A 72,089-nucleotide genomic window follows, 5' to 3' on the forward strand; every position below is an offset into this window, starting at 1 on the left:
TACTTGGCAACAAAAAATTACAAGATGTTAAAAGAAAGAGGAAAGTATGACTCATACAACAGAAAAAAAAAGCAGACAACAGAAACTGCCTATGAGAGCAATCAGATATTAGAATTAGAGTAGAAGACTTCAAAGTAGCCATTATAAAATGTTCAAAGAACTAAATAAAAGCAGGATTAGAGAAGTAAAGTATGATGACAATGTCATATCAAATAAAGAATATCAATAAAAACAAATTATAAAAACCCATTGAAATTCTAGAGTTTAAAAAGTACAATAGAACAATCCACCTCCTTCCCTCTATCCATGCTTTTGCTTTCTGTGGTTTCAGTTACCCATGGTCAACTGTGTCTGGCAGCAGATGATCCTCTTTCTGATACATCAAAAGAAGGTCAGTAGTAGCCTAGTGCTACATTGCAATGTCTATGTCATTCACCTTACTACATCTCATCACATTGGCATTTTATCATCTCACGTTATCACAAGAAGAAGGAGGTAAGTGCAGTATAATAAGATATTGAGAGAGAGACCACATTCACATAGCTTTTACTACAACATATTATAATTTTTCTATTTTATTATTAGTTATTATTGGTAATTTCTTACTGTGCCTAATTTATAAATTAAACTATCATGGGTGTGTATGTATCTGAGAAAACATAGTATATATAGAATTTGGACTATTTGTGGTGTCAGGCATCCACTGGAGGGCTTGGAATGTATCCCCTGTGGATAAGGTGGGGGACAAATATAGCTGAAATGAAAAATTCACTAGAGGAGCTCAACAGTAGATATGAACCAGCAGAAGAAAGAACTAGCAAACTTAAAGGTAGACTGATAGAGATTATGCAAGTATGTATAATCTGAGAACAGAGAATAAAAGAATGAAGAAATGTGAACTGAAACTCAGGAAAATGTGGGACACATTAAGCATGCCAACACATACATAATGTGCAAAAAAGTATTTGAAGAAGTATGGCTAAAAACTTTTCAAATTTATTTATAAATATTAATTTACATGTCCAAATGCTGAAAACTAAAAAGGAGGAGAAAATTTTGAAGGCAGCAAGAGGAAATGGATTTATCTTGTATAAGGGAACCCTGATAAGATTAATAGTCAACTTCTCACCAGAACCAGTGGAGGCCAGGAGGCAGTGGGATGGTATGTTCAAAGTGCTAGAAGAAAAAAAAAGGTATTTATCAAGAATCTTATTCCAGAAAAACTGCCTTTAAGTAAATGAAGGCAAACTACATTTCCAGGTAAACAAACGTGAGAGAATCTGTTGCTAGAAGACACATCTTAAAGAAATACTAAAGGAAGTTCTTTAGGTTGAAAGCAAAGAGCCTGAGAGAGTAATTTGAAATCACATGAAAAAACAAATCTGTTCAGTTTTTTTTGTTTTATTTATAATTTTGAGAGAGAGAGAGAGAGAGAGAGAGAGAGAGGGAGGCACTGAGAGAAGGAGAACAAGAATCCCACAGGCTCCACACTGTCAGTGCAGAGGCCGACGTGGGGCTCAAACTCACAAACCATAAAATCGTGACCTGAACCGAAATCAAGAGTCAGACGCTTAACTGATTGAGCCACCCAGGCACCCCAACTCTGTTCATTTTAAAACAGATTGATTCATTTATTTATCCATTCAGCAATATTTATTGTGTACCTTTATTGAACTAAGTATACATTGTGGTAGGTGCCAAGGGTGTCACAGTTAACAAAAGAGATCTCTTGCTCTTATGGACCTTATATTCTAGACAATAAAATGAAATAACAAATGAGTATATGATAGAGTCCAGAAGATGGTAAGTTTAAAAACAAAAAAGTCATACATAAGGACCTGGATGCCAGAGGTAAGGTAGGGGTGCAGACTGTTTTATTAATTAGGGGGTTCTAGGAAAGGTCTCATTCATAAGATGAAGTACGAGCAAAGACTTAGAAGTATTTGGGAGCATAAGGGAGTTTTCACATTGGATATCTGGGGGAAGAATATTCCTTCAGGTAGAGGTAAGACCTACAGCTAAGGTCCGAACAATGAATGTTTGAGGAATAGCAAGTAGTATGGTTGGAGTGAGTGACCAAAGAGGATAGGAGTAGGAGAGTAGATCAGAACAGTAACCAGGAGCCTTGATGACTCTTGTGACTTTGGCTTTCACACTGAATGAGAAATGGAGCTATTTCAGGGTTTTGAGCAAAAGATTGAAATGATCTAGCATAAATTCTTAAGAAAGCTTTCTGACTGCCTTCTGGAGAATAGGCTATAGATATGGCAATCTGTTAGCAGGCTGTTGAGCCTCAGTGCTTGCAGTGGAGTGGTGATAAATGGTTAGATCTTGATATATTTTGAAAGTAGATCCCACAGGATTTACCAATGAATGAGAGGGGTGAGATGAATTATGGATGAATCAGAGTATTTTTTGGCCTGGGGGATTGACACAATGAATTTCCCTTTAAATGAGATGAGGAAGGCTGTGGGTAGAGCAGGTTTCAGGTGAGGGGAGATTTAAAATCCAGTTTTGAGCGTGTTATACTTGAGATGTCTTTAAGACTTCCAAGTGCAGGTGTTGAATAGGCAAGTGTTTGACATTTGGAAAGAAGTATTGGTGAGACATATATATTAGGAGTCGTCAATGTATGGGTGCTCTTTAATGCCTTGGGGACAGGTGACACATTAAGAGGGAGAGAGAGTCTAGATATAGAAGGAAGACCAAAGATTGAGTCCTCAGAGTATGCTAGCATTGAGAGTTCTAATAGTAGAGGAAGAACCAGTAAAGCAGAGTGACTGGAGGAGGAAAACAAGGGTGCAGTATTCTCAAATCCTAGTGGAGAAAGTGTTTCAGGGAGGTGAGAGTGATAAAAGGATGTTGGTAGATCAAATAAGATTATTGAAAGTAAAAAAAAAAGTGGATTTAACAAAGCAGAGGCCATTGGTGACCTTTATTTAGTTAATTTAGCTGCATTATCACTGTGTGAAATATTAGAACCATCTTCAGTTTCTTTCTTTTCCTTCCACCTGTCATCACCTTCACCTCCAATATGTAGAAACCTTGTCCATTATATTTAAGAGTCATTATTTATCACCGACACTTGTGGTAAGTACCATTCAAGATACTGAGCATATGGAAATGAGCAAGACATGGACCCTCTTTTTTCAGAACTTAGAGTTCAGAACAAGTTACAGGCATAACTACATTTTAGTAGAATAGCAATGATAACAATAATGTTAATAATTACTGTAATTCTATTAATGTGACTTATGCTGCTGCTGTTGCTGCTGCTGCTGCTGCTAATGCTACTACTACTGCCACCGAATGTCATTAGAACGTGTACTGTGTGCCAGTCATGTACGTTGTCTCAAGTCATCCTCGCACCTCCGTGAGCTGGCAGCCTTTTATAGGTGAAGAAAATAAAGGAGAGACAGGTTGAGGAACTCATTCAAGATCACACAGCCAGGAAATTGTGGAGGCCCTATGTAAAAGCAATCTAACTTCTGATTTTGTGTTCTTAACTACAACTGCAAGCTACACTCCCTAACTCTTAAAACTTGACTTAAACCTACTTATTTATTTATTCCCTCACCTTAAATTACCTTTCCCTCATTGCTTCCCCTTATTCATTTTTACTGGGATAAGTTTTGTAATTAGTCACTTTTATGTCAGTCTATGCCTTAGGCCTGCTTCTGAGGAATTTAAGACATATTGTTTTCACATTGCTAAACAATTTTGGCAGTGACTCCTCTAAGTTTTTGATTGGTTGATTAGTATTTGAAATCATTGTAACTACTCATAAAGTATCAAAGGACATTGATATCTTGAGATGCATTTTGAGCTATAAGTGATAATCACATTTATTGAGAACTTACTATGTCCTAATTATGATTTCCCAAGGAGTCCTTGTTAAATATTCCTGCCAATGAACCTTAGTCACATGAGGCTATCTTAACCTATCAATGTGATTCTAATAAAATGTTACGCAAAAGCAAAGGAAGAAGGAACCTGAGAGAGGGAGTATAACATAATAATTACTTATAGGGTACTTACTATGTATATGCCATTGTCCTAAATGCTTTATATACAGCAATTCATTTATTTCTCTCAACAACTGCATGAGAAATGTACTATTTTACAGATAGGGCACTTGAGCACAGAGAAGTTAAATTACATGCCCAAGGCCTCACAGGTACCACTGCTACAAAGATAGCAGTATTAGTAATTATCATGATAATATCAATGGTGATACACACACTTTCCTTCCCTTCCTTGTTCACTCATGTACCACAACACTCCCAGACCTTACTAAAGGGTTAGAATGATTCAAGGGAATTACAATTTTGAGGCAAGGGGAAAAAAAATAAAAATTGTATGATTCATGTGTCTTTTCTTATAGTCCAAGGGAGGAGTCTGCCAGAACTTTAGGGGGTGAATTTTTAGGCACACACTGTCTTGGTTTGGGCTGCTGAAACAAAATAATCATAGACTGTGTATCTTAGAAAACAGAAATTTATTTCTCAGTTCTGGAGCATCTAAGATCAGCGTGCTACCTGGTTAGATTTGTGGTAAGCAATATTCCTGGCTTGCAGGTGGCTGCCTTCTCACTGTGGGCTTACATAGCCTTTCCTTGGTTCATGGCACGGGGAGAGAGAGGTCTCTCTGGTGTCTCTTCTTCTAAGGGCACTAATCCCATCATGAGGGCCTTGCTCTCAATAAGTTATTTTACTCTAGTAATCTCCCAAGGAAGAATCTCTCACTATAATCTCTTTAATCCTGACTACACCTTTATGGCAGCTTTACACTCTCCATTACTATCATAGAAACTCCATTCCTATACAGTCATCTTTTCTCTATCCCAATTTACTTCTTGCCAGTTTATCTGGGATTTCTTGAGCATAGTGTCTGAATCTCATTGAATAATCATACTGCTTAAATGCCTGAGGAATTTGTCAAAGATCTTCTTTATTTACACACAATTTTGGCTTGAAAATCAAAGTTAATACATGACATGTAATACTTCTTAAAGGTGATTTTGGATTCATTAAACAAATACAAAAAACATTCAGCAAATGTTAACTGAACATTGCAGTTTTTGAGGATGCAGTGATTTGCGAGACAGGAACCATGCAGGGATTCTGTTTCCATCACCATTTCAACTTAATCATATTGGTAGGTCCTTCCAACTCTTAAAGCGATTATTTTCCAGAGAACAAAAGGAAAATTGTGCTGTTCAAGAATACCTGTTTCCTTTATCCTTTATAATTTTTCTGTTCCAGGATTTCTTTTGGAGACATGGGTCATTTTACCTGAAACTGATAGTATTCTGGAAAAATTTTTGAGTAATAAAACAGCAGAGTCATTACTCCTATCTTCTAACTTTAAAGATTCCAGTCCTTTGACTATGGTTCCCTGTGCTGTTTGTTTTCACTGGCTATGGAGGGGTTGATAGTGTGTCTTAAATAGAAGCCAATGGATGCCCTTATGTCCGACATAAATTTTCTTCTTTGTATCAGGATTCCTTTAGATCATCAGCTTTGAGAACCTAGTGTAAGTCATTGTTTTAGAAGGTGTAGGTTTGTAGAATGGCTATTTCTTTCCCCTCTCACGTCCTTGATTAGCTTCAGAGTGATTGTCATTTTTATTCTGATCATGACCCTATGACTTAAACAGTATGAAAAGTTACTTATCACCTAATGTGGAGATGAGTATTTCCTTATACTTGAATGTATAAAAAGAATTACTTATTAAAATATTAGAACCAAAAAACTGTATAGTTTTTGGTATTTTATTCTTAAAGGAATAGTTGATATTTTATTCTTAAAGAAATAGTTTTTTTAAAAAAAATCATCAATGGCTTAATCAGATTTGACCCTATCCACAGCTTCAATTAAAATGGCCCTTTTTAGCTGGTCATAAATTATGTTACCTGGTCATAAATTATGTTCCAAAAGCCAGTTTATCTTAGACTTGTATATAGCACCAAGCTTTGAATACCTAAGGTCTTGTGACCCCCCCCCCCCTTTTTAACATATATAGGCAAGATGCCAGGGAAGAAGAGGGTGAGGATTAAATGAGAAGAACAGTTATTTGATTTCTGTTTTCTATATTTGCTTGATAACATTTCTTGAATTGATGCAGACTTTGTTCTGGTAAAGTCTCTGTTTTATTCCTCTCCAGAACAGTATTCTGTTCTGCCTAAATATTGCTATGCTTGGGGATCATGAATTTTCCATGAATGTTTTTCCATTTGAGGATTAGTAACTTTTTCTCACAGTTTCAGAGGATTAAAGAAAAAAAGGCTTTTGGTAGCTTCCAGTCAATATTGTATGAAATATCCATATATTTATTCTATAGAAATTTGTAAATTTGTAGTAGTCTGCAATGATTTTGTTTTCCTCCTATGAAAATGACTTTCTCTGCGACTTTATATAACATTATATATTTCAAAATAAAAACATTCTGAATAATAGTTTAAAATGTACAGTAGATATTTTAAATGGGTTTTATTTGATTTTATCATATGTTCATATATTTTAGAAATATGTTTTTGAGCCAGAAGGAATTGAGGCAATGAAAAATGAAGTCTTTTCACAAGACTTAAAGTTAATTGATTGATTTTTAGATTTTTCATTTGAAAAAATGTAATAATGAGGATTCTTACTGTGAGGAGGAGGTATTTTAGGATTGTCTGAGTATTGGGGTTCATTGAGTTTTACTGTTTTTTCAAGTCATCGAGCACATCCTGCTTTTTTATATTTTCCCATGCATCAGGGATTTTACCTTTATTTATAAATTTTTTCTGATATTTTTCTTCTAGCTTTAATCTGAAGTGAGAGACAAACCATTTCCAGTATGGCTGGGTAGATGAGTCTGGGGTGATGCTCCACATGGCATACTCCCCTCCTGCCTGTCGATAGTTCTTAAATGGGACTTTCCAGTCATCTCTCAAAACCAATAGAAGATTGCTTGCTACCAAATTAGTACAGCAATCAATGACAAAATTGTCTGTTTTGTAAAAATACCCTCCACGAACAGCGTGAGGACGGTGGAAGGGAACACTGTGGTCTCCTTCATGTTTAGGGATTGTGTTTGTACAAATTGCTCCACAGCAGGGACACTGTTTCCAGCAGCCAGAGAGATGTTCAGAGAGCATTTTCTGAACTGCCAGAACCATTTCTTGTTCAGACATATTCAAATAGTTCTCTTCTACTCTCTTCATTGTGGGATCCAAAGCTTCACTCATAGCTTCTTTGAGAAACTCAATATCTTTTATCTCTTGGTGTTCAATGCTTATCAAGTCTTTTCTTGGAAAGATCACATTACTCCCCAGGTGATCACAGAACAAATCCAACCACCCAGACACAGTGCTGCTTTTATCTTTGGCTATTACTGTGGATTTATGAATAGCTGAGAGGATGGCAGTCTTGATATCACCTAAAGTTGTTTTTAAAAAAGTCTTTATTTTTTCACTTCCTTTGTCTGAACAATATGTTTTAATATGGTTTTGAATGTAATTCCTAAAAAATGATTCTGAATTATGAAGGTAATCCCAGTAATTATCAAAATTTTCTTCTTCTGCCAGAGAGATGAGAATATGTTTCTCCAGGTTAGACTTGTTTCCGTTGAATGCTGGGCAGTTAGCTCGCATGTCCCCAGCAATTTTGAGGACCATTTGTTCCCATATGGTGGTAGAGACAGCAGGAGTGAGTTTGTGCCACAGAAAATCAACAAATGTTTTGACTGAAGTTGCTCCTTGACAAGATATCTTAAAACTCATGAAGAAATCCTCTTTCTTACTTTCCAGATAGTTTACAGGATCATTTGCTCTCTTGAATGCCCTGTGCATCTTCTTAAAAGTCTCTGATGCTTTTTGGAATAAACACAAAGATAAATCAATTTCATATTTACTTGTAAATGTGTATCTTCCATCAGTGTTTGCAGATTTCACTTCCTCATCTATTATTCTCAGGATTTCATGGAAATAATTTGGATTGTAATCACGCTGTTGTGTCCAAATATTCTTAATAGTTTCAGTATATCTTGAAATAATGTGGTCAGTAGTCTTATCTATGGACATTTTATCATAGCCCTCTAATGTCCTTGTAATTATGTAATATTTCATGTTCATTTTGACATGTTTGTCATATTTGATTTGAAACTTTTCTCCAGGATTTTCCTTCAGTGTGTCTACAATATTTCTCTCCTTTTTGAAATACTCCAAAAGGATGTTTTCAGAATCCACATCAATGTTAGGCTCTGTGACTGGAGGGAGAGTTGAGGACACAGCATAGACCCATTTTTGCCAAAGTTGATTGAACTTCTCATGTAGCTCTTCCTCACTCAATTCTGTGCCTTTGACAGTTAAAGCCAACCTTCGGCTTTTTTCTAATAATTCCTTTTCATAACCTGACTTTTTGCTGTCCAGTTTTTCTTGACTTTTCTTAAAACTAATAAGTTCATCAGCTTTTTTTTGGCTTTCTAAAATAAGTGCCTCTGTAAGGATCATTAGCTTATTTTCAAAATTTGCTTTCCACTGAACCAGTATTTCACTATCTGGATCTTCATTAAAATATTTTTCAAGTTCTTGCTTGATGGCTTCATATTTTTCTGTGACTGGCGCCTTAAATGTGCTTTTTCTGAATGTTTCAATTTTCCCATTCTGAATCTGGTTGATTAGCTGGTTCTGCAAGCCCAGCACATGACTCCTCAGCTCCCAGGTCCAGTAGTTATACATTGTTTCCAATTTGCTCATGGCCATGACTTCTCGTGTGTTCCTGAAACTGAAAATAAAGTTCTCATTGACCAGGGCTCTCCACAAATCTTGGACTCGGAATTTTACATCTGATATCTTCATGATGCCTCCCCTAGATTCCTGTTTGGCTGTCAGAAGAATTCTACTCTTCAGTTCCTGGACATTGTGGCTGTAGCGAGGATTGGGAGGGGCCATTGGAGGATTGCCATCCCAGAGGTGAGCAAAGTAGTAGACATGAGTATTGACATCAAACTTAATGACATCACTAAATCGGGTTACATCTGAATACTGTTCTTGTTCAGCTGCTTTTGCTGCCATTTCATCTAATCTCTGCTCTAGCCGCCTTCGTCCTTCCATAGTTTGGTCTTTAGCTGTAACTTCCCCCACATTCTGATGGACAAAAAGGCAGCTAGGAGAGATTTTTACTTGTTTCATCCTCAGAAAGGCTTGGACAACTATTTGTAGAATATCTTGCATTTCTGATGGATTTTCCCCAAAAATGTTAATCAGAGTCAAGTTTCCAAGTCCAATAACAAAGGTTGCCAGCTCATTGTCACGATTCTGGGATTTGCTGCTGAGTTCTGGGGCCCGAAGTCCTTCTGTGTCCACAACAAGCACAAAGTCAAAGCCCAGTTCCTCTGTGAATGTCTCCTCCACCTTCAGGAGCTGCATGTAGGCACCCCGGGTACACCTCCCAGCACTGACAGTGAACTGCAGCCCAAAAAGGGCATTCAGCAGGGTGGACTTCCCTGAGCTCTGCAGGCCAAGGATAGAGAGAACAAACAGTCGTTTGTCTCCAAGTTTCTCAGAGACCTTGTCAAAAATAGCTGCTACCCACTTTAGAGGCACATATGAAGCATCCCCATCCATCAGCTCAATGGGAAGACCAGATATCATTAGATCTGCAGCAATCTGGGGAAGGGAGAGAAAAAGGTTATCTTTTGTGGAGAAAGTTTCTTCCAGAACTTCATAGATCTGGCCTATTTCTCTGAGAAGTTGTTCAATTCCCAAGGTGCAGTCAGTAATCTCTGTAGAAATAGCTTCTATCTCATTTTGCCAGTGTTTCAGGGAGGTGTTCTTTGGTGCTTTTTTCTTTTCTGTTTGTACCAGTGACCACAAAGCCTTTTTTTTTTCATTCAGTTTTTCCAAGTGTCCTGCAGTCAGGTTGTCCAAAGACACACTCAGCCATTGTAAGAAGTAGAGTTTGGTATGAGTTTCTGAATGGTTTTGGATAATTTCAAGGACAGATTGCATTAACTCATTGAGAGGAAAGGCTCTGGTCAATTGTTGCTGCCGTATTATTTGTTTTTCTGCCTCAATCTCACTCTTGTGTTGTTCAATGCTCCGATTTCCCTTTTCTCTCAGATGATAGAGTTCTTTGTCCTTTTTACACCAAAGATGCCACAGGTGTCCCTGAAGGGGTAGTAAGTTTTCCTTCATCTGAGATATCTGCATTTCTCCTAATAGGGCCATGAGAACCTCTGCCTTTTCTTTGGCTTCCTTGCAGTCTCTCTGGTCTTCATCAATAAGGAATCCTTGCTTACGAGCAATCTGGGCACAGTCCTCTAAGCTAAAAGTAGTGTCAGAGAGCTCTAGCAAATGTCTGATTGTAGTTTTGAGCTCCTCTGTTAATTCTGCCTCATTTCTGTTCCTGATCCCAATTCTCACTTTTTGGCCAGAATTACTGGCTGTGGTTTTTTCTTTGTCATCAAGCAGACAGATCAAAGGTTTGGATAGCTCACACAGGCCACGGATAATTTTTCGGTTTTCTCGATTGCCATCAGAAGTTGCCATGAGGACTACAATGAGAGAAGAGATCTCCTGCAGGAAGGTGAGTTGCTTCTCATGTTCCTTGGCATCTCCATGAAGATTGGTAAAGGTCAGACAGTTGTCAAATCTGTCCTCATCTTCACCCCCAGGACAGAACCAGCAGATTTCCACTACACCCCCCATCAAGAGACAGTCTTTGCTACTCCCTCTACAATGGCGATGAAAAAAGATATCATGTTTACGTTTACTGAGAATACAGTTCATAATCTGAGATTTGGAAGCGGAGAAGCCATTTCCAACCCTAACAAAGGACACAATGGGGGTAGAGACACGACACATTTGCTGATTCTTGTAATTGTTCTTTGCCTCTTTTGTTGATTTCCTTGCTTGCTGCCAGCTTCTCCTAATTTGACTGAGAGACCAAAGAGAGAATTCAATTTGAGAATTGCAAGGATTAGGTATAAGAAGAGGGAGGGCAAACTGGCAAATGGAAAGTTTGGCCAGAATATATTGTCTAGCAAAATCATCAGCACAGTGAAGAATTGCCATCTGAATATCCATAGGGTGAATATGGGGTCTGGAATTAGTATCTGAAGGATTAGTGGGACTATCATTGTCTTCAAAAAAATCATCATATGGATCAAAAACCTCATTTTTCTGTTTTGAGGCACTTAGATAGACTTGATTCTCTGTGTTTCCATCATCTTTGAAGACCAGATATCTTAGCCCATAATCCAACATCAGTAGCTTCTGTAGGAAGTAGAAGGGAAGCTCCCGTTCAGAGCTGGGCTGGGTGTTGTACACAGAAGTCTTGTAGATCAGATGGAAATTAGCTCTGCTCATCCTCTTTGGGTAGTAGTGTTCTAGGCCTAGACGCTGGAGCAATTCTAAGAAAGCTCCATTTTCTGTGGCCTCCCATTTGTTGTTTTCATTATCATGTGGTTCATGAGGCAGTTCCTTTTCATGGAAGATACTTTGCAAATGTTTTCTCACTTCATCCATTTTCAATGAAGGGGTGGTGGCTTCATAATTCCCATCAATGAGCAGACTCAAGTCTTTCTCTAGGTTTACCCAGTCATGATCTGCTCCAGGTTTGGTGAGGACATCTACAACTTCTTTAGTCAATGATTGTCCCATGTACTGTCTTATAAATGTCAAACGTTGTGTTTTCTCCTTTGGAGAAACAGCTGTAACTCCAACAGTGGCTGTCAGACCTGTGAGCACCAGGAATGCCTGAGCCCTGTGGCTGCAAATATTTTTGAGCTCCTGGTATTTATCTTGGGCAGTTTGCATTTCATGCACTAGAAAGTCTAACTCATCACACCCCAGGAGATACTGAAAAGTCTTATTTACCATGTGGTAACCTGCGCCAGTTGCAATGGAAAGTAGCAAGAGCTGTATGTCTGGCTGCTCTGTTTCTTGGAGGTAATTCAAGAAGCATCGAAGAGACAGGCTGACCTCATACGTGGCCTTTCTTTGTGCTTCCTCCACTATTTCCGGGGACTCGGACTTAATCTTCACTTCCATGAAGTCATTTTTGGTTTTTTGAAAGATTTTAATTAATTCAGAAAATTGGGAGATTTTGATATACTCCTGCTCTGACTCTGACCTGAAGATCCACTGCATGATGGAATGAGCCTGAGGAAAGTTTGTCACGCTATAGATGTGAGGATCCAAAAGGCTGCGCAACTGAGATTTAATAAATTTTGTTTCATAAATGGAATACCTTTTGCAAAAGTTGACAGTGTTTACCAGAAAATTCTGCAGATCCCTATCTGTCAGGCATATGTGAATCCAAGTGTCATAACTTTTTAGTTTTTGACTCAACATTTGCATGAAATTTATCAGTTTTTTAAGCTGCTCTTCAGGGTCAGATACCTCCCAGGATTTCACATCCTCTAGGAAAACCCTGGCCTTCTTCACAACACTGAGTAATTCTTCTCCACTCTGGATCTGGGTAGTGAGGCCAGTCAGAGCAGTGTAGCTGTCTTTCAGGCACATAGCTACCTGAAGAGGATCTTTAAAATCACTTCTGTGGCTGGAGAGGATGATGTCCCAGACGGGCACCAGTTGAATTCCCCGGTCAATGACACACCAGGTTCGATTACTGGCAACTAGGCCAGCTTTCCACTGGAAAAGGTCATTTGCTTCTGGTGGGCCACCTGTCTGGGCCACAGATAATTGGATTTTGGTTTGGAGATTTTGGGAGCTTGTGCTCTGAGAGTCTTCTTTTGAATGAGAGTCTGTCACAGCCACGTCTGTAGCAACTTGAATTCCAAAGCCACTGTAGCTGCCCCTTATGTAAATATCCAGGGCCTTGGCTGACTGCTGTTTCACTTCTGCCAGCTGTTCACTTTGGAAACCCTCTGAAATGGCTTTCCACCAGTAGATTCCTCCCAAGTGCAGAGGGCCCTGGTTAGCATGAGAGCCAAACCTGTGGAAGAAGGCTTCACTCCTGGACTTTAGCAAAGGGAGTCTGTCTGAGCCTGCAGACTGACCCAGAAGGTCTTCGATGCATTTTAGTTCCTGGAGAGCAGCCTTGGATAACTGGAGCTGATCAGTGGGAAAGTGGCAGGAAGCCAGCGGGATGTAGCTCATCTTGGTTGAGCAAAAATAAGAGTGCTCAGAATGTGATTGTTGGGTTTTCTTAGATTCTGAATGTATGCTGTGATGTACACTCGCTTTCAGGCTAAATCCCCAACCTTTACCTTTGGCTGAGGCAGTTGCACTGAAGCCCAGCTTCTCTATAGTCTGGGTGAATGTGGATTCTGCTTGAGAAGATGTAAATTCTCTTGTTTCCATCCGTGTGCCCTGCTCAGGGCCAAAGAGTGAGAAGTTCTTTGGGACACTGAGTAGCTCCTCTCTCTTCTCTATCAAACCCCTTTCATCGCTAGTTTTGTAAATTCCCTGCAGAGCCAACCCTCCAGATGCCCATCTCACCAGATCTCCATCTGGGAGGTTCTGCCTGTGAGACAATGTCCCCTCCATGAGGTTGAGTTGTTTCTGAATGTTTTCCATGACTTCTTGTAGGGACTTTTGGGGAGGTGGCCAGTATTCGTCAGGGATCCCCATTGCCTGCCTCAGCTCTGCCTGTTTTTTCCTCACTGCTTCTTCCTCTTGCTGCCTCCCTTCTGACAGCAAGTCTCTTAGCTCTTGCAGTGTCTGCTCTGCATGCTTCTGCATTTTCTTCATCATCTCCAGCCGAGACTCCTGTAACTCTGAAAGACTATTTGAGTGTGACATGTTAAGAAGCATCTCCAGGGCTTTTTTCTCCCAGGAATGTCGTGCTTGAGATTTCAGCTTCTGGAGGTCTTTTTCTTCCAGGTGTTGTAAGGCCTGGGCACAAGTCACACCTAGGTGTTCCTGCAACTTGGGCAACCAGTACTCGAGTGCCAGTCCTACTTCTGTCAACATCTCCTGGAGATCATGTGTTCTTTTGCCTCTGAGCAGGGGCTCATCAGGGGTGGACTTCGCTGTGGCCATGGCTGTGGGAAGAAAAGACACTGTTAGCCTGTGTTATGACCTTAGAAGTCACATAGCCAAAGGGTGAATGTACTAAAGATCCAAGTCTCCAAGGCTTTCTCATTTCCTCCTTTCATTGTTCCAATGAATATATTTTGTTAAAACAGCAACTACTTCTTCTTCTTCTTCTTCTTCTTCTTCTTCTTCTTCTTCTTCTTCTGGCAAGACATCCTTGTGGGTGTTCTCAACATGGATTGCCTTTTAGTTACCAGGGTGAGTTGCACCTTGAAGCCTGGCTTTTGGCATTTCCTATTACCCAGAATTGATTGCATGGAAAGCATTAAGCTGAGGGTTGGAGTTTGGAAATATGCATGAGTTTGATAGCCTGATGTTTGTTTTAAAACCAAGAGTGGCCAAAAAAAAAAAAAAAAAGGAAAAAAAGAAAACAAAAAGAAAAAAAGATGGAATCTTGCCATTTGCAATGATGTGGTTGGAGTTAGAGTATTATGCTAAGCGAAATAAGTTAGAGAAGGACAAATACCATATGATTTCATTCATATGGGAATTTAAGAAACAGATGGACATAGGGGAAAAAAAGACAGGCAAACCACAAAACATACTCTTAACTACAGAGAACAAACAGAATTACTGGAGGGGAGGTGGGTAGAGGGAAGGGTTAAATGGGTGATGGAGAGTAAGGAGACCACTTGCTGTGATGAGCACTGGGTGTTGTATGTAAGTGATGAATCACTAAATTCTATACCTGAAACTAATATTATACTGTATCTTAACTAACTTGAACTTAAATAAAAACTTGAAAACAAAAAGAAAAAAATTAAAAAAAATTATTCAATAGCAAACAAAAAACAAGAGTGGCACCACCAATTATATTTCCTCTCAAGTTTCTGTGAAACCTGTGTTGAGTGGTTTCTTTCCTGTCTTTCTGTCACTTCTTCTTAGGCCATTTTATGATATTTATTTACTGTCCTGTCCTTTAACTTACTTGCAGATATCAGCATCATGGTGGTATAAGATGTTCCTCTTTTTTGGCTCCCTTTTAAAACAACTTATTAGACATCCATCTGTGAACAAAAGTGCCTCAGTGGGAGTTGTGAGATACAGCACCATAGGCCAAGGGACATGGGAGTAGTCTCATCCTCCTGTGAATCTGGTAATAGGCAGAAGACCTCAGTATGGGCCATGGAACCAGCAAAACCAGCAAGTCTGCCCCAGCCCCCTGGCCACATTCCGAAAAAAACCTGGAGTGTGCTGTCCTGGGCAGATACTCACAGATGAAAGAATTTGCAGAAATCCAGCCCTCTTGATGGGAGATACCTGCACAAATTTGCTGACACTGGTGGACTGGAACTGTCCATTGGCAGTGACCTCTCCAGTGGGGCTAAAGGATAGTAGATAGCCCATCTACTCCCAATTGTGTGGGACATGGCTGGAGAAATCCATTTCTGGGTATTCATCCCAGAGTATCAAGTCAGGACTGGGAGAAGGGAGAAGAGATTGGGAAAGAAGAATATCAAAGGACTTTAAAGGGACATGGTCCCTGTTGATTACACTCAAGAATTCAGCAGGAAGTTCCCCCCCCCCCCAACCATGAGCCTCTTGGGAGAACCTTACCCAAGGATCTCCCCAGCAGGTCCAAGGGCACCCTCAATGACCAAGTGCTAAGCTGACACATACACCCCACCTCCCATTGTGGCTGACTTCCTGTGCATGCTCCTGAGTTCAGTGGTGAGAGCTAGTCTTTTAGAGTGCTGTGAGCAAAACAGATCAGGATTTGTGAGGAAGAGAGAAACCATACAGTTGAGCCATAGCACCACCTTCTGGAAAACAAAAGAGAAGTTTCCAGTAGCCAATCTGCTGAATTGTAACAACCAGACAAGACCTAAAAGATTAATAATTCTGCCACAAGAGAGAGCAAGACAATGGAGCAGTTGTATCCATACAAAGGTAGAGAAAACCCCAGATATAATAGTACCAATACACAGAATACTCTGACTGAAGGGAACTAGTAAAGATTTAAGGAAGTGTCTTCCAACTTAGGATGCAAAGCAGCAAAACTACAAGGACATGAAAAATGTCATTAACATGTCATTAACAAAAGATAATAATTCTCAATTATCTAGTTCAGAGGCATGGAATTTTGTGACCTTCCTGATAAAGAATTTGAAATACCTGTTTTGAAGAAAATCAGTGAGCAACAAAAACTCAGAAAGACTATTTAAGGAAATCAGGGGGAGATACGTAAATAAAATGACACTTACCAAAGATACTAGATCATAAAAAAGAAACAAGCAGAAATTCTGGAGCTGAACAATTTTTATCTTATTTTATTATAATTTTTTAAATAAAATATTGTGTTTATTTGAAAATAATTGTTTATATAGAAAAGCCAAAAGAATCTACAAATTACTGAAATTAATAAAGTTATAAGCTGTAATTTATAAGATTAAGAAACAGATGAGTAATAAACATTCAATATTATTTTTACTTATTTTATTAAATTTAATAAATTATTTATTAATAAATATATTTAATTTATATAATTAATATATTTATATATAATTATTATAATTTAATATATATTTATTTAAATAAATAAATTTAATAAATTATTTATTTAATTTAAAAAATTTTTATTTTTTAAATTTTTATTTAAATTTCAGTTAATATACAGTGTAATATTAGTTTCAGATGTACAATTTAGTGATTCAACACTTACATACATCACCTGGTGCTCGTCTCAACAAGTGAACTACTTAATCCCCATCAACTATTTAACCCATCCCCACACCCATCTCCTCTGATGGCCATCAGTTTGTTCTCTATAATTAAGAATCTGTTTCTTTGTTTGCCTCTCTCTCCTTTTTGCTCTATGCTCCTTTGTTTTGTTTCTTAAGTTCCACATATGAATGAAATCATATGGTATTTGTCTTTCTCTGACTTATTTTACTTAGCATTATACTCTCTAGTTACATCACCATCCTTGCAATTGGCAAGATTTCATTCGTTTTTATGGTTGAGTAATATTCCGTTGTATATATATACCACATTTTCTTTATCCATTTGTCAGTCAATGGACATTTGAGCTCCTTCCATAATTTGGCTGTTGTAGATAATGCTGCGATACACATAGGGGTGCTTTTATCCCTTTGAATTAGCGTTTTTGTATCTTTTGTGTAAATAGCTAGTGCAATTGCTAGATCATAGGATAGTTCTATTTTTACCTTTTTGAGGAAACTCCGTACTGTTCTCCAGAGTGGCTGTACCATTTGCATTTCTACGGATAGTACAAGAGGGTTCCCCTTTCTCCACATCCTCGTCAATACTTGTTATTTCTTGTGTTTTTGATTTTAGCCATTCTGACAGGTATGAGTTGGTATCTCATTGTGGTTTTGATTTGTATTTCCCTGATGATGAGTTATGTTGAGCATCTTTTCATGTTGGCTGTCTGTGTGTCTTCTTTGGAAAAATGTCTTCATGTCTTCTGCCCATTTTTAAATTTGATTATTCATTTTTAAAATATTTTTTTATTTTTTAAAGTAATCTGCACCCAACATGGGGCTCAAGCTCACAACCCCGAGATCAAGCATCACAGGCTCTACCGACTGATACAGCCATGTGACCCTAAATTTGATTATTCATTTGTTGAGTGTTGAGTTTTATAGGTTCTTCATATATTTTGGATACTAACGCTTTATCAGATATATCATTTGCAAATATATCTTCCCCCATTCCGTAGGTTGTCTTTTAGATTTATTTCCTTTGCTATGCAGAAGCTTTTTATCTTAGTGAAGTCTCAATAGTTTATTTTTGCTTTTGTTTCCCTTGCCTAAGGAGACATATCTAGTAAGAAGTTGCTATGGCCAATGTCAAAGAGATTACTGCCTGTGTTCTCCTTTAGGATTTGAATGGTTTCATGTGTCACATCAGGGTGTTTCATCCATTTGAATTTATTTTTGTGTATGGTGTAAGAAAGTGGTCCAATTTCATTCTTTTGCAAGTTGCTGTCCAGTTTTCCCAACACCACTTGTTGAAGAGACTGTCCTTTTCCCATTGGATATTCTTTCCTGCTTTGTCAAAGATTAATTGACTATAGAGTGTGGGTTCATTTCTGAGTGTTCTATTCTGTTCTGTTGGTCTATGTGTCTATTTTGGTACCAGTCTTGAAAACTGCATTTTGTAATATGACTTGAAGTCTGGAATTGTGATGCCTCCAGCCTTGCTTTTCTTTTTCAAGGTTGCTTTGGCCATTCAGAGTCTTTCATGGTTCCATACAAATTGTAGGATTGTTTGTTCTAGCTCTTTGAAAAATGCTAGTAGTATTTTGATAGGGGTTGCATTAAATGTGTACATTGCTTTGGGTAACACAGACATTTTAACAGTATTTGTTCTTTCAATCCATATGAACATGGAACGGTTTTCCATATCTTTGTGACCTCTTCAGTTTCTTTCATCAGTGTGTCTTACAGTTTTCAAAGTACAGATCTTCTACCTCTTTAGTTAGGCTTATTCGTAGGTATCTTATGGTTTATGGTCCAGTTGTAAATAGGGTTGATTCCTTAATTTCTCTTTCTGCTGCCTCATTATTGGTGTATAGAAATGCAACAGATTTCTTTACACTGATTTTGTAGTCTGCAAGTTTATTGAATTCATGTATCAATTCTAGTAACTTTTTGGTGGGGTCTTTCAGGTTTTCTGTATAGAGTATCATGCCATCTGCAAACAGTGAAAGTTTTACTTCTTCTTTGCCAGTTTTGATGTTTTTGATTTTTTTTTTTTTCTGATTGCTGAGGCTGGGACTTCTAGTACTATGTTGAATGAAAGTGGTGACAGTTGATATCCCTGTCTTGTTCTTGATGGTAGGAAAAAGCTCTCAGTTTTTCCCAATGAAGGATGATATTAGCTGTGGGTTTTTCATGTATAGACTTTACTATGTTGAGGTATGCTTCTTGTAACCCTACTTTGTTGACAGTTTTTATCATGAATGGATGTTGTATTTTGTCAAATGCTTTTTCTGCATCTATTGGAAGGACCATATGGTTCTTGTCATTCCTTGAATTAACATGGTGTATCACATTGATTGATTTGTGAATGTTGAACTACTCTTGCAACCCAGGAATAAGTCCTAGTTGCACATGGTGAATGATTCGTTTAATGTACTGTTGGATTTGTTTTGCTAGTGTTTTGTTGACAGTGCTCGCATCCATGTTCATCAAGGATATTGGCCTGGTGTCTTTCTTAGTGGAGTCTTTATCTGGTTTCGGTATGGTATGATTTCAGTCTTTTTGTATGTGTTGAGGCCTGATTTGTGACCTAGTATGTAATGTATTCTGGAGAATGTCTTGTGTGCACTTGAAAAGAATGTGTATTCTGCTGTTTGAAGATAATGTTCTGAATATATCTGTTAAGTCCTTCTTGTCCAGTGTGTCATTCAAAGCCATTGTTTCCTTAGTGTTTTTCTACTTAGATGATATATCCATTGATGTAAGTGGGGTGTTAAAGTCCCCTACTGTTGTATTATTGTCAATGAGTTTCTTTATGTGTATTATTAATTTTTTGATGTATTTGTGTGCTTCATGTTGGGGGCATAAACATACAATTGTTATACCTTCTTGTTGAATTGTTTTCTTAGTCATAATAAAGTGCCTTTCTTTATCTCTTGTTATAGTCTTTGTTTTAAAACTAGTTTTCCTTATATAAGTAAGTATTGCTACTCTGGCTTTTTTTTTTTTTTTTTGACATCCATTTGCGTTATGAATGTTTCTTCATCCCTTTACTTACAAGCTGCAGGTGTCTTTAGGTGTAAAATGAGTCTCTTGTAGGCAGCGTATAGATGAGTCTTCTTTATTTATTATTTATTTATTTATTTATTTGTTTGTTTGTTTGTTTGTTTATTTCCATTTTGACATCCTATATCTTTTGATTAGAGAGTTTAGTCCATTTTCATTTAGAGTAATTATTGATAGATATGCATTTAGTGCAGTTTTATTACTTGCTTTGTAATTGTTTCTGGGTATTTTCTCTGTTCCTTTCTTGTCTCTGTCAGTTTTGGTCTCTCCTTTGCACTAAAGAGTCCTTTTTAATATTTCTTGTAGGGCTGGTTTAGTGGTCATGAACTCCTTTAGTGTTTGTTGGTCTGGGAAACTCTTTATCTCTTCTTCTGTTTTGATGATAGCCTTGCTGGATAGTGTATTCTTGGCTGAAGATTTTTACCATTCAGCACTTTGAATATATCATACCACTACCTTTTGGCTTGTTAAGTTTCTGTTGAGAAATCTGCAGCTAGCCTTATGGATTTCCCCTTGTAAATTAAGGACTTCTTTTGTCTTGCTGCGTTTAGGATTTTTTCTTTATCACTCTATTTTTCAAATTTAATTACAATATGTCTTGATGTTGGCCAGTTTTGTTGATTTTAAGGAGTTCTCTGTGTCTTCTGGATGTGGATGTCTGTTTCCTTATCCCGATTAGGAAAATGTTTGCTCCTTGGTCAGAATGTGGCAAGTTTTAACTAGGTGGGGTCTGGTCTGCTTGTTAAATGAGACCTGATAATATTTCCACTAGAACTGAGACCCTGCAGAACTCTGTGGTTAGGAGATGTGTTGGTAGGGGTTTCTGCTGGTCTTCTGGGGTAGGCACCCACTGTGCTGGGACTGAGTCAAGCTTGATTGAGAAGGGCAGTCCCGCCAGACCACAGCTGTGTGGGACTAGATGTAAGCAAGTTAGGCAGCTAGTGTCAGTGCTGGACTGCTACCCAGGGTAGCTTTTTGTTTATGCTGTCGGGTGGGGAAGGGAAATGGTTCCAGCCAGTTTCTTTGTCCCCTTAGAAGCTTCTCCATGAATGCTGCCTCTTAGGGAAGCACTCTGAGAAGAAGGAATAATTCCCCCGTGTACATTTTTCCAATCACTGTTTCCACACTGTGTGCCCCTATGTTGTTTACCTGCCTTCTCTCCAGGAGCAGGACAGTGCCCTCTGAGCTCTAGCCCAGCCTGATAACTTTTAAAATTTCAGGCTTTAGGGAGTGGCATGGACAGGGGTTTGTACTAGTCTTCTTGGGGAGGGGCCTGCTGCACTGGGACTGAGGCAAGCTTGACCAAGAAGGTCAGTCATGTCAGAGCACAGGTGTTTGGGGCTTGGTGTAAGAAAGTTAGGCCCCAGTGTCTGTGCCGTGCTGCCAGCAGGTGGCTCTGTGCTTATGCTGAGGGGTGGAGGAGGGAAATGGTGCCAGCCAGCTCCTTTGTCCCTGTAGAGGCTTCTTCATGAATGTTGCCTTTAGGGATGTGCCCCAAGGAGAGGAAATAATCTCCCTCCTTGTGTGCCCCAGGTATTCTTCAGGTCACTGTTTCCAGGCCATTTCCCCTAGGTTGTTTGCCTGACCTTTCTTCAGGAGCAGGGCAGTGCCCTCAGGGTTCTATCCCAGTCCAGCCTGCTGACCTTTAAAACTTTGGGCTTTAAGACTCACTGGTTGCAAGAACGTATAGAAAGCAGCCCTGTCATTTTCTCACCCTATGGCTTTGTGGAAATCTTGTCTTTTTGTGTTCCCTTGTGTGTTCTGACCTCTCTTACCCTTCTCCACAACCATGGCTCCCTACTCTCCACAGCACCTGTGATCCTTTTCTCCCCTGAACCATGTCTCCACACTCCCTACCTTCTTTGATGTGGCTTCTTCTCCCCCTTTAGGTATGGAGTTTGTTCTGTCAATCTTCAGATTGGTTTCTTGGGAATTTAGAATAATTTGATAGTTACCTAGTTGTATTCCTGGGATGAGACAAGCCTGAGGTCCTCCTACTGTGCCCCCATCCTCCTCTAGGTGAATTTTTTAAAAATATGAATGGACTCCCTTTTGATTGGCCGAAGACAATGGAGGCAATTGCCTGTTCTTTCACAATGGCGCTTGCCCATCTCTCAGGACCAACTGACCCATGTTCAATTGCTGTTCACATGAACCTTTCTCCACTTCAGCCTTCAAAGTCTTTTTTTTTTAAGTTTTTAAAAAATTTATTTATTTTGAAAGAGAGCGAGAGAGCATGCTTACATGTGCATACATGAGAGCAGGGGAGGGGCAGAGAGAGAAAATTACAAGCAGGCTCCATACTGTCAGCTCAGAGCCCAACATGGGGCTTGATCCCACGAACCATGAAATCATGACCTGAGCTGAGATCAAGAGCTGGGAGCTCAACCAATGAGTCATGCAGGTGCCCCTAGCCCTCAAAGTTCTCATTTGAATATTTGCTACTATCACCAAGATCTGCACCAGTGGGAGCTCCACCTGGGCCCATGCCCAAGGCTTCAAGTCTCACCACAGTGGCCTTCCTACTCATTGTGGCATAGTGGCTGTGGTGGCCCTGGGGGGAACCCATGTTCCCTGCCCCCACTTGCTTCCATCCTTCTTGCATGCATCACCAAATGCCAGCCATGGCTGTGTATGGGCCTATCACTCCCAACATTTTCAGGGCTAGGTCATTCAGCAAGTGGGTGTTTACATACTTCTTAGTGGGTTCCAACTTCCATTGACATTATCCTGTTTATATCAACCAATATCTTTTCTGGGGTCTAATCAGTTTTGGCATTGGGTACCTTAACCAAGCATTTGATTCATCTTGTAGCACTACTTCTGCTTACCAAAAGTAGCCCACTAGGCACTTACATTCCTCTCCCGGCTCCATGCTAGCAAGGCAGGCTTCTTAGCCATTTGAAGTTTGAGAATAGGTTGAAATAGTTGTGGTTGAAGACCCTAGTCATTCACTTTACTAGATAAAACTTGTAGGTTTGTGTGTGAGCATGCCAGCTATCCCGAGGGAAACTTTGGAGGGAACCAGCTACTAAGTGGTTCGATTAGTCTTTTGCCCCTATACACAGGTCAGATGACCAATTTGCACATCAGGACCACTACAGACCTCTACCAAGTTTCCTTTGGCTTCACCCTTCCCAGACATAGTTCACCATCTTTCAGTCCTAGTACGTGTGCTCGTGCTTTACTTCCCTGGTGGATGAGATGGTCTGGTGATACACCCTCAACAGACTAGAGAGTAGAGCTGAGGAACTTAATGAATGAAATGGAAAATGCAATAGAGAGCATGTACACAATAGTAGAACAAGTGAAAGACAGAATAAGTGAGTTAGAGGACAAGAAAATTAAATAACCCAATGAGTAGAGATTAAAGAAAAAAGATTGAGAAAAGAGTGAAATCTGCATGATGCATAGGATTTTATAAAAAGAAAAAAAAATCAGAATAATAAGGATTCCAGAAGGAGAAGAGGGAAAGTTGCAGAAAGTTTATTTAAATGAATAATAGCCAAGAACTTCCCACACCTGAGGAGAGAATTGGACATCCAAGTTTATGAAGCCAAGAGATTACTCTATTATCTCAGTGCAAAAAGACCTCCAAGACACATTATAACGAAACTGTCAAAAATCAAAGATAAAGAGCAACTCCTAAAATCCAGTGAAAAAATGATGGTAGTCTACAAAGGAACCCCCATTAGGCTATTAGTGCATTTCTCAGAAGAAACCCTACCGGCCAGGAGAGACTGGAATGACCTATGTGAAGTGTTGGAAGAAAAAAATTGTTAATCAAGAATACTCTAAGTGGCCCCCAAAATAAGAGTTATGGACCAGATGGCTTCCCAGGGAAATCCTACCAGACATTTAAAGAACAGTTTAATACCTATTCTTCTCAAAGTGTTCCAAAAAAAAGAAATGGAAGGAAAGCTTCCAAACTCATTCTGTGAAGCCAGCCTTACCTTGATTCCAAAACCAAACAAAGACCTCACTAAAAAAGAGAATTACAGGCCAAATACCTGATGAACCTGGATGCAAAAATCCTCATCAAGATACTAGCAAATTGAATTCAACAGTGCATTAAAAGAGTTCTTCACCATGATTAAGTGGGATTTACTCTGGGATGCAGGACTGGTTCAATATTTGCAAATTAATCAATATGATACACATAAATAAAAGAAAGGATAAGAACCATATGATCCTTTCAATAGATGTAGAAAAAGCATTTGACAAAAATACAGCATCCTTTCTTGGTAAAAACCCTCAAGAAATTCGGGATAGAAGGATCATACCTCGAGATCATAAAGGCCATATACAAAAGACCCACAGCTAATATCATCTTCAATGGGGAAAAACTGAGCTTTCCTCCTAAGGTCAGGAATGTCCACTCTCACCACTGTTGTTTAACATAGTACTGGAAGTCCTAGCCTCAGCAATGAGACAACAAAAAGAAATAAAAGGCATCCGAATTGGCAAGGAAGAAGTCAAACTTTCACTCTTCTCAAATGACATACTCTGTGTGGAAAACCCAAAAGACTCCATCAAAAAACTGCTGGAGCTGATACATGAATTCAGCTAGTGGCAGAACATAAAATCAAAATACAGAAATTGGTTACATTTCTATATGCCAATAATGAAGCAGCAGAAAGAGAAATTAAGGATTCAATCCCACTTACAGTTGCACCAAAACCCATTAAATACCTAGGAATAAACGTAATCAGAGAGGTAAGAGATCTGTACACTGAAAACTATAGAAAGCATATGAAAGAACTTAAAGAAGACACAAAGAAGTGGAAAAACATTCCATGCTCATGCAGTAGTAGAAGAACAAATATTGTTAAAATGTATATATTACCCAAAGCAATGTACACATTCAATGCAATCCCTATCAGAACAACACCAGTATTCTTCACAGGACTAGAACAAACAATTCTGAACTTTGTATGGAACCAGAAAAGACCCTCATTAGCCAAAGTAATGTCAAAAAAGAAAACCAAAGCTGGAGGCATTACAGTTCCAGACTTCAAGCTGTAATCATCAAGAGTGGCAGTATGATATTGGCACAAAAATAGACACATAGAGCAGTGGAGCCAAATAGAGAACCCAGAAATGGACCCACAAATGTATGGCCAACTAATCTTCAACAGAGCAGGAAAGAATATCCAATGGAAAAGTCTCTTCAGCAAATGGTGCTGGGAAAACTGGACAGCACCATGCAGAAGAGTGAAACAGGATCACTTTCTTATACCATGCACAAAAATAAACTCAAAATGGATGAAAGACCTAAATATGAGATAGGAAACCACCAAAATCTTAGAGGAGAAAACAGGCAGCAACCTCTTTGACCTCAGCTGCAGCAACTTCTTACTAGACATGTCTCTGGAGGCAAGAGAAAGAAAAGAAAAAATGAACTATTGGAACCTCATCAAGACACAGACTTCTGTATAACGAAGGAAACAATCAACAAAACTAAAAGGCAACCAATGGAATGGGAGAAAATACTTGCAAATGACATATCAGATAAAGGGTTAGTATTCAAAATCTATAAAGAACTTGTCAAACTGAACACCCAAAAAACAAATGATCTAGTGGAGAAATGGGCAGAAGAAATGAATAGACACTTTTCCAAAGAAGACATCCAAATGGCTTACAGACGCATGAAAAGATGCTCAACATCACTCATCATCAGGGAAATACAAATTAAGACTACAATGAGATACCACCTCACACCTGCCAGAATGGCTAGATTAACAACTCAGGAAACAACAGATGTTGGCGAGGATGTGGAGAAAAGGGAACACTTTTGCACTATTGGTGGGAATGCAAACTGGTGCAGCCACTCTGGAAAACATTATGGAGCTTCCTCAAAAAATTAAAAGTGGAACTACCTTACAACCAAGTGATTGCACTGCTAGGTATTTATCAAAAGGATACAAACGTGCTGATTTGAAGGGACACATGCACCCCAATGTTTATAGCAGTGCTATCAATTATAGCAAATTATGGAAAGAGTCCAAATGTCCATCAACTGATGAATGGGTAAAGAAGATGTGTGATATATATATGTATATATATGTGTGTGTGTGTGTGTGTGTGTGTGTGTGTGTGTGTACATATATATACATACACACACACACACACACAATGGAATTTTCCTTGACGATCAAAAAGAATGAAATCTTGTCATCTGCGACATCATGCATGGAATTAGAGTGTATTATGTTGATCAAAATAAGTCAGAGAAAGACAAATATTGTATGATTTCCCTCATATGTGGAATTTAAGAAACAAAACAGATGAACGTAGGGGAAGGGAAGGAAATATAAGATAAAAACAGAGAGGGAGGCAAACCATAAGAGAGTCTTAAATGCAGAGAACAAACTGAGGGTTGCTGGAAGGGAGATGGGTGGGGAGAATGGGCTAAATGGGTGATGGGCATTAAACAGGGCGCTAGTTGGGATGTGCTCTAGGTGTTCTATGTAAGAGAGGAATCACTGGGTTCTACTTCTGAAACCAATACTACACTGTATGTTAACTAACTTTAATTTAAATAAATAAATTTAAAAAAAAGAATGCTTGGGGCACCTAGTGGCTCAAAGTTGAGTGTCCAACTTTGGCTCAGGTCATGATCTCATGGTTCATGAGATCGATCCCCATATCAGGCTCACTGCTGTCAGCCTGTCAGCACAGAGCCTGCTTCAGATCTTCTGTCTCCCTCTTTCTGTCTCTCCCCCACTTGTGGTCTTCCGAAATATAAATAAATATTAAAAATATTAAAAAAATAAAACAGAATACTCTATCTGGCAGTTAACCTTTCTATATGAAGGAGAAATAAAGGCTTTCCCAGACAAACAGCAATGAGGGATTTCATCACCACTAGCCCTGCCTTGCAAGAAATACTGAAAGGAGTTCCTCAAGCTGAAACAAAATTCTAATTAGTGGCATGAAAACTTATAAAAAATATAACATACTGGTAAAGATAAATATTTAGAAAACTCTAATTCTCTAACATAATGTGTTTACCACTGAATGCTATAAGAGTTAAAAGAATATTAAAAATAACTATAGCTATTATAATAATATATACTATAAATAGAGGTAAATTATGGTATTAAAAATGTAAAAGAAGGAAGAAAAAGGGGGGACCCTTTGTAGGCAATGAAAACTAAATTGCAACCAACATAAAAGACTTTTATTTATGAGATGTATAAGCCTCATCATAACCACAAATCAGAAACATAGGGTAGATTCGCAAAAGATTAAAGGGGAAACAGAGTATATCACCACAGAAAACAACAAATTTACAAAGTACTCGGAAACAGAAGGAAAAAGAAACAATAGAAATATAAGGCAAACAGAAAGCAATTAATAAGATGGCATTAGTAGATCCTTACATATCAGTAACATTCCTAATGTAAATGCATTGAACTCACCAATCAAAAGGCACAGAATGGCTGGATGGATTAAAAAACAAGACCCAACTATATGATGCCTACAAGAGATTCACTTCAGCTTTAAGGAGACACATAGGTTCAAAGTGAAGAGATGGAAAAAGATACTCCATGCAAGTGGAAACCAAAAGAACGTGGGGGTAGCTTTACTAATATCAGACAAAATAGACTTTAAACAAAAAATGGTAACAAGAGACAAAGAAGGTAAATATATAATATATGATAAAAGTGTCTGTTCATCAAGAATATATAACCGTCATAAAAAGATAAGCACCCAACCTCAGAGCACCTAAATATATTAAGCCAATACTAATATATCTGAAGGCAGAAATAGACAATAATGCAATAATAATGGGACATCAGTACCCTGCTTTCAGCAATGGGTAGATTATCCAGACAGAAAATCCACCAGGAAACAGTGGGTTTGAAATACACATTAGACCAAGTGGACCAAACAAACGTTTATAGAACATTCTATGCAACAGCAGCAGAACATATTCCTTTCAAGAGTACATGGAACAGGATACATCATATGATAGGACACAAAACAAGTCTTGGGAAATTTAAGATTAAAATTATATCCAGTATCTTTTCTGACCACAATGGTATGGTACTAGAAATCAATAAGAGGAGAGTTGGAAATTTCCATATATGGAAATCAACCAACCCATTCCTGAACATCTGATGAGTCAAAAGAAAAATTGAAAGGGAAATAGAGAAATATCTCAAAACGAATCGAAGAGGAACACAACATACCATAACCTATGGAATGCTTCAAAAGTAGTTATGAGAGGGAGGTTTATAGCTATAAATAGGTATATTAAGGAAATATAAAAATCTCAAATAAAAACCCTGCCTTTACCCCTCAAGGACTGTGAAAAGAATAAACAAAGCCCCAAATTAGTAGAAGCAGGGAAATAACAAGATCAGAGTGGAAATAAATGAATTAGCAGAAAAATAGTAGAAGAATCAATCAAATGAACAGCTGGTTTTATGAAAAAGACAAAATCGACAAGCCTTTAGTTAAACTAAGAAAAAAAAGACTCAAGTAAATAAAATCAGAAATAAAAAAGGAGTCATTAAACCTAACACCACAGTAATGCAAAGAACCATAAGAGATTATGATGAACACTTATATGCCAATGAATTGGATACCTGAGAAGAAATGAATATATTCTTAAAAACAAACCAACCACCAAGACTAAATAAATGAGAAATAGAAAATTCTGAACACACAAACAATGAGTACGGAGATTGTATTGATAACCAAACTCTCTAGACACAGTACACCCCAGGACCAAATGTCTTGACTGGTAAATTCTACCATACATTTAAAGAAGAATTAACACCTTTTCAGACTCTTCCAAAAAAAATGAAAAGGAAGGAATACTGTCAAACTGATTTTATGAGGTCAGCATTATTCTGATGCCAAAGCCAGATAAAGGCACTACAAGAATACTATAGACCAATATCTTTGATGAATATAGATGCAAAAATTCTCAACAAGATATTAGCAAACTGAATTTCAGAACACATTAAAAGGATCAAGAAAAATTAAAGATTAAAAGAAAATTAAAAGGCTATAATGTCATGTCAATTATACCTCAATTTAAAAATGGAAAAAAGGCAAACCAAAGAATGGAAGAAAATGTTTGCAATGTATATGTATGACAAAGGACTGGTATCCAGATTATATAAAGACTCTTTCAGCTCAACAGTATGTAAGAGAATGTAATTAAGATGGGCCAAAATCTTGAACAGTTAACAAAATAATACATTTAATGTTCAATAAGTAAATGAAAAATTGGTCAACATCAGTCATCAAGGAAAGGCAAACTAAAACTGCAATAAGGTAGTACTCCTCATTAGAATGGTTAAAATTAAAAAGACTGACAATATCCAGTGTCAAGGAGATATAGAGCAACTAGAATTCTCATTACTGTTGGTGGTAACTATTTTAGAAAATTGTTTGGAAATTTCATAAGAGGTTACATATGCACCTGCCACACAACAATGAAATTTCATAGGTATGCATTTAAGAGAAGTAAAAATCTATGTTCATACAAAGATTTTTGTATAGACTTCATAGCAGCTTTTTTCGTAATAGCCCCAAACTGGAAATACCCTAAAATGTCAGTCAGTAGGTAAATAGAGAAACACAATATGATATGCAATGAAATGCTACTCAACAATACAATTGAATAATTACTTATACTTGCAACAACATGATTGAATTTAAAAATTATGCTGGGGGGGGTGCCTGGGTTGCTCAGTCTGTTACATATCTGACTCTTGATTCTGGCTCAGGTCATGATCTCATAGTTCATGAGATCAAGCCCTGTGTTGTGCTCCATTCAGTCAGTGCAGAGCCTACTTAAATTTCTCTCTCTGTCTTTTTCTGCCCCTCCCCCACTCGTTTGTTTTCTCTCTCTCTCTCTCAAGATAAATAAATAGGGTTGCCAGAGTGGCTCAGTTGATTAAGTATCCAGCTCTTGACTTTGGCTCAGGTCATGATCTTATGGTTGGTAGGTTCAAGCCCCACATCGGGCTCTATACTGGTATTATGGAGCCTGCTTGGGATTCTCTCTCTCTCTCTCTCTCTCTCTCTCTCTGTCTCTCTGTCCCTGCCCTGCTTGTGTGCTCTTTCATTCTCTCTCTCTCTCAGAAAAAAAAAAACAACCTTAAACATAAATAAATAAACTTGAAAAAGTAAAAAAAAAAAATTAGGCTGGGCAAAAGAAGCCATCAACAAAATAATACATAATGTATTATTCCATATATATAATACATAATGTATTACACATAAGTATAAATATAAAAATATATAAAAATATATAAAATATATATGTATATCGAAATAATTTATAGTAACTAAAATCAGTGGTTTCCTAGGGGTGGGACAGAGGGAAGGATGGACTGCAAAGGAGCACTGAGAATCTTTTAGGAGGATGAAAATGTTTTTTGTGCATTGATTGTAGGAATGGTTTCAAGGTTTCAGTGGTTTCAAGTTGGTAAAATTCATCAAAATATGGAAGGATGCATTTTATTGTGCACAAATTATTTCTCAATAAAGTTGACATAAAAAATTTCTGTCCTCTAAATCCTGCTCATACTTATCTCTGTTTCAGTCTTGATTTTTATATCTGGAGTGTACAATATCTTGAGTATCTTACATTCATGGTTGCTTTGCTTTGGACAAGAAAACCATTTTTCCATTCCATTTAAATGAAAATTGGATCCTGCCTCTTCCACAAGCTTTTAGCTTCCTCATTTTCTTTTTAATGATAGATTTCTTAAAGAAAAATAGGAAGGAAACTTGAAGCTTAGCACTTCTGGCTCAATAAATATTTGTTGATGACATAAACTGATGAGTGCATCCCATGCACTTATTATTTAGTCTCACTTCTGCCCTCACAATTTTTTGGAAAAATTCTTCTTAAGCCGTATTGATACATTCCAATTACCCAGTCTAGGGTGTATCTCCAGTGTATTCATCCTGCTCAGTCCTGTCTAGGGACCTTCTCTTTGTTGACTATCTCTCCTCTCCTACCCATCATGATAATGTGCCTTTAAGTGAACTAGATCATATAAGTACCATGGATCAGAGGCTTAGCAAAGATATGTTTAAAATCCCAGCATCTATTCCACAAATATTTATTGAGGTTTTTCAGTATGCCTGGAAATGTTCTGGTGCTGTGGGTTGATTGATGAATAAGACTCCTTTGTGGAGTTTACATTCTAGGTGAAGGAAGCAGACCACAAATTTGTAAAGGCTTGAATAGGCAAAATAACTTCAGATTTTTTTAAGTGCTAAGAAAGAAATAAGCAGGTAATAGGAGGGAAAGTAACTTGAGGTTACATTCAATCATGTGGTTAGAGAATATGTATTTCAGGAATTGTGTCCCTACTGCTCATTATGAGTTGCTTTAGGCTCTTTTTGCAGTGTCCATCCTATTCCAGGTTCTATAAAATTTAATGATCCAGCAATCCCACTTCTGTGTGTTTATCCAAGGGAAAATACTAACTCCAAAAGATCTATGCCATTATGTTCATTGCAGCAAAATATGGAAACGACCAAGTCTCCAGTGATGGATGGATGGATAAAGAATGTCTGGTATATACATAATAGAATATTATTCAGCTATAAAAAAGAAGGAAATCCTGCCGTATGCAGCAACATGGATGGACCCTGAGGGCATTAGGTTAAATGAATTAAGATAGAGAAAGACAGGTATTTATGATCTCACTTATATGTGGAAATTAAAAAACAAAGAACTGAACTCATAGATACAAAGAACAGATTGGTGGTTGCCAAAGGTGGGGGTGGGGTGGGGGATGGACAAAAGGGTGAAGGGGGCCAAGAGGTACAATCTTCCAGTTATAAAATGAATGAGTCCTGGGTATGCAAAGTATGTATAATATGGTGATATATATATATATATATATATATATATATATATATATATATATAGTTGATATATATATCAACTATATAGATATATAGTTGATATATATATCAACTATATAGATATATAGTTGATAATGCTGTATTATATATTTGAAAGTTGTTAAGAGAGTATACCTTAAAAGTTTTCATTGCAAGAAAAAAATTATAACTATATATGGTGATGCAATGTTAGGTAGACTTATGGTTGTGATCATGTTTTAATACATACATATATTGAATCATATGCAACTGATACTAATATAATGTTATATGTCAATTATATCTCAATTTTTTAAATCTGGGAGTGTGATACTTTTAGCTTTTTTTCCCCTTAATATTGCTTTGATTACTTGGCGTCTGTTTGTGGTTCCATACAAATTTTAGGATTTTTTTTGGTTCTAGTTCTGTGACAAATACTTGTGGTATTTTGAAAGAGATGTCATTGAATCTGTAGGTTGCTTTGGGTGGTATGAACATTTTAACAACATTAATTCTTTCAATCTGTGAGCATGGTATGTATTTCCATTTGTGTTGTCTTCGATTTCTTTAATCAATGTCTTAGGTATTTTTCAGAGTAGATATTTTACCTCTTTGGATAATTTATTTCTAAGTACTGTATTTTATTCTTTTTGATACAATTGTAAATGGGACTGTTTTCTTAATTTCCCTCTCTGCTCTTTCGGTAGTTGTATTACAGCAGATTTCTCTATGTTGATTTTGTTTTCTACAACTTCATTGAATTCATTTATTGGTTCTAATAGTTTTTTGGCGGAGCCTTTAGGATTTTCTACATATAGTATCATGTCATCTGCAAATAGTGACAGTATTACTTTTTCCTTACTATTTTGGATGCCTTTCATTTTTTTCTTCTGATTGCTATGGCTAGGACTTCCAGTACTATAATGAATAAATGTGGTGAGTGGACATCCTTGTCTTGTTCCTGATCTAAGGAGAAAGAACTTCCAGCTTTTCATCATTGAGTATGATGTTAAGCTGTGTTTTCTTATATATGGCCTTTATTGTGTTTTTGAGATATGTTCTCTCTATACCCACTTTGTTCAGAATTTTTCTCATGAATAGATGCTGAATTTTATCAAGTGCTTTTTCTGCATCTATTGAGAGGATCATATGATTTTTATTCTTCATTTTGTTAATGTGGAGTATCACACTGATTGATTTGTGTATATTGAGCCATGCTTGCATTTCTGGAATAAATCCCACTTGATTGTGGTGAACTATTTCTTTAATGTATTGTTGAATTTGGTTTGCTAATGTTTAAAAAAATTTTTTTTAATGTTTATTTGTTTTTGAGAGAGAGACAGACAGACAGACAAAACGTGAATGGGGAAGGAGTAGAGAGAGAGGGAGACACAGAATCCAAAGCAGGCTCCAGGCTCTAAGCTGTCAGCACAGAGCCCAACGTGGGGCTTGAACCCACGAGCTATGAGATTGTGACCTAAGCTGAAGTCAGACACTTAACTGACTGAGCCACCCAGGCACCCCGGTTTGCTAATATTTTGTTGAGGATTTTTGCATCCATGTTCATCAGGGATAATGGTCTGTAATTTTCTTTCTTTCTTTCTTTCTTTCTTTCTTTCTTTCTTTCTTTCTTTCTTTCTTTCTTTCTTTCTTTCTTTCTTTCTCTCTCTTTCTTTCTTTCTTTCTTTCTTTCTTTCTTTCTTTCTTTCTTTCTTTTTCATTTTTCCTTCCTTCCTTCCTTCCTTCCTTCCTTCCTTCCTTCCTTCCTTCCTTCCTTCCTTCCATAATGCTTTTGTTTTTCTTGGTATCAAGGTCATGGTGGCCTCATAGAATGAATTTTGTAGCATTCCTTTCTCTTCTATTTTAGAATAGTTTTGAGAAAGGTTATGTATTAACTCTTCTTTTTTTTTTTTTTTTTTTTGTATTAACTCTTCTTTACATGTTTGGTAGAGTTCACCTGTGAAACCATCTGATCCTGACTTTAGTTTGTGCTGACATTTGTTTGTTTGTTTGTTTTATTTGTTTATTATCAGTTCAGATTTGCTACTAGTAATGGGTCTGTTCATATTTTCTGTTTCTTCCTGGTTCAGTCTTGGAAGATGTATGTTTCCCTGAATTTATTTTTTCTAGATTATCCAATTTGTTGTTATATACTTTTTCATAGTAATCTCTTACAATTTTTTGTATTTATATGGTGTTCGTTGTAACGTCTCCTTTTTTATTTCTGATACTGTTTATTTGAGTTCTCTTTATTTCTTGATTAGTCTGGCTAAAGGTTTATACATTTTGTTTATCTTTCAAAGAATCAGTTCTTGGTTTATCTTTTCAAAGAATTAACTCTTTTGAAAAATCAGCTTTTGATCTTTTCTAATTTTTTAAAAAATTTCTCATTTATTTCCTCTCTAACCTTTGTTATTTCCTTCCTTCTACTAAATTTAGGCTTTGTTTGTCATTCTTTTTTAGTTCCTCTATGTGAATGGATAGATTGAGTTTTTCTTCATTTCTTGAAGTGGGCCTTTATTGCTATAAACTTTCCTCTTACAACTGCTTTTGCTGTATCCCAAAGATTTTGAATGATAGTGTTTTCATTTTCATTTGTCTCCAACAATTTTATAAATTTTCTCTTTGATTTCTACATTAATCCATTGATTGTGTAGTAACAGGTTATTTAGCCTCCACTTTATGTTTCTTCTAGGTTTTTTCGTTGTAATTGATTTTTAGTTTCAAACCACTGTGTTTAGAACAGATGTTTGATATGATTTTAATTTTAAATTTATTGAGACTTGTGACATATTATGTGATCTATTTTGGAAAACATTCCATGTGCACTTGAAAAGAATGTGCATTCTGCTGTTTTTGGGTGGAATGTTCTCTATGTATCTGTTAAGTCCATCTGGTATAAGGTGTTGTTCAAGGCCACTATATATTTTTTTTTTTTTTACTGATTTTGTATCTGGATGATCTATCCCCTGTTATGTAAGTGGTTGTTAAATGCCCCTACTATTACTGTGTTATTGTAAATTTCTCTCTTTATGATTGTTAACATTTGCTTTATATATTTAGGTACTCCTATGTTGGGTATATAGATATTTATAATTGTTGTATCCCTTTGTTGGATTGATCCCTTTATCATATGTAGTTACCTTTTTTTGTCTCTTGTTATGGTCTTTGTTTTAATGTGTATGTAATCTGACTATTGCCACCCCACCTTTTTCATTTCCATTTGCATGGAATGCCTTTTTCCATCCCTGTATGTATCTTTAGGTCTGAAATGAGTCTTTAAGCAACATTAGATACATCTTATTTTTTATCCATTTGCTACCCTATATATTTTAATGGGAGCATTTAGTCCATTTATATTTAAAGTAATTTTTTTAAAAGTAGGCTTCACATCCAGCATGGAGCCCAATACAGGACTTGAACTCATGACCCTGAGATCAAGACCTGAGCTGAGATTGGGGTGCCTGGGTAGCTCAGTTGGTTGAGTGACCAACTTCAGCTCAAGTCATGATCTTGCGGCTTGTGAGTTCAAGCCCCACATCGGGCTCTGCGCTGACCGCTCTGACCCTGGAGCCCATTTTAGATTCTGTATCTCCCTCTCTCTCTACCCCTCCCCCACTCACGCTCTGTCTCTCTTTTCTTCAAAAATAAATAAACACTAAAAAAAAAAAAAAACCTGAGCTGAAATCAAGGGTCAGATGTTCGACTGGGCGACCCAGGAGCCTCCTCTTCAATTTTCTTTCACCCCCTGGCCCTCCTGGAGTTGATCCCCACTATTTTTCAAAGTCAGTTGTTATGGGGACATACCTTCCAAGTGAGGGTCTCCAGGGCTGGGGTGCCCGGTATGGGATTTTTATCACCTTGCTCCTCCATGCTTATGATATTGCTCCTGTTTGCAGGTAGTCCCACTCAGAGTTTGGTACCTGATTGCATCTCTATCCCAAAGAAGGCCAAAGTGGCCTTCTCTCTATGCCTAGCTATGGAAGATCTGTTCGCCAGTCTTCAGATCATTTTCAGAGTGAGTTGCAATACTATAGTTGTTGCCTTGTTGTGTCTTTAGGAGGAGGTGAACCCAGGATTCTCCTAGTTGGCTATCTTTTCTGTCTTCCTTTCCCAGTTATCATCTTAAGGTGTATGCCACAGAAATAACCAGGTTTCCTTTTCAATTGCATTATAATGAACTCTCATCAGATCTTTAACCATAGCCATTTATTTTTCTTTTTAAGTTTATTTATTTATTTTGAGAGAGAGAGAGAGAGAGAGAGCACAGGAGGGGTGGAGAGAGAGGGAGAGAGAGAGAATCCCAAGCAGGCTCTGCACCGCAGGGCTTGAACCCATGAACTGTTGGACACTCATCTGACTGAGCCACCCAGGCATCCCTAACCATAGCCATTCTTAGTCTTTTGTCATTTACAGACACTTACTGTTTTATTCTAATGCTTTGCAACATGTTCCTGTAAAAGCGGTTCATCTTCAAGGAGACTAATGGAAACGACTCTAACAAGTACAGGTCTCTGAAACCTTTCAGATCATACCAGTAAATTGGGTGTGAATTTGTAGAGCTCTAATGCAGAAACTAATGACTTATGAAACTGCTAACAAAAGATCAAGATCAATAAGAATTAATTACATGGAACTGAAGAACTGATGAGGATAGTTATAACTTTATGATTTTTTTTTTTTTTTGGTTGGAAACATTGGTTCTTTGTGTTTTGTTTTCCCAGATTTAAGGAAACCCTTTTCTCTTTTCTCCCAAGCTACCAGCAGTTTGGTAAAATATACCTTTGTGAACAAAGGTGAAACATTTATCTTTTTCTCTCTTTCTGATACCTTCAGAATTTAGAAGCTTTCAATATGGTGTTAAGTATACTCTTAAGTATTCTTATTTCATGGCAATATAGTTATGCTTAAGTTTAATAAGAATCTATTGTCCTTCAAACTGATGTTTATCAGAGGGGAAGTGGGTAGGAGGATGAGTAAAAGAGGTGATGGGGATTAAAGAATACACTTAACATGATGAGCACTGAGTAATATATAGAATTGTTGAATAACTATATCATACACTTGAAGCTAATATAACACTGTGTGTAAACTACACTGGAATTAAAATCTAAAACTTAAAAAAAAAAAGAATCTGTTCTTCTTATAACAAGACACAATTGGAAACATTAGTTATATTACCAAGGCTTTGATTGGAATGTCATCTTTGGGAGAGATGTAATACTCAGATATGTAATAGACCCAGATATGACCACACAGCTTTAAGGAACTAAGGTTGACTTTATGGAACCAATAAACATTGGCCTAGTACCTGCTTACATGGTTCCCAGAAGCTTTAGCAGGTAAGTAAGGAAATTCGCTTCCTGGCAGTCCCAGGAACCTCAGGTTATTTAAGATAGTTTGACAAGAGAGGAATTCACCCAAATCTATAGGTATTACAGGTAAAGTCTAATGGCTAGCACTTGGCTTGGCTTCCTAGCCTTGAGAGGCTTTTAAAAGTCTAGTCTGAGATTCTTTATGAAAAGTTCTAGCAAAGCAGACCTAGAAGATCCTATATGGTTAATTACTATTCTTGCTGCATTTACGTAAGTAATCAGGTTAACTTAATGAGACTAGACTTATTGTGCAAACAAATTAGTTTTACTTTGGTTATTTCTGATAGAAACAGGGGTGCCTGGAGAGAGAGAAATTACGTTTTAGCAAAAACCATAGTGCACCCTGGTGGGTATCAGATTCTAGTTCTGTTAGTTGTCTTTGAGGTTCTGTTTTCTACCTGTAAACTGGACTGGACTCTGAATTCTTCTAGTTTCCTTCAATATTTGGCTACAGCTCTCTAAACTAACATTTCCAATTTTCTCTCACATTCCTGCCTTGGAATCATTGAGAAACTACCCTTTTCTAGAGGCTCTGCAAGGTTAAGTTGGACAACTTGATATAAACTTCTAAGAGATCACCCCAACCACTCATGTATAGGTAATTCCATTCTGGTTGCTGTGTGGGCCATTCAGAAAGACCATCAGAGACCTTCAAATTATAAACCAGGAAAACCTGGCAGACTGCCACAGCCTGCCCTCACTCCATTTGAAGATGTTTTGAGCCTGACATCTAGAAATGTTCTTCACTGGCTGCCTTCACACCTCAGAAACTGGAATTATAGTCGATTCCAATCAACCATTGTTTCCGTTTTGTTTCCACAGAAATGCCTCATTAAATATTGGATTGCTTATACAATATAAGCCTAATTTTGGGAGCCTACTGTCTCCTGAAATGGGTTTAATGAAAGTGATCCATTGTCAGAACTAAGAGACTGGTTCAGGGAAATGGAGCAATCTACCAACTCAATTTCTGGACTGTGAGACTTCTTGGGGAAGTTTCAAAGGCACGACTGAAGGGGAGTAGAATATGCCACCCCAAAATGTGCCACTTTGGCATGTGGATTGTTTTGAGCTGAAGGCAATTAAGAACCAGTAGATTCCAGAAAAAGCTTTTTACCTGTTTCTTAATTGCTTAGAGAATTTAAATAGGGGATTTGTCCCAGAAAGAGAGCTATTATCAGAAATAACTTTTTATATCAGAAAGACTTATCTGCATTGCATGGCAAGCATTGTTTACCAAACATTTGTTGTCATATTCCTGTGAGTTGTCTTCCTTCCCTTTGAAACCCTAGGCCCCTAATTCCTTCTCATTAGCTCAATAGCTTTAATTTCCTGATTGCTTTGAGTCTTCATGTCTTTGTGGAACTCCTGTATATACATAATTAAATTTGGTTTTCCTCTGTTAATCTGTCTTGTGTCAATTTAATTATTAGACCAGCCAACAATTCTAAAACTGGAAGGAAAGAAGAGAAAATTTTCCCTCCCCTACATCGTTATTTACATGAACCCTTCCCCATCTTCTCTGCCCAGGACTCTATGCTCCTGACCCAGTTCAAGGTTCTCCTTATTTGTGAAGACTTCCATTATACTTCTAGGTTGAGTTAATACCTAGGCTGAGTTTACAATAGCATCTGATGCTTACATGAATCATAATAACAATATTAAATTTTTTCTGAGTCCTTCTGGAAATGTGTTCTGGTAAAGGCTTACTGCAAAGAACCACTCTTCTCTGTATGACTTAGTTAAGACTCATGGATGGAGGTCTCCCTTTTTAACTTACTAATAATGAGGACAGACATGGACCCTTTAAATTCCCATTTTTGTCTCATAAAAGGTTAGCTGAGCTGTTTGTCCACACTGATCAATCTAAGTAAATTGTTTGTAATTTAACTAAACATTAGTTAAGCTTCTCTCCTTTCTCCAGGGCTCTGAACTTTGATCAACTCTTATCTTGATTCAGCACACAACTACTTAATCAGGGAAAAACATTACTGGATTATTCCACTCCCTCTATAGCCTGTTTTTTCTAGCCTTGTTGACATTTCCCCATTGAAGAAAATTCCTTTCTGCCTGACCTTTGAGATTCTTGCACCTCTGTGGTTAGATTGTTTTCCTTATTGCAAGTTTCCTTCTCCTTATTGCAATAATACTTTCAAACAGTATTTTTTTAACCTAAGTTCCTTTTTTGTGTAGATAATATTCTGCCTCTGTAGCTGCTTATCAGAACAGTGACAACGCCAGATTCATATTTGTGTTCTTAGTATGTGTTAGTATGTTCTTAGTAGGTTCCTTCCTTGAGTCTGGTAGGATGGTGATTAACCTCCAGCCCAGACTCTGTCTCCCTCTGTGTCAGGGGGCCTGAATTTATGAAAAACTGTTTCACTTTTCTTTTTGTTGGTTGTTTTGCTTAAAAAAAATCAGTGGAATGCAACAAAAGTAGTTCTGAAAGGCAAGTTTACAGTAATAAATGAATATATTAAGACATTATTATAAATATCTCAAATAAACACCTAACATTACACCTCAAGGAACTAGAAAAAGAGAAGCAAATTAAGCCCAAATTTAGCAGAAGGAAGGAAATAATAAAAATCAGTGGAAGTAAATGAAATAGATACCAGAAAATAATAGAAAAGATGAATGAAACTAAAAACTGCTTCTTCAAAAAGATAAAATTGGCAAACCTTCAACTAGACTAAGAACAAAAGAAGACCCAAATAAATAAAGTTAGAAATGAAAGAGGAGACATTACAATTGATACTATAGAAATATAGAGAATAATTAGACTCCTGTAAAATTACATACCAACAAATTACATAACCTAGAAGAAATGAATACATTTCTAGAAACACACAACCTACCAAGACTGAATCAGGAAGAAATAGAAAATTAAAAAAAATTTAATGTTTATTCATCTCTGAAAAAGAGAAACAGAACACGAGTTGGGGAGGGGCAGAGAGAGAGGGAGACACAGAATCTGAAGCAATCTCCAGGCTCTGAGCTGTCAGCACAGAGCCTGATGTGGGGTTCGAACCCATGAACCCTGAGATCCTGACCTGAGCCAAAGTCAGACACCTAACCGACTGAACCACCCAGGCACCCCAGAAATGGAAAATTTGAAAAGACCCATCCATACCAGTCAAGAGATTGAGATAGTAATCAAAAAAACCCTCCCCACACTAAAACTCCTGGACCAGTTTCCCTAGAGCATTCTGAACATTTCTAGAATTGACACCACTTCTCAAACTCTTTCAAAATATTGAGGAAGAGGGAACACTTCTGAACTTATTCTACAAAACCAACATTACCTTGATACCAAAACCAGATGAGCATATCACAAGGAAACTATAGACCAGTATTTCTGATATAGATGAAAAAATTCTCAATAAAATATTAGGGAACCAAACTTAACACATTAAAAGGATTATACACCATGAACAAGTGGGACTTATCCCTGGGATGTGAGGATGGTCCAACATATGTAAATCATTAATCACATCAATAACTAATCACATTTTCACATCAATAAAATGAGAAGCAAAAATCTCACATTTATGTGACTCACATTTATCTCAATAGATGCAGAAAAGCATTTGATAAAATACAATATCTTTTCATAGTAAAAATCCTTAACAGATTGGGTATCAAAGTAACATACCTCAACATAATAAAAGCCATATGCAATAAATCCACTGCTAACATAATCAATGGAAAAGAATTGCAATGTTTTTTTCAGCTCTGGAGACAAGATTGCCTACTCTCAGTACTCCTATTCAATATAGTACTAGAATTCCTAGCTACAGCAGTTGGGCAAAACAAGGAATAAAAGGCATCCAAATCAAGAAGGAGGAAGTGACATAGTTGCTGTTTGGTGATAATATGATCTTGTATGTAGAAATCCCAATGAGTCAATTGAAAAGGTATTGGAACTAATGACTGATTTTAGTTAAGTGGCAGGTTACAAAATCAGTTTACAGAAATCAGTGGTATTCCTTTGCACTAATGATTAAGCATTAGGAAAAGAAATAGTTTCAGGGGAGTTAAGAAGGCAGTGTAGTAGGAGGATCCTTGGCTTGTCTTGTCCCTTGAACACAGCTAGATAATTATCAAATCATTCTGAATATCCAAGAAATCAACCTGAGGATTGACAGAACAAACTCCATAACTAGAGGGAGAGAAGAGGCAACACTGAGGAAGGTAGGAAGTGCAGAGATATGACTTGGGGGAGACATGGATTGTGGGTACTGCGGAGGGGAACGAGCCCTGATTGCAGAGAGACCAGAGAGAGTGGGGTGCACAGAGATATGCCCAAGAAAACTTCCCCAAAGCCATTGGCTGGAAAAACAAGAGGAGCTGATTTTTGTACTTTTGCAACCAGTGGGGCTCAAAGACTGGAGCTTTAGAGGTTGGCATGCGTGACTGGAAGAGAGACCTGAGGGCATTGCCCTACTCCTGGAGAGAAGGCAGGCAAGCAACCTCGGGGGTAGATGATGCAATCTGAGGATCACCTAAGGCACACCAGGAGAGACTGTTGGATCTTCTTGGAGCGCATCTGTGAGAGGTGGCATTTGCAGAGATGCCACTTTAAGGAAAACAGAGCCAGTGAGCACCATTTCCCTTCCCTACCTTCAGCATAGGAGCAGAGATGCCTGCTGAGGGTGGTTAACCCAGACACTGGCTCCTTAGATGGTTTTGCTCCAAATCCTACACCTTTGCGCTCAGGTGCAGCTGTTGTTCTTGGCCAAAACTGCCTATGTCCCAGCACAGAGAGACACTCCCCCAGAAGACCAAGGCAGGCCCCCACCACAGCACATTCCTAAAGTTTAGAGTTTTAAAAGTCAGAAGGCTTGGCTTAGGATAGAGCCCAAAGTACACTGTGCTGGTCCAGGCAGTCAAGAAACCTGGAGACAGACAGCATGAAACATGATTTGAGGAACATTAGGGGACACATGAGGGGAAATTATTCACTCTTCTGGAAGTTCTTTGAGAGAAGATAGCACAGAGACCCCTCTTTGGGGACAAAGGAGCTGGCTGGCACCATGTCCCTCCCCACCCCCAGCATAAATAAACTTCAATAACAGCACAGCCACCACTGACTGCCTAACTTGCTTACAACATGTCCCTTCACCCTGCACCCTGCTGGCTCTGCCTTTCTTGGGCAAGTGTGCCTAACACCGGTGCAATGGGCCCCTTCTGCAGAGTCAGCAGAAACCCCCGCCTGCACCCCGTTCTGCAAGGCTTCAGTTATAGTGGAAGTGGCATCAGATGTCATTTAATAAGCTAATCAGAGCATGCCTAGTTAAAACTCACCACACTCTGGCTAAGGTCCAAACACTGCCCATTGCAAGCAAGGTAAGCCTCTTAGAAATGACTGATTTGAGGTATAAAGCATGTACGTGCAGGGATCAGATTGTGTACAGTAGAAAAAAATAGGGCTTTTACACTAAAATATCTAGGGTAATAACCTTCTACATTGACCTCATTTTGTAACAACTGGACCCTGGCCGATACTTCTCTGCCCTTTGCTGACTCTGCTTCCATCCCCTTGTACTTTTCCCATTGCCACAGGCAGAAGCCTACATGGAAACCTGGTATTTTGATTTTGAAAATCTCTGGATCTAGAAACTGAGATGAATATGACAGCTTTTGAGGACTTTTGTTACCAAAAGACCCAATACTTTGCTCTATCATCTCTGTCACAGTGTACATACTTTACCCTGATCTCATGCAGAAGGTAAAGTAGCCAACTGGTAATTTTCTTCTTGAGTTCAAGGTAGGAAGAAAAAAAAAACATTATTTGTGCAACTTTACCTACTCCAAGCCTAGGTGAACATGCCTTATTTTTCCTACTTTCATGCTTTATGGTTCCTGGTTGTATAAGTGTTTCTGTTTGGGAATATAAGTAAAAATATGTATAAAATGTGTGGTAATATGTGCATGGGATATACGCTTATTGATTTCTTAAATAGATATTTATTGAAAATGTTATCTGTGTCAAGAGATGGGGATAAAGTCACTGATAATCTTTGTCTTAAGAATTCATAAACTAGAAAAAAACAGCGACTTGAAAGTAAAGATATATTGTATGACAGAAAATATGTGTTAATAGTGGTAGGTATAAAACCTAGAGAAACAGAGAGATGGAAAATAACAGCTTAGCTTAGTAGACTTCTAGAAAGATTGGGTGAAGAAGTGTCAGAGGAGAATACTGAAGGATGACTAGGAGTTTATCTAGATGTTAAGGCAGAAATGAACTTCGACAGAGGAAATGGCACAGGCAAAGACACAGATTCCTGTACCTTTGGGTATAGCAGAGATATGAATTAGCAGTTAGGATGGAAGGGGAAAGATGGATGGGGAAGGATGGAAGGATGGCCTTTCAGACAGCCGCGGTCAGGTAGAGATGCTGTAGGATTTGATCAGGCATTTGGACTTCAGTCTATAAGCAACGGAGAATCACTGAATTGATTTAATGGGGGAATTGAAAATGATACGATTGTCACTTTCTATCGATTATTCTATTCTATTTTTAAAAATTTATCTTGAGAGAGAGAGAGAGAAAGAGAGAATGAGAGAGAATGAGAGAGAGAGCATGAGCAGGGGAGGGGCAGAGAAAGAGGAAGAGAGAGAGAATCCCAAACAGCCTCTGCACTGCCAGCACAGAACCCAAACTAATGAACTGTGAGATCATGACCTGGGCCAAAATCAAGAGTTGGGCACTTAACCAATGGAGCCACCCAGGTGCCCCTCTTCTATTCTGTTTTTTGAAAGAGCAATACAGGAGGCAGAGAGATCATAGAAGTATAACAAATAGAAAGTATAGGGTCAGAAAATAGGTTGATGATAACTGGGAATAGAGAGGAGGAGAGAAATTTGAGATCTGAGATACAATCTAGTGACTATTTCACCTGTCTAGTAGGTAGAAAGGAAAGGAAGGGAGAGAAATGTCTCCCCTTTTCAGCCTGAGAGACTGTCTTAGTATTTGTGTCAATATAAGAAAGAAAGGGAGTATTTATGTAGAAAATAAATTACGGAAAAAACAGAGGAGTATAATAGTTTCAATTTTTGTTGTCCTAAATTGAAAGTTAAATGAGAAAATGTGTGTAGAGTGGTTCATATTTGTGCGTTAAGTAATATTTATTTGTTATTATTACAGATAATTAATACTTGTCATATACCAAATAATAACTGTTTATATAAGTTATTACATTTAATTCTTACAGCAAACAGAGAAATTAGATACTAATATCCTCATTTTATAGATGTGGAAACTGAGGTTTGTGTAACTGAAATTACTTACTCAAGAAGATCTATATATTAATTCATAGAACTCAGATTCAAACCAAGTTGTTCTGAAAACTTATACTACCATCATCATCATTATTTCTATTATATATGTAAGGAAATTGTCAGTGAGGTCCTGTAAGATGTTTGATGTGTAAATCAGAACTCTGAAAAAAAAAAAAGCCTCAGTTGCTTATGGAGATTTAGAAGTCATCAACAGTTAAATGATAGCCAAAGTCAGAAGAAATGAGGTCATGCAGAGAGTGTAGACTCAGAAAGTGAAGAAGTGAGGGAAATGTCAATATTAAATGATGAGCAGAAGGAAAAAGATGATAAAGGAAAGGATGTCATTAGAGAAAAAAAAGGAATAAGAGAAAGCAAGGGAGAATACATCTTCAAGAGTATCCATAGTTTTAATTATGACTGAGAGATCAAGCAAGATAACCAAAAGCAAAATCAGTAAGTTTGGCCATTGAAAGGTGGTTTTGAATTGTGCAGAACAGATTCATCGAAGAGATGAAAAGCACACTACATGGAGAAGCTTAGAGTGAAGGGTAAGATGATAAATATATTTATTCTTTTATTAGAAAGAAAACCAATAGTATAGGAGATAGGGAAGATAAAGGGAGAAAAGAAGTTATAATTGTTAGAGAAATAACCAGAGAAGAAGTATGTGAAGTTTTGAGCACAGGGAATACCCTTATTATAGCTAAGACAATTTTTTTTATTTAAAAATTTTTTTTTTAATGTTTATTTATTTTTGAGACAGAGACAGAGCATGAACAGGGGAGGGTCAGAGAGAGAGACACACACACACAGAATCTGAAACAGGCTCCAGGCTCTGAGCCGTCAGCACAGAGCCCGACACGGGGCTCGAACTCACGGACCGCGAGATCATAACCTGAGCGGAAGTCGGATGCTTAACCGACTGAGCCACCCAGGCGTCCCAATTTTTTTTTAAAGACAACTCTTCCCTGTGAGGAAAGGATAGATTGCTACAGGTTTGTAGGTATGTGTGGTCAGAGAGGTGAGTGGTTTAATTTATTTATGTTGAGGCTTTTAATTTCTCTGTGGTATGGTCGGAAAGACAGAATCCTGAGAGTGATGAGATGGAACCGGGTTGGGTTAGTGTGGGGACTGGGAAAGAATTCTGTTCCCCCAGCTATGGAAGGGGTATTGGAAAGACACAAGGAAATAGTGAAGAAGGGTGCCAAGGTTTGTGGAAACACTGGCTGTAATAAGAAACTTTTGCATTTGTTGTGATTATTCTGTAGTTTAACCTAGTGACTGGTATATAAGTGAGACAAAATCAAATATTAACTGACTTTAGGTTCAGGAAATTAGACTTAAAAAAATCAAATGGAGAAGAATTGTGATAAAGAGGAGTGTCAACTTGCCAAAAACTCTAACTAATGAACGAACTAACTAACCAACTAATGAGGATGCAGTTGGGGGTGCCTGGGTGGCTCAGTCAGTTAAGCATTCGACTTCAGCTCAGGTCATGATCTCGTGGTTTGTGAGTTCGAGCCCTGCATCAGGTTCTGTGCTGACAGCTCAGAGCCTGGAGCCTGCTTCAGATTGTGTCTTCCTCTCTCTGCCTCTTCCCCGCTTGCGCTCACTCGCACTCTTTCTGTCTCAAAAATAAATACAAGAAAAAAAGAAATAATAAAATTGATGAACCTCTATCAGACTTATCCCCCCAAAAAAGAGAAAGGAACCAAACAAATAAAAGCACAAATGAGAGAGGAGAAATAACAAACAATACCACAGAAATATAAACAATTATAAGAGAATGTATTAAAAATCGTATGCCCTCATATTGGACAATCTGAAAGGAATGGATTAATTTCCAGACACATATAAACTACCAAAACTGAAACAGGAAGATATAGAAGACTTGAACAGACTGATAACCACCAAAGAAATTAAATCAGTAATTAAAAATCTCCCAAGGAACAGAATTCCAGGACCAGATGGCTTCACAGGGAAATTGTCCCAAACATTTAAAGAAGAGTTAATATCTATTCTTCTTAAGCTGTTCGAAAAAAGAGAATGGGAGGAAAACTATCAAACTCATTCTAGGAAGCCAGCATTATCTTGACAAGGACTCCAGTATAAAAGCGAATTACAGGCCAATATCCCTGATGAACATGGATGCAAAAATTGTCAACAAGTACTAGCAAATCAAATTCAATAGTATATTAAAAGAATCATTCACCACGATCAAGTGGGATTTATTCCTGGGCTCCAAGGTTGTTTAATATTTACAAATCAATTAACATGATACAGTACATTAATAAGAACCATATGATCCTCTCAGTAGATGCAGAAAAAGCATTTCACAAAGTACAACATCCATTCATGATAAAAACCTTCAACAAAGTAGTGGTGGAGGGAAAATACCTCAACATAATAAAGGCCTTGTGAAAAAACCACAGCTATTATTATCCTCAGTGAGGAAAAAGTGGAGCTTTTCCTTATGGTTATGAATAAGACAGGGTTGTCCACTCTCACCACTGTTGTTAAACACAGTACTAGAGGTCCTAGCCTCAGTAATTAGACAACAAGAAGTAATAATATTGTATCTAAATTGACAAGGAAAAAGTAAAACTTTCAGTATTTATAGATGATATGATATTTATAGATGATATGATATAGAAAACCCTTAAGACTCCACCAAAAAATACCCACACAAATTCACTAAAGTTTCAGGGTACAAAATCAACGTACAGAAATCGGTTGCATTTCTATACACCAATAATGAAACAGCAGGAAGAGAAATCAAGGAATCATTTCCACTTACAATTGCACCAAAACCTGTAAGATACCTACAAATAAACCTAACCAAAGTGGTAAAAGATCTATACTCTGAAAATTATAAAACACTAATGAAAGAAATTGAAGAGGGGCCTCCTGGGTGGCTCAGTTAGTTAAGTGTCTGGCTCTTGATCTTAGCTCAGGTCTTGATCTCAGGGTCATGAGCTCAAGCCTCACTTTGGACTCCATGCTGAGCATGGAGCCTACTTAAAAAACAAAAAACAACAGCAAACATCAAATCAAACAAACAAAAAAGAAATTGAAGAAGACAGAAAGAAATGGAAAAACATTCCAAGCTCATGGATTGGAAGAACAAATACTGGTAAATTGTCTGTACTACCCAAAACAATCTACACATTTAATGCAATCCCTATCAATATACCATAAGCATTTTTCACAGAGGTAGAGCAAACTATCCTAAAATTTGTATGAAGCAACAAAAAACCCCAAACAGTCAAAGCAGTCTTGAAAGAGAAAAGCAAAGCTGGTAGCATCACAATTCTGGACTTCAATTTATATTACAAAGCTATAGTGATCAAGACAGTATGGTGCTGGCACAAAAAAGACACATACATCAATGCAAGAGAATAGTAAACCCAGATATAAACCGAAAATTATCTTTAACAAAGGAGGAATAAATATACAAGGGGAAAATCTTCAACAAATGGTGTTGGGAAAACTAGAAAACAACATGCAAAAGAATGAAACTGGACCACTTGTTACACAATACATAAAAATAAATTCAAAATGGATTAAATACCTAAATGTGAGACAGAAAGCCATCAAATTCCTAGAGGAGAACACAGGCAGCAATCTCTTTGACATCGGCCATAGCAACTTCTTTCTGGATATGTCTCCTGAGGCCAAGGAAAGAAAAGCAAAAATGAACTATTGGAACTTCATCTAGATAAAGAGCTTCTTCACAATGAAGGAAACAAGCAACAACACTAAAAGGCAACCTATGGACTGGGGTAAGATATTTGCAAATGACATATCTGATAAAGGGTTGGTATCCAAAGTATATAAAGAAGTTATAAAACTCAACACCCATAAACCAAATAATCCAGTTTAAAAAATGGGCAGAAGACACGAATAGACATTTTTCCAAAGAAGACAAACAGATGGCCAACAGACACGTGAGAAGATGCCCAACATCATTCATTATCAGGGAAATGCAGATCAAAACTACAGTAAGATATCACCTCACACCTGTCACAATGGGTAAAATTAACAGCATGGGATACAACAGGTGTTGGTGAAGATGGGGAGAAAAGGGAACCCTCTTACACTGTTGGTGGGAACGCAAACTGGTGCAGCCACTCTGGAAAACAGCATGGAGAATCCTTCAAAAAGTTAAAAATAGAACTACCCTATGATCTAGCTACTAGATATTTACCCACACTACTACTAGATCGCACTACTAGATATTTACCCACAGGATACAAAAATACTGATTTGAACAGATACATGCACCTCGATGTTTATAGCAGCATTGTCAACACTAGCCAAATTATGGAAACAGTTCAAATGTCCATTGACTGATGGATGAATAAGGAAGATGTGGTGAGTACACACACCACACACACACACACACACACACACACACACACACACACACAGAATATTAGCCAATTAGCCATAAAAAAGAATGAGATCTTGCCATTTGCAACGACATGGGTAGAGCTAGGGAATATTATGCTAAGCAAAATAAGTAAGTCAATTAAAGCTAATACCATATGATTTTACTCATATGTGGAATTTAAGGAACATAAAAAGTGAACATAGGGGAAAAGGAGGCAAACCAGGAAACTGATTCTTAACTATTTGTAGGGAACAAACTGAGGGTTACTGTAGGGAGGTAGGTGGGGGATAGGTTTTGAGGGCAGTTGTAATGAACACTGGGTGTTGTATGTAAGTGATGAATCACTAAATTCTACACTTGTATGTTAACTAACTGGAGTTTAAATAAAAACTTCAAAAAAAAAATAAAGAAAATTATCCCAATCACAATAACTTCAAAAACAATACAATACTTAGGCATAAATTAAACTAAGGATGTGAAAGATCTGTATAATGGAAACTAGAAGGCTTGGCTGAAAGAAATTGAAAGAGACATAAAACAAATGGAAAGACATCTCATGCTCATGAATCCTAAGAATAAATATGGTTAAAATGGCCAATCTATTCAAAGCTATCTACAGATTTAATGTAATCCTTATCAAAATGCCAAAGGTATTCTTTACAGAATAAGAGGAAATAATCCTAAAATTTGTGGTGGAACCACAAAAGACCCTGAATAGCTCAAGAAATCCTGAAGAAAAAAAGAACAAATCTGGAGGTATCACACTTCGTGATTTTAACTATACTACAAAGTCATAGCAATAAAAAACAATGTAGCTCTAGTGTAAAAATAAATAGACCAAAGGAACAGAATAGAGATCCTAGAATTATATCATGGCATATATACTCAAATAATATTTGGCAATGGAGCCAAGAACATTCAATGGTGGGAAGGATAGTTTCTTCAACAAATGCTCCTGAGAAAACTGGAGAAACGCATGTAGAATGATGGAATTGGTCTCCTATCTCACACCACTGACAAAAATTAACTTGAAATGGATTACTTAAACATAAGCTCTGATACCTTAAAACGCCTAGAAGAAAGTATAGAGAAGAAACTCATTGAAATTGGTCTTGGGAATGGTTTTTGTGGGAATGAGGCCAAAAGCACCAACAATAGCAAAAATTCTACGCAATGAAAGAAACAATTAACAAAATGAAATCGCAGCATGCAGAATGAGAGAAATTTTGCAAACCATATGTTGGATAAGGGGTTAATATCCAAAATGTGTAAAGAACTAACACAACGAAAGAACAAACAATCCAGATAAAAAATGGGCAGAAGAACTAAATAGATATTTTTTCAAAGAGAACATCAAAATGGCAAATGGACACATAAAAAGATGTTCAGCATCACTGATCATGAGTGAGATGCAAATAAAAGCCATAGTGAAATATCACTTCACATTTATTGGAATGGCTATCTTCAAGAAGGCATGACAGTTGCTAGCAGGGATAGGGTTAAAAGGGAATCCCTATACACTACTGCTGGAATTAGTCTTACTATTGTGGAAAATAATATGGAGGTTTTTCAAAAAATTGAAAATAGACCTATACGATCCAGCAATTCCACTTTTGGGTATGTACCCAAAGGAAATGAAAACAAGATCTTGAGATATAGGCACACTCGTGTTTATCGCAACATTATTCCCACTGGTCAAGATATGCAAACAACCCAAATATCCATCAATGAATGATGGATACAAAAGCTGTGGTGTATATTTGTAATGGAATATTATTAAGTCACAAGAAAGGAGGTTATCCTGCCATTTGCAACAACACGAATGGACCTTGAGCACATTATGCTAAGTGAGATAAGTCAGAGAAAGACTAGTATTTATGATATCGCTTATATGTTGAATCAAAAAAAGTCAAACCTACCAAAAAAACAGAGTAAAATGGTTATCTGGTGATAGCTGGCATGGGGGAATAAAACTGATGCTATTTAAGAATACAAACTTGTAATGACTGATAAATAAGCCATAGAGATCTAATGCATAGTATAATGAATATAGATAATAATATTGTGATACAATGATGTATAAATGTATTTATACATCATATTGAATGGCAATCATATTACAATATATAAATGAATCAAGTAATACACTGTACACCTTAAATTTACAAAATGTAACATATCAAGTTTGTAAAATAAAAAATCCAGCTGATTAAAAGGAATCCTGTTTATTTTTTTGTTTATATTGTGATGGCTGGTGTCTGTGTGTGTGTGTGTGTGTGTGTGTGTGAGAGAGAGAGAGAGAGAGAGAGAGAGAGAGAGAGAGATCGATCCTGGGTTTAAAAATTACTGCAAATACGGGCACCTGGGTGGCTCAGTTGGTTAAGTATCTGACTTTGGCTAGGGTCATGATCTTGCGGTTTGTGAGTTTGAGCCCTGTGTCAGGATCTTTGATGACAGCTGGGAACCTGGAGCCTGCTTCAGATTTTTGTCTCCCTTTCTCTTTGCCCCTCTCCCATTCAGACTCTGTCTCTCTCAAAAATAAATAAACATTAAAAGAATTTAAAATTACTGTAAATAGAAGACTAAAGTTGATGTGTATGTGTGTGTGTACCAATGGTGGGGGGCGGTGAACGCATGATAATAAACATAGCAGAAACAGGATAGGTAAAGAATTAGGGAGAAAAGATATGGGCACATTAGAGTTTCTTCCTCAGGAAAAGTGCTTTAACTGCTTTACTGTTCCAGTTCACAAGTCACTCAAGGACAGAGAGAGAAGCAGTTGTAATAAAACTTGTTAGCTTTCATTTTCTGTGAAAGACCTTTATGTTAGATTTAGTTTTTATTTCCTGTAAAAGACTTTTTTTTTGCTAAAGTTGTTTTTCTACAGTTGTTGAGTTGAAAATTAACAACATTCCTAACATTGTGTTGGCTCATTTGGATGATTCAACACTAAAGCGAGCTTAAACTGTTAAACACATATTGTGTGTTTATGGTGAGAAGGAGAGAATTTCACTGTTCTCTATCTTTTATATTAGAACTTTTTAGTAATGTTATTGCTGACAGTTTTCCCTCAAATGTAAATCCCATGGAAAGTGTTTAGTTTTCTAATAAGCAAGAGTTTTGATATCAGTTACAGACAAATTTGGGTCCAAGAACCAACAGTAACTAGCTACATTTACTAAAGTCTTGGGTGAGAGGAGGGTGACCTAAGCAGTGAGAAGGAGCTGAGTAATGGAAAGAAGTTGTTCTGGTAGTACTACCTCACATTACATTAATGACAATAGATTGATATAGGTTATATTATAAGTTTCTTGGCCTGAAGAAACATTCAAATAGGAGTTATTTTCTCCCCAGCACATAATTGGTTTTAAGATCAACTCTATGAGAACAAGGGGCATCAAGGGAAATGTCTCTAGGTGCAGTGTTCCCTTGTGTTTAATTTGAATCTGTGAGAATTTCTATATGAGTGCTACCATGTTACAGTTCTTAGCGGATTTTTTTTTGCACTCTTCTGCTGAGTCTTGTTTCAGTGCTTATGTCTTCTCTATTGCTATGCTATGAGTATATAGATGGATGACAGAGTGTGTTTGATCCACTTCAGATTCTTTCATGGTATGAGCACATTTTCTGTATATGGTAAGATCTCAGTAAATGTTGTATAAACTAGTGAAGAGGGTGAAGAAATCCCATGACCTCAAAATCAGATTTACAAGCAAATTCATTCCACCATACAGCTGGCTCCTGTTACGTAGGTCAACCCCCAATACTGAGAAAGGACTGGGTTTCATTTCTCAACCTCATGTCAACTCTCATTCTTTCTGTGAAGGATACCAGTCTGTTTGTCTTGAGCAAGGCTGAGGGTCACCCTTTAGGTTTGGCATATATCTAGTGGACTATGGAGCTGCTTTTGTGGAATGTAGGCTGTGGACACCATCTTGGCAGTCTCCCTCTGCCTTGTTCCAATTCACTGGTATCTCCCAGAAAAGAGCTTATACACTCATCTCCAGTTCAAGATTACAGCATAGGAAGAGCCTGAACTTACCTCCTTCCATGGACACACTGAATTTTATAGCTACATATGGAATAATTTCCTCTTAAAAAAACCAAGGTTGGCTGAGTGATGACTACACAATGGGCAAAAAGAAGAAAACCACACTGAAGTGGGGAGGAAAGGCTGGGACACAGTCTTGCCATAATCTCTACCCCTGTTGTGACTAACCAGAAATGGGAAAAGAAAAACCTCAAAACCAGAGCTTCCCTTGAAGAGTGAAGTGGTTGAACCCATCACAGGCACCTCAACTTTTAGACCTGCCCTTGAGAAATGAACCCCCAAATACATCTAACTTTGAAAACCAATTAGACTTGTGAGCTGAGACCCACAAAGTTGTAGTGCTCTGGGGCACAACTAATAAAAGGCCCACACACTCAGAGTTACCTGCCCTAGGGTCCTGCTCAGAAGTAGCTGACCATGTCCAGGCTTAAAGTGAAGGAGACTCACCTGCTCATATTAAAGCATTGGCTTAAGGGGTGGGCATCTAATTTAACTCACATACTTGGGAACTTGCTGGAACACATTCAGGGGATGGAGACTGGTGGGCACCATCTTTGCACTCTCCCTTTACTGTGTTCCAGAGCACCAGTATCTCCTGGAAGGGGGATTTTATATATTTCTGGTCTCCCAATCTTTGTGGCAGTTTTTCTCAGGGGATACCTCTTGACTACCTGTGTCTGGAGTCAAGGGGAGCTTCAGGCCCTGGTCTCATGGGATTGTGGTAGTCAATGTCACCCAGAAGGGAGCTCATACCCCTAGCCAGCACCCTGATTTTTGTGGCTGTTGCCAGAGGACAGCTTTATATCACCTGGCTCTGGAAGCCAGTGGAGCTTATGCTTGTTGGTCCCAAAGGACTATAATCAAAGGAGAAAGGGTTTTTAAACCCCTGTTACCCCTAGGGCACAGCAAGAGGCCACAGACCTAGGAGCTCAGTCTTTCTGTGAAGGAGGCCTGTTAGCTAATCATCATGGCTGTAGCCTGAGGATCAGACTTCTAATGAAACATGCACCTAAGAGCTGGCTGTAATCCTTTCCAAAAAACATGGAGGTCAGGAGCTATTGTTGTGCTCTCCTGCCATGCTCCACAGGGCCCCTTGATTACCTTGCTCTGGTGGCCAGGAGTTCCATGGGACTGTGGCAATCAGAAAGATGATTCTTGATAGGCTACCACCCCGGGACTGTATTCAGATAGCAGCCTGAGGTGTACTCCACCCACTCCCCAGTATTTCTGTGAAGGAGGCTTCTTACTTGTCCTTAAGTTTGGCCTGAGGGGCAGGCTTCAGGTTTGGCACACATTTAGTGAACTGTGGAGCTTCTCCCAAGGAATATAGGTTGTGGATGCCATATTGGGGCTTTCCCTCTGCCTTGCTCCAGCTTGCTGGTATTTCCAAGAAAAAATGTTACATACTCATCTGGAGCCCCAATTGTTCAGACTGGCACCCTGGGGACACCACTAGATTATCTGGCAAGTGGGGCTTATATTTGTGATTCTACAGAACTGTATATATTTGCATTCTTTTAAAATCTGCTGTATGAAGGTTTGGCTTCTAAAAATCCTGAATTTAGGTGATTAGATCATCCCTTTAGGAACAGTGACAGGTCTTGGCACGTCTTCAACTACTGGAAACTATTAAAAGTATAATAGATTACTTGGACAAGCACAAAGGTTTGAGAGACAACAAAGGCCTGAGGAAGGGTTGAACAACAAGGCTCACCTCTAACCTGAGGCCATTCCTTCAAAACTGGGAGAGATAGTTGATTCATCTACTATATAGAAACCAACATAGAGAATCAAGAAAAATGAAGAAATAAATGAATAAGTTCCAAATGAAGGAATAAGGTAAAACCTCCGGAAAAAACTTTAATGAGACAGATACATAATTTACCTGGTAAAAAGTTAAAAGTAATGGTCATACATATGCTCATCAGACTGAGGAGAAAAATGGATGAACACAGTGAGAACTTCAACAAGGAGATAAAAAGTATAAGAAAGTACCAGATAGGGGAAACAAGATGGCAGAATAGAAGGACTCTAGGCTTGCCTTGCCCATGAACACAACTAGATGACTATCAAGTTATCCTAAATACCCCAGAAATTGACACGAAGACTGACAGAATAAACTCCTCAATGAAAGGAAGAGAAAAGACCACACTGAAGAAAGTAGGAAGTATGGAGATGTGGTTTAGGGGAGAAATGGGCCCTGGCTGTTGCAGAGTGGAGGGAGACATGGTTAGAGAGAAGGTCGGGGGGGTGGGGGGAGAGAGAGAGGAGCACACAGTGGGGAATGCACAAGGAGAACATTTCCCCATGGCCATTGGCTTGGAAAGTGAGAGGGGCTGGATTTTGTGAGTTCTTGCAACAAGTAAGGCTTAAAGCCTGGAGTTTTAAAAGTCAGGGGGCTTGGCTGGGGTAGAGTGTGAAGGGCACTGTGCTGCTCCTGGACAGAAGGCAGGCAAACAACCCAGGGACAGATAGAGTGGAAGGAGCGAGGTGAACAGCACCTGGAGCACACAGTGGGGAGATTATTTACTCTACTTGAAGTATTTTCCTGAAAGACAGCTTTCATGGAGACATTTCTCTAAGAAAAAAGGAGCTGCCTGGCATCATTTCCCTCCCCTGTCCATCAGCATAAATACAGAGCCACCTACAGGAAGCAGTACACAGAGCATGGACACTGGCTGCCTAACTCTATCCACCAAGCCCCATCCTCTGTGCTCCAGTAGAACTGCCCTTCTCATTCATGCTTGCCTCAATGGCAGCATGATGAGCCCTTCCACTAGAAGAGCAGCACAGACCCCTGTGCACACTACATCTCTCAGAGTTTTGCAGGGCTTCAGTTCCAGAAGAGGTGGTGACAGGTCTCATTTCATAAGCAGACCAGACACCTAGTTAAAACTCACCACGTTCAGACCAGAGGTGAAACATTGCCCACAGCAGACAAGGAGAGCCTCTGCAGAGGACTGGCCTGAAGGATAGAGCAGAGAAACACAACAGCACAGAGCATGCAGCACACACCGGAGACACTCCCTAAAGCACTGGGTCCTGGGCACTGCATGACCTCTTCTTCATAAAGCCATTACTTTCAGGAGCAGGAGAAATAACTAGCTTAGATAAAACACAAAAACAACAAAGGGTTTTATCACAAATGAAAGAACAAGATAAGGTCACAGCCAGAGATCTAAGTGAAACAAATGTAAGTAACATATCTGATGGAGAATTTGAAGCAGTAATCTCACTGGACTTGAGAAAAGAATGGAAGACATCAGTGAAACCTTACCACAGAGATAAAAGAGTTAAAAAAGAATCAATCAGATATGAAGAGTGCAAGTACCAACCCTTTATTTTTTTTTCTTCTAGTAGTGTTGGTTACTTTTGACTTTTTAGATAGATTTTCATATTATTTTAAGGTAAACTTTTAACTTTGTTAAGCTTTTGTCTATAATTACATTGAGTTTGAGAATTTTTTGGGGGGGGCAAATGCCATCATTATTGAGACTTGTCTTTACAAATATGGTTTGTTTCTCTATTATTTAGGTGTTTCTTTATGTGCTTCAATAAAGTTCCATAACTTTCTTTGGTGAAGTTCTTATACACTTGCAGTAGATTTACTCTTAGATTCTTTATTATTCTATTGTTAGTGTTAATGACATGGTTTTAAAATTACATTCCTTTTTTAATGCTTCTACATATATATTTATTTTTTTCTGCAAATTTTTATGTAAATTCCAATTAGTTAACATATAGTGTAATATTAGTTTCAGGTGTAGAATTTAGTGATTCATTATTTACATACAACACCCAGTGCCCACCACCACAAGTGCCCTTCTTAATCCCCATCCCCTATTTAACTCATCCCCCCACCCACCTCCCCTCCAGTAATATCAGTTTGTTCTCTATAGTTAAGAGTCTGTTTCTTGGTTTGCTTCTCTTTTTTAAAAAACTACGTTCTTGAAATCTGGCCATTTGTAGCAACATGGATGGAACTGGAGAGTGTTATGCTAAGTAAGCTAAGTCACGCAGAGAAAGACAGATACCATATGTTTTCACTCATATGTGGATCCAGAGAAACTCAACAGAAGACCAGCGGGGAGGGGAAGAGGGAAAAAAAAGTTATAGAGAGGGAAGGAGGCAAACCATAAGAAATTCTTAAATACTGAGAACAAACTGAAGGTTGATGGGGGTTAGGGGGGAGGGGAAAGTGGGTGATGAGCATTGAGGAGGGCACCTGTTGGGATGAGCACTGGGTGTTGTATGGAAAACAGTTTGACAATAAATTTCATATAAAAATAAATAAAAATAAAAACTACATTCTGTATGGTTTCTTGCAGGCATACAATTTTGTAAATTTAGCTTCTATACAGACATGAAAGAATAATATAGGTGATATTTAGTTATATATTCACATGCAAATGTACTCATATGTGATAGATACAACGAGTAGACTGTTGTCAGTGAACAAACTGCAAAAACAGATTTGTAAAAGTCTGGGATTACTTAAGTCTTGCTCTTTTTTTCATTGATAAGCAAATTAACTTTTAGCGAGCAAAGAGGTAAATCTAGACAGCCTGACCTTGAGCAGACTGGCTGGAATCTTCAAAATGATTTATGGATTCTCTGAAAACCCTGTGAATTTAATTATGGAATATTTGTGACAAGTGTCTTCCATGTCATTCTGTTAACACCAATTTCTTAGGCTAGGTTTATACTTTTTCATCAGGATTTTCTCCTAACAAACTTGTTGACCCTTCTGTTAATCATAACAATGTGGTTATAGATGTTATGGAATTCTTTAGGCAGATAGTCATACTGTCCGCTGATAATAGACATTTTATTTCTTTTAAAAACTTTATTTTTTTAATGTTTATTTATTTTTGAGAGAGAGAGAGAGAGAGAAAATGAATGAGTGGGGGAGGGGCAGAGAGAAAGGGAAACACAGAATCTGAAGCAGGTTCTAGGCTCTGAGCTATCAGCACAGAGCCTGACATGGGGCTCGAACCCACGAACTGTGAGATCATGACCTGAGCCAGAGTCAGACCCTTAACTGACTGAGCCACCCAGGTGCCCCTAGACATTTTATTTCTTATCTTTTAATCCTTCATGTTGTAATTGTTATCTTACTGTGATCACTGGAGCTGTAATTAAATGTGGAACAAGAACTTGGATACAGGGTATATTTTAATGTTCTTGACTTTAAAGAGAATATTTTTAACATTTCACCATTAAATATGATATTTCCTATATATTTGTGGGAGATGTTCCCGATTAAACAACTTTCATTGTATTGTCAGTGTGCTAACTTTATTATGAATCTGTGTTGAATTTTTTTTTTAGTTAAACAATGATTTTGTTGCTTGAGATTAGACAAATGTATGCAACCAGGGCAGAAGCTGTGGATGACTCATATTTCTAGTTGGAGAGGAGGACTCATATGATTTTACAATATTGGGCCAACTAGTGAATATGGCTCTTGACCAGAAACAGAAAAATGTAAGACACTTCATGAATTTGCCCAGAGGCCACGCTAATCTCTGTATTATTACAATTTTAGTATATGTACTGATAAATCCTAATAAATGTATTGAGATAAATTCACATAACATTTCACCATTTTTTATCCATTTTAAAGTGTATAATTCAAAAGTTTTTACTATGTTCACAATGTTGTACATCAAAGGACACTACCAGAAGAGTGAAGAGACAATCCAATGAATAGGAGACAATTTTTTCTTTCTTCCTTCCTTTCTTGCTTTTCTTTCTTTCTTTCTTTCTTTCTTTCTTTCTTTCTTTCTTTCTTTCTTTCTTTCTTTCTTTCATCTCTATCTGTCAATCATCTATCTAAATCCAGAACATTTTTATCACCCCAAAGAAACTTCATCTCCATTCAACAGTACCTCCTCATTTCCCCTCCTCACTAAAGTAGAGATCACTAATGTACTTTCTATCTCCATGAATTTGCCCATTCTGAACATTTCATATAAGTAGAATCATACAGTATGTGGCCTTTTGTGTCTACCTTCTTTCATTTAGCATGTTTTTCCAAGGTTTATCCATGTTGTAGCATGCATCAGTACTTCATTCTGTTTTATGGCTGAATGACATTCTATTGTATGGGTCTACCACATTTGTTTATCCATTCATCAGTTGATGGACATTTGGGTTATTTTTGCTTTTTGGCTATTGTGAATAATGCTGCCATGATCAATTTGTTTACAAGTTTTTGTGTGAACATCTCTTGGAATTGAAATCTAGAAGTGGAAAGGCTGGGTCATATGGCAATTCTGTGTTTAACTTTTTGAAGAGCTTCCTGTTTTTCACAGCCATTGCACTGTTTTACATTTTTACCAGCCATGTAATGGAGATTTCAGTTTTACCACATCCTATTTGTTTATTCCCTTTTATTTCCATCTCCACTTTTATTCTCATTTCCTTCATAGACACCCACTTTAATGGGTTTGATATGTATGGTAATGTGTGTGGCCATGTAAGTATACTGGTAAAATGTATAGTCCTTTTTTTACATGAGTATATATTATTAATTTATATAAATAGTTGTGTAATATAGACTTTGTCCTATTTCTTTTTGTCCCCTTTCTCTGTGTGATCTCTTCATGTTGTCTCCTAGATGGTAACTTTATTGTAGTTGGGCTTCTTTTATGGTGGCTAAAGACCCCATAAGATAGTGTTCCTAGCAAACAAGGTGGAAAATACATGGCATTTTTATGACCTAGCAATGGACTGTATAGTGTCACTTCTGCAGTGCTCTGTGGTTGAGGTAATCACAAAGCCTGCTCAGTTTCAGGAGGAGAGGACAGAGACCCTACTTCTTGATGTGAAGAATGTCAAAGAATTTGGATATCTATGAAAACTTTCATGGATATTTGATCTGTTATTAAATAAGAATAGCTGGTTATGGCAGACCTTACTTGATTATGAGAAATATGACTTTGTTGTCAATCATTGACAAAACTAGCTAAATCATATTTTTTTAAATCATATTCTCCCTTACAGAGGTTTATTTCTGTCTCTTTATGCTGTGTTTTACCTAGAGGACAGCCCAGTAATATAGTAATAATAGTTCATATATTTTTAATTCCTTGCTAACTGTGGGATACTAAGCATTGGGATTAATGTTCTTAATTGTAATTTCTACAACAATCCTTTGAAGTAAGTGCTGCTGCTGCTGTTATTGTTGTTATTATCATCAACTAAACTGGTGCACATTCAGCTCGCTGGTTATGAAAATGTTGAAATATTTTCATACTGAGTGGTAAACAGCTGCTGCTTCAAGGGTGTCTTTGCTGTCCTGGTCATCCAGACTGTATACCCTTCCCCACAATCCAACAGCACCTAAAAGGCTAATTCTGGGTGCTATAGAGAGCCAGACTCCACCCAGAATGTTCAGTGCTTCTGCCTTTCCATTTACCATTTTGAACACTACTCCTAGATAGTGTTATTTTGGAAATGGAAGAAAAGATCAGACACAGAGAAGTTAAATGACTTGTCTGGACCACATAGCCAGGATTCTGCTTAGGAAATCCTAGACCCCCACCTGTGCTGTTAACTACTCTCCTGTAATGTGAAGTCTGTGAATGTTTGTGGAATAAATCGGCACAATTAAGATTCTGTGATCTTTTCCCCCCAAATGACAAAGAAGGAAGTTTGGAAAGAGGTAAGGATGCTTCTATGAGTCCTAGAGGCTAGAATAAATAGATTTTCCTAGGATGCTTGGTATGGCTATCAGCACACACAGATGGACTTCCCCTCCAAAATCTGGTTTGGATGTTATGACTGATAACATGTTTCTTCCTCTCTCCTTCCCTCCCTCCCTCTCCTTCTCCCTCCCTCCCTCCCTCCCTCCCTCCCTCCCTCCCTCCCTCCCTCTGTCTCTCTCTCTCTCTCTCTCTCTCTCTCTCTCTCACACACACACACACACACACACACACACACACACACACATTGAATGAAAACGTTCATTACTTACATAATTGAGGTCTCTGTGGAGAATAGGGAAGAACTTTCGAGGACCTCTGAAATGTCTGAAGAGCAAGGAAAGGAAGTGGACTGGGTTTTTATTGTGGTGAGGGGTGGGGCTGGGTAAAACTTCATGTACTTTGGGAAGGGTGTGTGTGGTTTGCATTTGTGCTGATGCTAAATATGGGAACATCCGGGCTTTCTCATTAGTTAACCCAGATGTGGATACAAGGGGAAGAGTGAAAGAGGAGTTTAAAAAGTTGTTAGCAGTCAAATATCAACCACCCAAAAAAGGAGTTGTACTCCTCATTATAGTGCTTTATTCCAATGTTCTTTTTCCTTTCCAGCCTAGAGTTAGTGCAGCATAGTAGAAAGAGCACAGGCTTTCATATCTGAAACTTTAGAAATCATGTCTTAAGGAGTACATCTATGAGAACTGGCAAAAATGAAGCTCACAGTCAGCTCTACTCACAGGATTTATTGTTTATTTATTTATTTATTTATTTATTCATTTATTTATTTTTATATGAAATATAATTTATTGTCAAATTGGTTTCCATACAACACCCAGTGCTCATCCCAACAGGTTACTCATAGGATTTATAAATCATTCAAAGGATGACTAAGAGAATTGCAGAGATAAGAGATATATTTGAGTTTATTAGGCTGCTTGACATTCCCCTTAGGTTTCTTATAGGAAATGTGTTCAATGTGGTAAGGATGACTGGTGGTCAGGTGAGGAATTCACCAGGTATAAATTGTACCCAAGAAACAGTGTAAAGTTTATCTATGGCACTCAGCAACCTTTGACCCATCAACTCCCTGAAACAACTTCCTGATAGAGGAAAAACAGTAATTCTGCTGCTCAGCAAACCACACAATCTAGGTTCAGATATCTGAACAATTTGCTACACTATAATCTATGATATTTTCCTGACATTTGTACCATAAATAAATCAACATCACCTCACTTGCATTTGCGTTACAGGTCCTAGGATTTTCCTTTTATGTTTATTTTATATGTTTGGTTTATGTATAGTCCCATGGGCAAGATGGGGCATGGTTAACCTCTGCCTGAAATAACTACCTTTGGATTTTTTTCTGTGAAACTTACTAGGAGATTGGATGATGATGAGTTTGGGGTGGAGTTAAGAAATGGGAGTCACTTAAGTCTTAGAGTTCAGTGACAAGATTGTCTTTCCTCAGGACATTTCTTCTACATCCCCCCACTATGTCTTTCCTCCAGCCTCTCAATCTAGTCATCTAGAAGAAAGAGAAAGGACAAAGGAATACTTTAGCCATGCTCTCTTTAGAGGCATGAATGGAGGTCAGGCTTGTGGAAACAAACTTTCGCTTCCCTTAAAGTAATTCCCTCTGTATTTTTTTCTTACCACTGTCTGGACATTCATTCCATCTCAGCATCTTGTTTGTCTCTGGATTTTCAGGCCTACGATGGGGAGATAACTGATGTATTCTAATCTTCCTTGCTCCAAGGTCTTCTGGCTTCTTCCTTCTTACTTTCTCTTCAAAAGACTCTTCCATACGCAGATAGGGAATAAGAAGATTAATAATTCTTTTTCCTAAGACTTCAGTAAATCTTTACTGAACATCTACTAAGTGTGAGGCCTTATGCTAATATTACAGAAATATGTGAATAAATTGACCATTGCCCGTACAAACTGTGTTTTATGGGGCAGGGGTAGGAAACAGATATGCAAGTAAATAATGAAGTTAAAAGATGCTAATCACAAGAGATGAGGAATGTCACCCCAAGTCTTACACTGAGAAAAGAGCTTCTAACTTTGCCTAACTTGTTCTTCCAAAGCTAGTTGAAAGGCTACCTCCCTTTAAAGAGTTCTTGGATGAACAACCAGTTGCGTTCTCTATTTGACCAGTTGACCAACTGTCACATTTCATATCTTCAGTGTCACTTAACTCATTGTATTTTTGCTCCCTCCTGGATTGTGAGCTGCTTGTGAACAAGAGCTGTGTCTATTCCATTTTAGGCATAGTTGGATGTGATTTGCAAACATTATCATAAAGAATTTTTGCATCTTCATGAATAAGTTTGGGTTATACTTTTCTTTCCTTGCAGGGTCCTTGTCCAATTTGGTGGCTCGATGAAATACCCTTATAAAGGAAATCGATTGCTCTCTCTTTTCCCCCTTCTCCAAACTATTTTATGAGATAGGCATTTGTTTTTGAGTATATAGTTATGCTGCAAAAATGAGTCGGGAGTCTTTCAGGGATGGAGAATTGGAAAACAAATTTGGTTTCAGTTAGCTACATTTTCTTTTTTTTTAAAACAATTTTTTAATGTTTATTTATATTTGAGAGAGAGAGAGAGAGAGACAGAGCAAAAATAGTGGAGGGACAGAGATAGAGGGAGACACAGAATCTGAAGCAGGCTCCAGGCTCCTAGCTGTCATCATAGAACCCGAAGCGGGGCTCGAACTCACAAACTGTGAGATCAAGACCCCAGCTAAAGTCAGACCCTTAATGAGTGAGCCACCCAGGTGCCCCTGGTTAACTACATTTTCTAAGGTGACTGTATCATTTTACATTTGCATTCTTACCGGCAGTGTTTGTGAATTCCAGTTGGCCATATTTTTGTCTACACTAGTATTGTTAGTCATTTGAGTGGGTGTGCAGTGCTATCTCATTATGGTTTTAATTTGCATTTCACTAGTAATGAATTATTGTGAACATTTTTATGTACTTACTGATCATTTGTATATCTTCTTTTGTGAAATGTCTGTTCAAATATTCTCCCAGTTTTGTCTTTTTTTTTCTTTTTGACTCTTAAATGTTCTTTATATATTCTGGATACAAGTCTTTTGTCCAATATGTCTTGCAAAGTTTTCTCCCATTCTGTGGCTTGATATTTTTTTAAATGTTTATATATTTATTTTGAGAGAGAGAGAGAGAAAGCAAGAGTGGGAGAGGGCAGGGAGAGGGAGAGAGAGAATCCTAATTTGACTGTACGCTCAGCACAAAACCTGATGTGGGGCTTGATTTCACCACTGTGAGATCACGACCTGAACTGATATCAAGAGTTGGATACTTAACTGACTGAGCTACCCATGTGCCTCTGATATTTTCTTTTGTTAACTATGTCATTCAGAGGGTAAAACTATTTTAACCTCTATGAATGCCGTTTTATCAATTTTTCTTGTATTGTGTTTTGTGTATCCTATTTAAGGAAGTCTTGCCTAGCCTAACCCAATGTTATGAAGATTTTCTTTCTTGTTTCCTTCCCCAAAATTAATTGTTTTAGCTCTTATATTGACTTCTGTGACCCATTTTCTGTTAACATTTGTTAATGGTGGGAAACAAGGATGAAGGTTCATTTCCCCCACTGTACAAATATCTAGTTGTTCTGGCACGATTTCTCGAAGACATCTTTTCCATATTAGTTCAGTGAGTAATTATAAAAAAAACTATGTAAGTGTTAGTCTATTTATGAACTCTCTCTTCTATTATAAAAAAAATTCCAAAGAAATTGAAGAATAAATGAAGACATATAAAATGTTCATTGATGGGAAGATGGGGGAGGAGTAGGAGGACCCTAGGTTCACCTTGTCCCATGAATATAACTAGATGACTGTCAAAGCATCCTAAATACCCCAGAAATAGTATGAAGACTGATGGAACAAACTCCATAACTGAAGGGAGAGAAGAGACCCCATCAAACAAGGTAAGAAGTATGGAGATGAGGTTTAGGGCAGAAATAAATTATGGCAGCTTGGAGGTGAGGGAGCCTTAGGTACAGCTGAGGTTGAGAGAGAGAAGAACATGGTGTGTGTTGGGGGTGGCGGGGTGGAGTGGAAGGCACAAGAGGAACATTTCCCCATAGCCATTGACTTGGAAAGCAGAAGATGCCAAATTTCCTGAGTTCTTGCAACCAGCAAGACTTAAAGCCTGGAGTTTTAAGGGTCAGAGGGTTTGGCTGGGATAGAGCCTGGAGGGAACTGCCCTGCTTCTGGAGAGAAGGCAGGCAAACAACCCATCAGTGGATAGCATGGAAACAGTGTCATGAATAGCACCTGGACACACAGTGAGGAGAATATTTGCTCTTTTTGGAGTTTGTCCCTGAGAGGCAGTGTTTATGGAGACACTTCTCTGAGAAAAAAGGAGCTGGCCTGCACCATTCTCCTCTCCTTCCCCTCAGCATAAACACAGAGCCACCTGCAGGAAGGAGCACACAGTAGGAGGACAATGGCTGCCTAACTTGCATATACCAAGTCCCACCCGCATGTGCTCTGGTAGAACCCCACTACCTAGTCATGCTTGCCTCAGTCCCAGTGTGTGTGTGTGGGTGCCTCCCCAGAAGACCAGCACAGGCCCCTGCCCACAGTCCATTTCCTGACCAGAGAGTTCTGCAAGGCCCCAGTTCTAGAAGAGGTGGTGACAGGTCTCATTTTATAAGCAGCACACCTAGTTAAAATTCACCACTTTCAGACTAGGGACGAAACACTGCCAACAGCAGGATAGGAGAACCTCTGCAGAGGACTGGCCTGAAGGATAGAGCAGCCAGAAAAAAGCACAGTGCATGGAGCACATACTGAAGACAGTCCCTGAACTGCCAGGCCCTAGGCATTCCATGATCTCTTCTTCATAAGGCCATTACTTTCAGGATCAAAAGACACAACTGGCTTTTCTAATAACAGAAGCAGCCAGATACTTAGGCATATGAGAAGACACAGGAATCTATTCCAAATGAAAGAAAAAGATAAGGCCATGGCCAGAGATCTAAGCTAAACGGATATAAGTAACGTACCTGATGGAGAATTTAAAGCAGTGATCATAAGGATACTCACTGGACCTGAAAAAAGAATGGAAGACATCAGTGAGGCCCTTACCACAGAGATAAAGAATTGAAAAAGAAATAATCGGAGATGAAGAGTGCAATAAACAAGATTGGAAGCATGTTTGATGCAATCAACAGCAGGCTGGAAGAAACAGAGAAATGAATTAATGACCTAGAACACAAAGCAATAGAAAGCAAGGGAGGTGAAAAAAAGAGAAAAAGAAGAATTATGCAAAGTGAGAATAGACCTACGGAACTCAGTGACTGCATGAAATGTAATAACATTAGTGTTATAGGAATTCCAGCAGAAGAAGAGAGAGGAAAAAGGGCAGAAAATTTATTTGAAAAAATAATATCTGAAAACTTCCCTAATCTGGGGAAGGAAACAGACATCCAGATCCAGGAGGCACAGAGACTCCCATCAAAATCAACAAATGCAGAGCAACACCAAGACATATTATAATTAAGTTTTCAAAAAAGAGTACAAAAATGTATCTTAAAGGCAGTAACACAAAAGAAGTCATTGACTTAGAAGGGAAGGCCAATAAAGCTAGCTGGAGATTTCTCAACAGAAATGTGGCAAGCCAGAAGGCAGTGGTATGATATATTCAAAGTGCTGAATCATAAAATTCTGCAGCCAGAATATCGCATCCAGGAACACTATCATTCAGAATGAAACAAAAACTAAAGGAGTTGTGACCACAAATCAGCTCTGTAAGAAATATTAGAGGAGACTCTTTGAGTCGAAAAGAGAGACCAAAAGGGACAATGGAAAGGCAGGAAACACAAAAGCAGTAAAAATGAATCTTTCTGTAAAAATGAGTCGAGGAACTCACACACAAAAAGGGGTACCTAAATATAATATGTGTACCTAAAACGTGTACCTATAATGTGTACCTAAAACGTGGGGCCATGGAGAGGGAGAGGAGAAAAGAATGGACTCAAACTTCAATGACCATCAACTTAATATAGACTGTTAATTTGCAGAGGAGATTTTATATAGATCTAATGGTAACTATGTGTCAAAAAACAAAAATATACTTACAAGGAATAGAGAAAGAAATCCAAATATATCACTAAAGAAACTCAGCAAAACATGAAAGACCGTAAGGTTCAGAGAAAATCTCCAGACACCACCACCAAAGAAGGTAATAAAATGGAAATATATATATATGTGTATATATATATATATATATATATATATATATATATATATATATATATATCAGTAGTTACTCTGAATGTAATTGGACTAAATGCTCTGATAAAAAGACATAGAGTGTCACAATGGATAAAAAAAAAGCAAGAACCATCTATATGCTGTCTAGAAAAAACCCATTTATACCTAAAGTCACCTGCAGACTGAAGGTGAGGGGGATGCAGAAACATTTAACTTGCAAATGGATGTCGAAAGAAAGCTGGAGCAGCAATACTTATACTGGACAAACTAAACTTTAAAACAAAACCCATTATAAGAGACAGAGAAAGACACTATATTATAATTAAGGGGACAATCCAACAAGAAGATATAATAATTGTATTATATTATATTATATTATATTATATTATATTATATTATATTATATTATAACAATTGTATTTATGCCTCCAACATGGAAGCACCCAAATATATAAAATAATAATAAACATAAAGGAACTAATCCATAATAATGCCATAATGGTAAGGGACTTTAACATCTCACTTATATCATTGGACATATCATCTAAACAAAAAATCAATAAGGAAATAATGGCTTTGAATGCCACACTGGACCAGATGGACTTAACAGGTATATTCAGAACATTCCATCCCAAAACAGCAGAATACACAATTTTTTCAAGTGAGTATAGGACATTCTCCAGAATATATCACATATTGGGTCATAAAACAGGCCTCAACAAATACAAAATTTTAAAGTCATACCATGCATGTTTTCTGACTACAGCACTATGAAGCTAGAAGTCAGCTATAAGAAAAAATCTGGAAAGATCACACATACATGGGGGTGAAACAACATGCTACTAAACAATGAATGGGTCAACCACCAAATTGAATAAGATATGAAAAATTACATGGAAAGAAATGAAAATGAAAACACAACAGGCCAAAACTTTTGGGAAGCAGCAAAAGCGGTCTGAGAAGGAAGTACATAACAATACAGTCCTATCTCAAGATGCAAGTAAAATCCCAAATAAACAGCATAACCTTACACTTAATGGAGCTAGAAAAAGAAAGGAAGGAATTCTTTCCAGCAGAAGGAAAGAAATAATAAAGATTAGAGAGAAATAAATGATATAGAAACTAAACAAACAATAGAACAAATTAATGAAACCAGGAGATGGTTCTTTGAGAAAATTAAAAAAATTAATAAAATTGACAAATGTCTAGCCAGTCTTATCAAAAAGAAAAGACAAAGGACTCAAATAAACAAATCACAAATGAGAGAGGAGAAATAACAATCAACACCACAGAAATAACAAATAATTATAAGAGCATATTATGAAAAACTAGAAGACATGGATAAATTCCTAAGAACAGATAAACTACCAAAACTGAAACAGGAAGAAGAAGACTTGAGCAGACTGATAATAGGAAAGAAACTGAAACAGTAACCAAACCAAATATCTCCCAACAAACAAGACTCCAGAAACAGATGGCTTTACAGGGGAATTCTACCAAACGCTTAAGAAAGAGGTAATACCTATTCTTCTGAAACTATTCCAAAAAATAGAAAATGAGGGAAAATTTCCAGATTCATTCTATGAGGCCAGCATTACCCTGATACCAAAACCAGATAAAGACCTCACTAAAAGAGAGAACTACAGGTTAATACTCCTGATGAACACAGATGCATTCTCAATAAAATACTAGCAAACCAAATCCAAAAATATGTTTAAAAAAACCATTCACCATGATCAACTGGGATTTTTTCCTGGGTTACCAGGGTGGTTTAATATTCTCAAATCAATCAATAAAAGAATTAATAAGAGAAAGGATAAGAACCATGTAATCATTTCAGTAGATGCTAAAAAAGCATTTGACAAAGTGGAACATCCATTCATGATAAAAACCCTCAATAAAGTAGGTTTAGGGGGAGCATACCTCAACATAATAAAGGCCATATGAGAAAAACCCACAGCGAATATCATTCTTAATTGACAAAAACTGAGAATTTTCCTCTGCCATCGGGAACAAGACAAGGGTGTCCACTCTTACCACTTTTATTCAACATAGTACTAGACATTCTAATCACAGCAATAAGGAAACATAAAGAAGTGAAAGACATCCAAACAAGCAAGGTAGAAGTCAAACTTTCACTATTTGCGATGACATGACACTCTATGTAGAAAACCCCAGAGACTCCACCAAAAAATTGCTAGAACTGATACACGAATTTAGTAAAGTCACAGGATACAAAGTCAGTGTACATAAATCTGTTGCATTTCTATACACCAATAATGATGAAGCAGAAAGAGAAATCAAGGAATCAATCCCATTTTACAGTGGCACTAAAATCCATAAGATAGTTAGGAATAAACCTAACCAAAGAGGTGAAAGGCCTGTACTCTGAAAACTATAAAATACTGATGAAAGAAATTGAAGTGGACACAAAGAAATGGAAAGATATTTTATGCTCATGTACTGAAAGAACAAATGTTGTTAAAATGTCTATACTACCCAAAGCAATCTACACATTTAATGCAATCCTTATCAAAATACCACCAGCATTTTTCACAGAGGTAGAACAAACAATCCTAAAATTGGTATGGTACTGAAAATAGCCAAAGAAACCTTGAAAAATAAAAGCAAAACTGGGAGCATCACAATTATAGACTTTAAGTTATATTACAAATCTGTAGTAATCAAAATAGTGTGGTACTGGCACAAAATAGACACATAAATCAACAGAACGGAATAGAAACCCCAGAAATGAACCCACAACTATATGGTCAAGTAATCTTTGATTAAGCAGGAAAGAATATGCAATGGGAAAAGGATAGTCTCTTCAACAAATGGTATTGGGAAAACTGCACAGCAACATGCAAAAGAAAGAACTAGACCGCTTTCTTACACCATACGCAAAAATCAATTTCAAATTGATTGAAGACCTAAATGTGAGACCTGAAACAATAAAAGTTCTAGAAGAGAACATAGACAGTAATCTTTTTGACATCATCAGTAGCAAGTTCTTTCTAGATGTTTCTCCTGAGACAAAGGGAACAAAATATCAAATAAACTGTTGGGACTACATAAAGTAAAAAGCCTCTTCTGCACAGTGAAGAAAACACTCAACCTACAGAATGGGAGAAGATATTTACAAATGACATATCTGATAAAGGATTAATATCCAAAATCTATAGAGTTTATCAAATTCACACCCAATATTGAATAATCCAATTAAAAAATGGGCAGAAGACATGAATTGACATTTTTCCAAAGAAGGCACACAGATGACCAACAGACACATGGAAAGGTGCTCAACATCACTCATCATCAGGGAATTACAAATCCAGATTACAATATCACCTCATGTCTGTCACAGTGGCTAAAATCAACAACACAAGAAACAACAGGTGTTGGCGAGGATGTGGTGAAAGGGGAACTTTTTTGTAATGTTGGTGGGAAGGCAAACTGGTGCAGCTACTCTGGAGAACAGTATTGAGGTTCCTCAAAATATTAAAAATAGAATTACCCTACAACCTAGCAATTGCACTACTAGGTATTTACCCAAAGGATAAAAAAAATACTGATTCAAAGGGATACACACAACCCGATGTTTATAGCTACATTATCAACAATAGCCAAATATGGAAAGAGCCCAAATGTCCATTGACTAATGAGTGGATAACAAAGATGGAGTGTGTATATATATAAACTCAACATCCAAAATTGAATATATATCATGGAACATTACTCAGCCATGAAAAAGAGTGAAATCTTGCCATTTGAAACAATGTGGATGGAGCTAGAGAGTATTATGCTAAGGAAACTAGGTCAGTCAGAGAAAGACAAAAACCCTGTGATTTCAATGATATGTTGTCTTTAAGAAACAAAAGAGATGAACGTGGAAAAAAAGGGAAGCAAACCAGGAAACAGAGTCTTAACTATAGAGAACAAACAGATGGTTACTGGAGGGGAGTTGGGTGGGAGGATGGGTTAAACCAGTTATGAGTATTAAGTGCACTTTAGAAAAGCACTGGGTGTTGTATGTAAGTGATGAATCACTAATTTTTACACTTGAAACTAATATTGCACTGTTGGTTAACTAGGTGGAATTTAAATAAAAATTTGGGGAAAAAAGAGAGAGAGAGAAATGAGTTTCAGGTGTTAAGTCCAACTCATTGTAGGAATTTATAAAATTATGCCTCTCTGGTTTTCAAAGCTAGATGTTATGTGGGTTCATCCTCCTCATCCAGTTTGCCTGTGCCCGAGTGCTTGGAGTGAGGGTTTGGTTTTTTCCTTTCTCCGTGGCTGTGGTGTCCCTCCATCTTGTGGACAGTCTGATTTAGCTCTGTACTGTGTCTTTGCCCTTCCTACCCTCTTCAATGTGGATTATTCTGTACATTTAAATGTGGCAAGTCTGGCCTACCAGTGTTTGGATTGTGTTCTGGCTCATTCACACTGATGTGGGTGTTATCTAGTTTTATCTGTGGGAGGAAATGAGTTTAGGATCCTCCTACTCCACTGTCTTCCCGTCAAGTGTACTTTTCGTTAATGGGAGAAATCCTAAAAGTTTTTTTTTTTTTAAGAAATTGACAAGCAGATTTTAAAATTTGTATGGAAATGCAAAGGACTTAGAATAGGCAAAATGATTTGAAAAAGGAAAATAAAATTAGAGAAATTTAATTATTTGAATTCAAGACTCACTGTAAAACTACAATAATGAAGAATATAATTTTAGTGTTTATTTTATTTATTTTTATCATGATAAGTGTACTCTTTAATCTTTATAACTTATTTCAGCCATCTTCCAATTACCCTTCCTCTGGTAACCATCAGTTTTTTCCTTACAGTTAAGGTCTGTTTCTTGATTTCTCTCTCTCTCTCTCTCTCTCTTTCTTTGTTTGTTTTGTTGCTTAAATTCTACATATGAGTGAGATCATACGGTATTTGTCTTTCTCTGACTGCCCTATTTCACTTATCATTTTTTGGTTTTGTGGTCAAGAACTCTTTTAGATTTTGTTTGTCTGAGAAAATCTTTATCTGTCTTTCTATTCTGTATGATAGCCTTGTTGGATAAAATATTCTTGACTGAAGATTTTTTCCATTTGGCACTTTGAATATAACATGCCACTCCCTTCTGGTCATCAAGTTTGTGTTGAAAAATCCACTGATAGTCTTACAGGGTTTCCTTTCTTTTCTCTTGCTGCTTTAAAAATTTTTACCACTACTTTCTGCCATTTTAATTACTATGTGTCTTGGTGTGGACCTCCTTGGGTTGAATTTGGGAGGGGGATCTCTGCCTCCTACATCTGAATATTTGTTTCCTTCCACAGATTCAGGAAGTTTTCAGCTATTATTTCCTCAAACAAATTTTCGGCCCCCTTTTCTCC

At 37.7% G+C, this 72,089-nt stretch overlaps 1 protein-coding gene across 1 annotated transcript; it reads right to left on the bottom strand.

Moving 5' to 3' along the window:
- Positions 1-6,484: 6,484 nt before the first annotated feature.
- On the bottom strand, positions 6,485-14,003 carry LOC102968854 (interferon-induced very large GTPase 1-like). Its single transcript, XM_015537956.2, has one exon. It carries the CDS (start codon positions 13,991-13,993, stop codon positions 6,701-6,703), a length of 7,293 nt encoding a protein of 2,430 aa, XP_015393442.2. The 5' UTR covers positions 13,994-14,003; the 3' UTR covers positions 6,485-6,700.
- Between the last annotated feature and the right edge of the window lie 58,086 nt (positions 14,004-72,089).

Source organism: Panthera tigris, chromosome D1, assembly GCF_018350195.1.
Source record: "Panthera tigris isolate Pti1 chromosome D1, P.tigris_Pti1_mat1.1, whole genome shotgun sequence".
Lineage (NCBI taxonomy): Eukaryota > Metazoa > Chordata > Mammalia > Carnivora > Felidae > Panthera > Panthera tigris.

Coding starts and splice junctions, on each gene's coding strand:
- LOC102968854 (XM_015537956.2), bottom strand. CDS start 13,993: ATGGCCACAGCGAAGTCCACCCCTGATGAGCCCCTGCTCAGAGGCAAA.